Consider the following 71,715-nt stretch of genomic DNA (forward strand, 5'->3'; position numbering starts at 1 on the left):
AAATATCAAAAATAATCCCAATGATAGATAAAACAGTACTTTACATATACATATTGGGTTGAAATAAAGATATAAAAGATATAATTAACATTAGGATTAAATAAAATTAACAGGATGACAAAAGAAACCTACCTCTTCCATCGAATCACATTTCAAAAGGGAAGAGGAGGAGACAGGACAGGAAATTAGGTCATACTGTGACCTCGCATCACTTAAAGGAGAAGCGCACCTTTAGATCAGGTATCATAAAACGTATATGAACAATTTTGTGTGAATTATAACAATATTTACTAGTATACTTTGTATACCTGTTACACAAGGCACCATTTACAGTATATACAGCACAGGGTTGGGTGTACGTGGTTCCTAAACAAGAAGAGAATAATGTTATATTCAGTATAACATGTATGTATTCAATATAAACGTATTAAATGATACATAATTTCCATTATTATTTGCTTTTAAGTCACAATTTGAAACACAATTTTACTCACAACCTGAGGGGACATTAAGGGCTGGATATAATGATAATATTTCCTTTGTGGAGTGATGTTTCATATAGTCTGTCCTCTCACTCTTTGTCCGTGTCATTTAGTCCTCTAAAAGGATTTGGTGATCTCCAAGCATTTGGTTTTCATTTTATCCAAGTGGATCCCAATGCTGTAATCATCTTCTCCTGAATAAATCTACCCACAAAAATATGTCTGCTATTCTTAAAAAACTTAAGTTGATTCTGTCTGGGACACTTACCCCAACTGCCCTTGACCTCTTTTGATACACATCTTGGTCAGACAGATTGTCCATCTAAAAAAACAAAAGAAATATATTATTAAGCAAGTGTGTAATTTTAGAGAATGGTGGAGAGTAAAAACAGTTCTCTATATTTCCAGGTCTCCAACAAGCGAACAATTCAACAAGGTGTGCTCAGCCATTGTTACAAAATACCAGTGCCCGGTTGCATAAAGCACCTTAAGTGTAATTTTCCCATAAGATCGCCCTTATGTTTCCCTTAAACTTAACGGTTATTTTCTGCAACACCCTTAAGTGTTACTTAAGGGTTTCTTTAGGCGAAACATCATAAACCCTAAGAATATCCCTTAAGTAATCCTTTTAAAAACGATGTGTTGCATAAAGCCCCTTAACTGTCATTTCCCTAAGTATAACATAAGGTTTGGAAAACTTCACCTTTTTCCCCAAGTGTTACAAGGAGTGAGCAGGTTCAATCCAAGTATTCTAACAAGACACGATCGACTGCTTTATATGATGAACAAATTGTAATTTAGGTGTTTATTCACATAAACATTGATGGAATTACATACGTATTTATATCTCTTATGGTCAACGGATGCGGAAATGTGTGCATCACGTGCAAGAACAAATCTCATTGGTTCTTGTGTTTGCGCGCACATTCAAGCTTCCAAAACAGCCTTATTCAGTCTTTCAATGAATGGACATAAATGATGAGAGAATATTAAAAATATCTTTATTTGTTATCCAAAGATGAATGAATGTCTTATGGGTTTGCAATGACATGAGTGTGAGTGAATGACGGCAGAAATCCCAATTTTAGTATTAACAAATAACGTGTCCATGGCAACAGCAGAATTTTATAATGGCAAAACCTGGATTGCTGTCGTGAAACACTTAACGGTTTCTTTTACCTAAGAAAACAGGTATTATACAACACCCTTAAGTCATTCCCTTAGTTAAGGAGAAATCACACCTTACAGTATTAGTTCACTTTCCATTTAAATTTTCCTGATAATTTACTCTCCTCCATGTCATCCAAGATGTTCATGTATTTCTTTTCTTCAGTTGAAAAGACATGAAGGTTTTTGATGAAAACATTCCAGGATTATTCTCCTTATAGTGGACTTCACTGGACCCCAAATGGTTGAAGGTCAAAATTACAGTTTCAGTGCAGCTTCAAAGAGCTTTAAATGATACCAGATGAGGAATAAGGGTCTTATCTAGCGAAACGATCGGTCATTTTCTAATTTGTTTTTAAAATGTATATGCTTTTATATAAACAAATGATCTCCTTCAAGTGGTTCTGCCACTTCCGTATTCTTCAAACAGCATACCCTATACGTCCTTCGCCTTCCCTATTCAACTTATGGAACGAATGCAGCACCATTTCGTTTTTTCCGTAAGTAGAATAGGGAAGGCGTAGGACATACAGCATAAGCTTTTTGAAGAATACGGAAGTGCGGTTTTTCTTGCCGGAACCACTTGAAGGAGATCATTTGTTTATAAAAAGCATATACATTTGATTTTTTTTAGAAAATGACCAATCTTTTTGCTAGATAAGACCCTTATTCCTCATCTGGTATCATTTAAAGCTCTTTGAAGCTGCACTGAAACTAATTAATTTTGACCCACAACCGTTTGGGGTCCACCTAAGTCCACTATAAGGAGAAAAATCCTGGAATGTTTTCATCAAAAACCTTAATTTCTTTTCGACTGAAAGAAAGACATGAACATCTTGGATGACATGAAACAGTAAATTATCAGGAAAATTTTATTTGAAAGTGGACTAATTTAAGATATTTTGTTGAAATCCGATGGCTCAGTGAGGCCTGCATAGCCAGCAATGACACTTCCTCTCTCAAGATCCATTAATGTACTAAAAACATATTTAAATCAGTTCATGTGAGTACAGTGGTTCAATATTAATATTATAAAGCCACGAGAATATTTTTGGTGTGCCAGAAAAACAAAATAAGGACTTAAATAGTGATGATGAGTGTGTCGAATCAGCAGTTCGGAGCGCCAAAGTCACATGATTTCAGCAGTTTGGTGGTTTGACGCGCAATCCGAATCATGATTCGACACGCTGATTCATAACGCTCTGAAGCTTAAAGGGGGGTATAATGCTATATTCTGACTTATTTACACTGTTAAAGGGTTGGATTCTCATGCTAAACATGGCCAAAGTTTCAAAACACGAGTTGGACGAATGACGGAGTACTGTATTTCTGTGCCAAAAATACTACACCAGCTTCCTGCAGCAGTGTTTTGAATTTGGCCATCACTAAATAAGTTGTTATTTAGTTTTTTTTGGCACACCAAAAATATTCTCGTCACTTTATAATATTAATATTGAACCACTGTACTCACATGAACTGATTTAAATGTGTTTTTAGTACATTAATGGATCTTGAGAGAGGAAATGTCATTGCTGGCTATGAAGCCATCGGATTTCAACTAAAATATCTTAATTTGCATTTCGAAGATTAATGAAGGTGTTACAGGTGTAGAACGGCATGAGGGTCAGTAATAAATGAACTAACCCTTTAAGGTGCTTTATGCAACCGGGCACAGTTCTTAAGAGACAAGACTGGAAGAGTGTATGTAAGAACATGTCAAAGAGCCCTTCAGTTTATATATATTAGCTATGTAAGTGAAAAGGTGTTATTTCATTTGGCATACTTACATCTACAATACTTGCCATATTTTTAGTGTCACAAGTCCTTGGACCCTTGGTAAAATAACCCATTTCCTTACTTTGCTAAACCTGCTACGAATTTAATTTAGTCTTTCAATACCAGCCAAATGTGATCTTTCTTGAATTAGTTTTTAAGCATCTCATGCCATGTGTCACTTTACCTGGTTCCTTACCTGTTCGTCTCATAATTGAGATCCCTCACCTTCATCATCCTTTGTCTTGCAGTCCAGACCAATCCGTAGCTCTACCATCATCTACAAATACAAAAGAGACTGTTATCATCCAGCCTGATTTCATTCAACCTGTCATCATTCAATCCTACTAACCTGTTTTATTCTCCCCATCTCTGCCACCTGCAATAATAAACCTTTTGTGAACTGTATTACGTTGTCTCCTTCTGTCCGTGACACCATGACTCCTTTAAAAATAATATTATTTAAAATACTATAAAAGGCTGGGCTATGTTATAATGCAGGGCTCTTTAGACACGTTCTTAAATACACTTCTTCCAGTCTTGTCACTTAAGACTGGTTTTTGGTAACCAGGGCTAAAATCTAACCTTGTTGTATTGTTTGCTTGCTTTACCTGAAATTAAAGAGAGGCAATTTTACCCTCCATCTTTCTTTAAAAAAATTATGCACTTACCTGTACTTCACTGTGGGAATTAAGATATATATGTGCACATCTGATCAGAACAGATTATTTTTTAACTCCATTTGCTTTGTGATAAAAAAAAAAAGTAATAAATACATTTTATAAAAGAAAAAAAAAATCTCCACTCTCCTTAGAAGTTTTTGTATTGCTAGTGGGGTAGCTGATAAATTTCTTGGTCACCCTGTTTTGAGCAATACGTTGTGTTGAGATTTGATCCATGTGAAATACCAAATCAAGTCCTACAGAAACAAAAAACTGCTGCAGAGAGGAGTGCAGCATGTTATAATGGTAATAACAGCTCAGTAATTTGTAATGATAGCTAATATAGTTTAGCTAAAAGTATGCTTGGAAACCTAACCATCACACCTATACAAGTTGATGGGCATCCCATTCCAAAACGGGAATGCAATATGCTAAGTTTAAAAAGCAATGTAAGTTGTTTTGGATAACAGTGTCAACTAAATACATACATGTGAGAAAATGCTAGTCACTGAATTCTTCCAGTGTACAACCTTATTAAGTAATTAAAAAATGTTAATAATAATTAATAGAAGTGCTCCACATACTTTTTAAAACCTTTAAGAGTAGATGTAATAAACTCTACACATGAATGGTGTTTGTGGTCTTGGTAGGCATCTCAGTCTTTAGGTTTTCTTTCTAATCTTATGAATTTAACTTGATCCTTCAATTTAAGGGAATATTTTAGGTATCATAGTTTTTGCAGTTAGGTTCCATTCAAGTGTCTGCACTCAATTTACCATTGTCTGTTAAAACAATAACAGGATTCAATAGTAGAATGTCATATCTGCTTAACTGTGAAAATGTCTGTTTTGCTGCAATAGGGAAATTAAACAGGAGTGTGCATTTTTGTGAGATAAACCTTGAGTAATGTAGGGATGATCACCTGGAAACTGTTGCCATCAACCAGTCAGCCACATGGATTTTTCCAGTGAATCAGCTCTGAGCTCATTCTTGCACTCTATATGCAGAGAAATATTGCAATTTAGAAAACAATGCGTTATAAAATATGAATACAAAATAAACTTTTTCATTTTTTACTAAATTCTCTCTCTCTCTCTCTGTGTGTGTGCGCAAACACACGCGCACACACAGTAAGGATAAAAAACGGCAAAATATCTTGAAATAGTACATGTGAAGAAGGTGTAGTAAGTGGTACACCCGGAATTATTTCTCCAGGTCGTTAAAATTGACAATATTGTGGCCGCATTAACACCACGTGTCTGCTTAGGCCATCGTCACGTTTATTCATGATATCACACACCAAAGTTATTATGGACATTAAATGGGTGTTTCATAGCTTTTCAAAAAGTTAATAGTTTATTTGAGACGTTATGTTGTCTTACCTCAGATTTTTGTGTCGTTCCGCCTCAGTCCCACTCGGTCCTGCTGCCGCTCAAAAATTTGTAACGGTTTTTTTTCCACGTGACCACTGACATCATTGCGCGAGAGAGACTTGTGGAGATTCCAGTGCATTGCGTTGCGTATCAAAGCCCAGATACAGAAAACATTTAAAGCATTTTCAAGGATTTGCTTATTCATGCTTAAAAAACGAAACAATATTAATAATCTCGTTTACTTTGAGTGAAAATAATGTACTTTTGGTGCTAGTTATTTGTCAGTATTCTTATTTTGTAAAAACATTTAGGCACAAGCAATCTCAGCACATAAATGATTAACAACAGCTGTAGTAAAAGCAATAGTAGTAGTAGTAGTAGTAGTAATGATGATAATAATAATAAACTAAATAAAGAAAAAAATAATCTTCCTGATGAAACCTTACACAATACAATTATGAAATGTTTTCTAAAACATGAGCTAATAACAAAGTAGATAAAGTTGGAACAGAAGGAGAGATGAAACATAAAATAAATTGCCTGTGCATCACACTTTACTCATGATTTTTGCTCTAAAACTGCATAGTGTCCTTTTCAATTGGGGAATATTTATACGGTTGTCTAAGCGGAAGATATTGAACACAGTCTATTTTTAGGGCTAAGAATTTCACGTCACCTCTCCATTTAACATTGAACAGCTTCTTGTCCATTTATGAATGTAAAACTGAATTTTTATTCTTGGTCTTCTTAGTTTATGCTTTAAAAATGGACAAAAAACATGGTGTCTTTCAATGTTATGATGCAATTTATAGAAATGTGCGGGGAGGTCCGGGGTACAGATGAAACACTGTATCGACTGTACACTCCAATCATATTAGAAAAGGTTCATAAACGAACCTTAACTACACACAGGTTCTAATATGAACCCTGTTACCACAACAAAGGTTCTAAAAAGAACTTCCAAATAACCATTTTACCTGTAAGTTCAACTTTGAACCTTTTTGATAGTTAGAAGTTCATATTTGCACTGTAAAGTTCTTTATTGAACTCCAAAGGTTCGACCTCTTCTAAGAGTGCAGCCTCCCCTGCAGTCTCATATTGGAACAACAATTTTGATAATCCAAACTGGAAAAATATATGGTCCATGCAACAAAGATTTTTCCTCACGAACAAAATAAAAGAAATAACTATTAAATTACTCCATAATATTTACACTGTCAAACATTTTCTTAAGAAAAAATTTGGATCAGATTTTGACACTAAATGCTCCTTTTGTCAGAATGATACTGAAACACTTCTTCATTTGTTTTGGTCATGTAACTATACGTTTCAGCTCTGGAAAGATGTTCGTTCTTTTATCTCAAGTACTATCTTACAAGGTTTTTCAATGAATCCTAAATCTGTTGTTTTTGGTTTCTTTGCAGTGGATTCAAATGCCTGCTTTATAATAAACCTAATTCTCTTTCTATGTAGATTTTATATTCATAAATGTACATTTTTAAATTGCAAACCTTTTTTTTTGTAGTATTCCTTCAAGAGATAAAACATTATTTACTTACAATTTCCTCTCACTTAACAAAAAAGCTCTTAAAACATGTACAATTTGCACGGCCTACAAACTCTTTACTGTATTTAATGTGTAATTTTTATTCATTTGTGTGATGCCCTCTTATTTCCTTTTCTTTTTTTTTATGCTTTGAACTATGGTAGGCCTACTGATTTTTATTATTTTTATTATTATTATTATTATTATTATTATTATTATTATTTTTATTCTATTGGTGTTATTCTTAATTGTTGCTATGTTTTGAGTTTGTTGTTCCATAGTGTAAACAAATAAAACATTAAAAACAAAACAAAACAAATAAACAGTTGCATTCTAAGCTGTGATATCATTTTTTTAATGTTGTATGTGAATTTCCAAACAGTCTGACAGTGGAATCTTTCAAAATTATATGTGTGTTCATTTAGCCTTAATTTCATCGCAAATTTCGCCTTTAATTTCATCGCAACCTGCTACCACGCAAACTACAAAATAAAAGTCCCCATAACTAAGGAAAATGAATGAAACAATACTTAAAATGAGTGTGGATGCATGACGCTTTTCTTAATTATAAACGGAACTTAGTATTAATGATGGGAATGTATCAATAGATGTTACTTTAAAGTCTTTTTTTTGTAATTTACAAATCTTTTGTGTCTTACTATTTACACATCAGTCTGTCTGTCTGTCTGTTTGGCACATATACAACGTATGTGTGTATATTGTGTGTGTGTGTGTGTGTATATATGTATATATATAATACATTCCTATCATGAACGAGATTAACTGTCTGATGTGTCAAACCACTCCAGACATTTAAAATGAGAAAATGAGCTTAAGTAATTCGAGTTTGTTGTGTGTTCTTATCATTGAAAGTCAACGCCCACGAAAAGTAAACATAACGAAAAATATAAAATCATTAATTTGTTATCATTCCAAAGATAACTTCTGATTAAATAACTTAAAGATCGTTGCATCAAGTTGGTAGAATATCCTGTATTTTATTGATTTATTTATTTTTACTATGTGTTTCTCATTTTCATTTTCTCGGTTTCTGTAAACTAGTCTACACCTTCCTATTGCATATTTTGTATTGTAGGTTGTTATCCAAGAGCTCAAAACAGAGTTTGAGCAAGAGAAAAAGAGAGAATTGTCTGGTCCATTCAAACAGCAGATGGCAGTAATGCTTCAATTTTAGCTTGCGATCCGCTGCACAGAAAGGGAACTGTTGTAGTCTCCGCTATTACAGGTTTCTGAGCTTCTCTACAGTCTTTCAGATCTGGAAACCTTAAATTAATTCTTTAGTAGTATATAATTTGTGGCCCAATGAAAATGTATTCATCAGTATCAGTCGGTATTAAGATCTCTCTATATGTATTAGTTGGCTTTGTTCACACTCATCGCTGTCTGTCTGTCGGTCGGGAGGGTGTGATTCAGAAACAACATTGAGCATTAATAATATTCATCGAAATCAGGTTTTGCTGGAATCAACAGTATGAAGAACAATTTCCAGGTTATTTCAGATTGTTCTACTAATGTGCGGTAAGTTCATGATTCCGTTTATTATATTTACTATGTTTATTATATTTACTACTTTCGGTTTCACTCTTGACACTGGAAACAGTATGACCGAGGTGGACAACATGATCCCGTAAAATCAGCCCTGAAGAGTTTTCCTTCAAATTAGAACTCTGAACAAGCTAAACTAGGTTTTAATGGTTACTGGGGGAGCTTCGGGCAGTAGGAGTTTTTATATTTGTGATAGCCTCTGCAAGGACCGACATTCGCCACCCCTTTTAACTTGTCCTTCACTATCTGTGCAGTGTCTCCTGCGCTTTTATACACGTTGCTCTATTGTTGAATGGAAGCTGTTTACGAATTAAATAAACAAAACCGCGACACGACCGAATAGGGCACATTCACGATTAAAGGGACAGGGGCACGAGTTTGATATTCACCAAAGAGAACCCAAGAAGCGACACTGATCATGTTTAGGTAACAGCCACTGCTCCGGCAGCGCGGCCGCCATTATGGGAGTGAAAATAATAACTTCACATCTTATGCACCCAAAATCGGCGAACGTCACTGCCAAATCAGAAGCGCAGTAGAACAGTTTTTTAAATAAAGCTACATCAGTAAATTGTATGATCCTACAGTAAATGTTGTATTGTCTTATGTTTTATTTTAATAGTTGTGGAATCCAACCATTCATCCATCTGAATAGTTAGCCTGCTTCTTTATTGAGATTTCCATTTTATGCAAATGTACACGTTTATTAATAGTAAATTAATAAATGTAAGATCATCATGTTTACAGTGAGCAATATATTTCAGTCCTAGTGGAGTAATAGTAGCTAATATCGAGGTCTGAATTGAAATAGGCTATTTTGTACGTTTTAATGGATCACACTACAAACATAATGATCTTATAACACACATGATGCATTGCTGTGTCCGTTATCCCATAATTCACACTTTTGGACACTTTTGCTTTAACAGGCATTTAGATAACACTGCAAAATCAAGCTGTTATATTCATATATTTATTGTCCAAACTTTCCCAATTTTTCTGATGCATGTCATTAATTTAATTTTATATGTTGGTATTAATTCAGTGTTTATAAGCCTTTTTAAAGAATTTAACCCAAACTGACTGGGTTTCTAGAGAGCAAAGGTTTTGTGAAAAAGTGGAAGACTCTGAACACAAAGTGTGTAAAATAAACTGTAAAAAGGATTTGATGATCTCCAGTGATAGTATTTTATTCTGTGTTTTCATCATTCAGATTGGATTTCAGCTTTAATATGCTGCTGATATTGCCATAGAAACTAGTGGACTGCCGACTCGCTTTCACCCCAAAATGGCGGAAACGCAGGGACTGCTGCTGAGCGCCGGTGTTTCAATGGAACGTTATACTGAGCGTTGCTTCTTAGTGTATAAATTTCAGAGTCTGCTGCATGTTCACCTGGGCTGCTTTAGGGGACGGTCTGCGAATTCCCCTCACTTTGAAACTAAGTCAAATATTTATTTCAGATAATGTTTACAGGGCCATAGTAAATGCCCAGTGTGGGCAAACTGATTTATTATATTTTGCCTGTATCTTGCTTTAGACCACCTCCCCTAACATTGTGCGTACAGTAACACAAATATTTTCATGAAAAAGTTAAATTCAACTAAATGTTTTTTTTTTTTTTTTTTTTTTTTTTCTCCATGTTCAAAGGCTGTACGTTCCTACGTGACCAGACTGACACATGGAGTGCAGGTGAAATTTTGTCAATACCTCCATTACCGTATAGGGGGTGTGACGAGACACATCTCACGTGACAAGACTAGATACAAGATTGAGTTCACGAGAATGAGACAAGATTTTTACACACTATTTTTAAGAAATCCATGATTAGAAAAATAATCTGCTGGTGTATTTGAAATGTTTTAACTAATCATCTTGTAATAAATGTCATTTCAGTTCTACTTTCTCTTAGTGCGAATTATCATATGCAGTAAAATACAACAATAACTATATACAATAATACAATAATAAAGTACTGTAAAAGGTTTTGCCATAACTCAACTGACTGACTTCTCTACTGTATGATTTCAGTCTCTTCAGACCTTACTGCCATGATTTATGAGCTTCTACAACTTTTAACCTCCTAAACTTCCACAAACTGATCATAGAAATAAAAACAGTATAAATAAAAATGGTAACACTTTACATTAAGGTCTCATTTATTAACATTAATGTATTAACAAACATCAACAATGAGCAATATCTTTGCTACAGTATTTATTAATCTTTGTTTATGTTAGTTATCAAAAATAGTCATTCATGGTTAGTTCATGATAGTGCATTAACAAATACAACTTTTGATTTTAACAATGTATTAGTAAATGCCAAAATTAAGCATGAAACTAAAATGGTGTAGAGGTATTGTTCTTCCTTAGTTCATGTAAAGTTAACTAACGTTAACTAATGAAACCTTATTATGTAAGGTGTTACCATGAAAAATAAATAACAGTTTTCTTTTAGTCTTAAGTGTAAGCAGTAAGGTGCAACTATAACCAAAGCACTCTCTCAATATTCAAAGTGCAAATAGAGACCAAATTTTTCTTTAAGCATGATACAGAGCTGAGAGATGCTTACAACTACACAGCCCAGCCTAAGATAGCTTTCATACTGAGAGATATTTGCATTCATCAGGGAGCCGCTTTCAAAATGCGGGGTATTGAAATCGCACTTGAACACGCGCTCGCGTTTACTTTCACTTTCGCGATCAATGCGCATACCGCAGCGCTTACCGTTATCCAGTCCGAATTAAATGTTTTTTTTATTTCCTATAAAAAGCAAAACAACAGTGGATGTAATGTAAACGTAGCTGTATGGTATATTCTTTCCTAATTTCACCCTTAAAGTATTATCGCAATTTTTAAACGTTTTATTTTTTATTTGTATTCATAACCACACAAATATACAAACACCTTCAGGAGCAGCATTAGAATTAAGAAATAAAAGATATTTGTATGTAGAGTCAAATATCTAAAGGAAGTGTTAAGAATCAAGACCTGTTTTTCCATATAAAGTCAAGGAAAATTTTATTGACACCTTTAGCAGTAAAATCAGTCACATATAGTTCATATACAGGTAGAGTGAAGGATACACGAAGCGAGAAAAGACCTTCTGCTTTAGAGAGAAGAGCCCTACTATAGAGAGATAGGTAGATCTTTGTAATCAAAGATTAAAAAAATATTTGGGGTTTTCTTAATTCTGACTAGAAAAATTGGCTGCTGTCTGGCTACTAAATTTTTAGTTACATAAATGACTTTGACTGGAATACCATCAACTAACGTGTCGTCGCAATTATGCAGAGACATTATCTCACGCTTGGACATATTTAATCCTTAACCCAGCATACGATCTTAATGGCACTAGAAATTTGACTTTTATCTTTTGAAAAAGAGTGGTGTCATCAGCCAGCTGTGAAATTTTGATTTCCCTATCGAAGATGGAGATGCCTTTTAAGTTCTGATTGTGCCTAATACTCAATGACAATAGCTCAGTAACAAAAATAAATAGAAAGGGTGAAATTGGGCAAACCCTGCCTGACACCACGCATTATAGCAAATCTTTGGGAGGTGTGCATATTGACCATGACGGAACTACTAATTCCTTTTTATAAAACATTTCAATTATGTTAACAAAAGAATCCTCAAAACCAAACAGTTTGAGAGATTGCAGGAGAAATCCATGTTCAATGGTGTCGAAGGCCCTATAAAAATCTAAGAAAAGAATAATGGCTTTAGAGTGCACAAAATCAACATAATCCAGTAAATCTAAAACAAGTCTTATATTATTGCTAATATGACTACCTTTGACAAAACCTGATCATGCGTTTAAAAAAAAAAAGAATTGATTTCAAGCTCAAGTTTCAATCTATCTAGGCATAAACCAAGGCCAAGATCTTATAATCAACTGTTAAGAGTGTAATTGGTCGCCAATTATCAATTAAGAGAGAATCTTTTTCAGGTTTTGGAATAAGAGAAATTATACCCTGTTTCACTGATGTAGTCATTTCCTTCTGTGCAACACATTCTTCGTACATGCAAAGCAGAGGTGATTTTATTAAGTCCCAAAAATGGACGTAAAATTCGACAGAGAACTGGCCAACACCGGGGGATTTCCCCTTTTCTTCATAGAGAAGAGAGTGTGAGATCTAATTTCCCCAATTCTTAAAGTAGATTCACAAAGGTCTTTAAAGTCATTATCAATGGTAGGAATATAGTTTTTTAATTGTTTCAGACAAAAGTCTCACAATTATCCATATTAAATTCAGAAGTGTAAAGTTTGTCATGAAAGCTTGTGATAAAATTAGAAATTAGGTTAGGATCAGTGCACTTGACACCATTAATATTTAAAGGTCCTGTTCTTCTTGATCCCATGTTTCAAACTTTAGTTAGTGTGTAATGTTGTTGTTAGAGTATAAATAAAATCTGTAAAATTTTAAAGCTCAAAGTTCAATGCCAAGCGAGATATTTTATTTAACAGAAGTCGCCTACACATCGAACGGCCAGTTTGGACTACATCCCTTTACTTCCTTCTTTTAATGACGTCACTGAAACAGTTTTTTGACTAACTCTCCTTCGACAGGAATACACAAGAGTTGCGTTTGTAGAGTGTGTTTGTCGCCATGTCACGAAACGCTGTTATTTTCATCCCGCAGTCCAAACACCTTTGTTTGGCCTTCCCAGGGACGCTGTACTTATAGATCAATGGTTACAATTTATGTTTAACTCGGTTCCCGAAAATTATAATCCACATGTAAAACTATGTGCCATCACATTTTGCTGAGGATAGCTTCCTCAATCTCAATCAATTTAATGCCGGATTCACATAAAGATTATTTTTGAAAGATGGAGTAGAAGCTGCTGTCGAATCACAATAATAGGAACTGCTGGTACAATCAGAACTCGTTTACGTATTTCTGAAGGAGGGACTTCATGGAACAAGGAAGTCATCAGTGCCTGCTTATGAAAGTGGAAACAGCTGCATACAGATAAGTAAATTATGTGAAAAATACTGTGTTTTTTTACACGCGAAACATGAACACATGTTAAAGAGGACAGTAATAATTATAAACACAATCAAAGCTTCAAAATACTACGAAAAATGGGACCTTTAAAACGGTCAATGAATTTCTCCTGCAATTCCTCTTCTCTTATGCAAAAAATTAACTGGAATTAGTCACTCCTTCCTCTAGCCATTTGGATTTTGACCTAATAAAGACCCCTCTAGCCACATCCAAGTAAGTTTGATTAATTTGTAAACTTCTCTCAAAAGCAGATCTTCCTCCTGAGTTAAGGCTTTTTGCATTAAAGCATTTATTTTATTTAGGAGTTCATGCATTTTTTTTTTTTTTTAGAGGCTTTTAAATCTTTACTTTCTCTAATGGCGATCTTCCTAGCCTTATATTTAAAGAATTCCCATTTCGCTCTATAACCATCACTAAAATTTGTAGAAAATATATATCCGAAAACAAGTTCTTAATACCATCATTGAAGGAAGCAGCTTCTAGGAGAGAAATATTTACATTTCCAATAAATCAACGTAACTTTGGAGTTTTATCAGATGTTGCAACACAATTTTAAATTTATTTGTTTATGATCTGAGATGGGTGCAAAAGAATGAGAAACATCTATAACTCAAATTGAAGAGCTGAGGAAGAGATCAAGAAGAGTCAATTTCCGATTAGGGGAAGACATATATTACTATTAGACCAAGTAAATTCCTGCAGCTCAGGGGTGAAAGAAACGCCATGTATCTGTAAGAGAAAATTCTGTGCACTAATGATAAAATGTTAATATTTAAATGCAGGCTATCGTTAAGCTTCTGGGAGAAAATCTGTCAAAGGTATCATCCACACATTCATTGTAAAATCCCCACCCAAAATCACAAAAGAGTCTGGGTACTGGGTACTTTGAATTTAGAGAGACTTGTTGGCAGATCAGGAATTAAACCCGTAAATATTACAAATAGTAAAGATTGGAGTTATCTCGTTGAAGCGATAAAATAATCCATCTGCCTTCATCGGAAGACATCACTCCTAGTGTGTACTTTTTAAACTTGTGCAACAAAATCGAAACTCCAGCAGAATGACTAGAGCCATGGCTGCACAGCAAATTGTATTTCCCCATTGATTTTTCCAAAATTTTACATCCATTTCACACGAGTGTGTTTCCTGAAGAAGAATTATATCTGACTCACTGCTTTTACAGAATAAAAAAACAGCTTTCCTCTTTACTGCATCACGTAAACCCCTTACATTTAAGGATATAACAGAAAAAGAAATTAAACATAAAATCCATTAAACACAGAAAACAATTCTAGTTACCTCTTGAGAATTCTGAACAAACACTAACAAAATTCTATTTTTTGAAATAGGAACAACATATAACCAAAGATAATTCACAAACAATAAATTTGAGAAAATTCACTTCACCACCTTGCTTGAATCAAACCAATTATGCTCCTCAATATTTTCCGAAATCAGTTCCACGAAGCAAAACGCATTATCGTGCCCATCGGCATTTTGAACAGGCTCCATAGTTTACTATAGGGGGCATGTGTGCTGTCACGTTGGAAGTTTGCCTATTTTTCTACTCATTTTCTAAACTGGCACAAGGAGGATAATGTGATGAGCGCAATCACTTACCCGTTCATAAATAGCAATGTCTATATTATAATGGCTATATAATCGTCCTATTTCAAAATTCTCCTGACGAGACGTCAAGAACACGTTTACCTATCACAGTGCCATCTTGGCCCCCACTATCACAAGACTGCTTTTCATTTCAACGAGAGAAATCTCACATAATTTAATCTCACGATGAAATCTCGTCACACCCCTACCGTATATACAGTTGCACAAATATTTTTAGAAAAAAAATACTGTAATCTGTTTTTTAAAAGAGTTTTTCCACGTTCCAAAGAAGATACAAGACTGATTCTGTTGAAGACTGATTCTGGCTGAATCGGAAGCTGTTTAAGAATAAATGAATTACAGCAACAAATAGATAGAGCAGTGCATCTCTCTGAAGCACAGCTAGTTCAGATAAAGGTGAGATGATGGACAGGAAGGGGAAATGAACACTGCTGCCACTGGCCAATTGATACTTAATTGACAATCTCAAATAGAGGTCATTCCGTGTCAAATCAACCAGAGGTCCCCAGCTCAAATTTTGTTAATACTTTTTCTGTTGAAAGACAAACATAAATAGTGATGAAATCTAAAATATTAAATATGACAGGTGTATATTTACTGAGTAATCCATTATTTTGTAGAGGGGGTCAAAATGACCATTTTCACCTGAGATTTGGAGCCAATTTACAGGGGAGAAAAAAATGACTTTGTACAGATGGCAGAATCTTTATTTTATTTTTACACAGAGATTGATAGGTCTATTAGTAAAATCTGTTGACTTTCACAATCTTTGTTTCATTATATGCCAGCAGTGACAGTTCAAACCTGGGAAAAAGCACTTCTTGTGTTTTGTGCCTCAAGTTTGCATGCCTGCAACTCTAAAATTATTCAAGATATCTTAATATCCTTGTAGATTCTTATTCTTAATAAACTTTCCCTTTTGAAATCTTCATTTTCAAGGCCCTATAGTTGAGTCTGTTTAGAAAGTTACCTACATTTGGTTTGTGACCATTGAAAATGGGTAAAATTCAACAAGTTTATTAAGTTTGAGAATCTAGAAAGATATTGAGATCTTGAATACTTTTTGTGTTACCGGCATGACAACTTTAGAAAAATATTTATGGCACTCAGAAAGGTATGTGCTTGATAGAAAAACATGAGATACATTTCTAGTTTCAACATTATTTATTCTTCAGATATTCCTATTTAAAACAAAAAAAAAGTATCAGCTGTGTGCAAAGTGACTCGCATTTGTTTTTTGACCACTGAAAATATGTACAATTGACCAATGTACTCATGAAGCCGCATTAAGATTTCCATATCTCTGGCATTGAACAATCAAGGGCCTTTAAAATAAAGATTTGTTAAGAACCAGAATCTAAAAGGATATTAAAATATCTTTACTACTTGAGTTACAGGCATGCAAACTTAAGACACAAAACACAAGAAGTGCTTTTTTCCCAGGTTTGAACTGTCACTGTTGGTGTTTAATGAAACAAAGATAGTTAAAGTCAACAGATTTTACTAAAAGACCTACCAATCTCTGTGTAAAACTAAAATAATGATGCTGCCAGCTTTCTAAAATCATTTTTACATCCCTCTAATTTGGCTCCAAATCTCAGATGAAAATGGTCATTTTGATTACTCAGTAAATATACATCTCTGACATTTAATATTTTGGCTTTCATCACTATTTGTTTTTGTCTTTCAACAGAAAAAATTTATGAACAAAATCAAAAATTTGATTCAGGGACCTCTAGTTGATTTGACACGGAATGACCCATAGAAGAGTGTCAAAAGTACTGACTTTGGTACCAATCGGTACTGAAATTTTGAGCGGATTCATAAAAACCTCTGATTGTGTTGATGCGCTCATCTGATATGTCTGTGTTAGGGTCAGAGGTGTTTATGAATCCGCTCAACATCACTTAAGGGTCACATTTTTAAAATTTCAGTACTGATGTGGTACCGAAGCCGGTACTTTTGACAACTCTGTCACATAGTATACAAACACACAGTATACGAATATTCTTTTTTTTTTTTATTTACAGTAAATCATGTTTTCATGTTCTAAATGTTGTAGTATGTTTATAGTTAGAAGTATGATTTAGTACAGGTGAAATAGAAAAAAATGCTGCAATTCCTCTAAAAGTTTTTTTTTAACATGTATTGGTGAATTGCAGTAACTTTTTTTAATGGAAATATTTGTGTACAGTACATACAGTAAGCGAGATACTGGCAAAAATTACAGTAAGTCAGTCTGACAAATATTAATGTACTACAAGCTTTGGATTTTTTTAAATGTTAAAAGTCAGCTTAATTTACCCAGATCAGGTGTTTTTAAGCAGTTGGGAAATTGGCAGATGTTCCCTTAGGCATCATGCACCTTGCCTGGAAAATCCAGCCTCACCACTGTACCAGCAGATGAGTCTGGTCGGCCATTGAATCAATTCGATTTCTAGGGCGGAGCAAATCCGAGCAAACAGGAAGCGGAGTAAACCAATCAGAGAAGGGTGGATATGACATTAGCAAAGCGACAAGAGAGTCAACAGCAAAAAGTAAATAATTAATGTGTTTTTGGTCATTTAAAACTGAATTCACGGCTGAATAGAACAAACTCTCGGGTCTCCCGCGCGCAATCTTTGTTTATATTGAAGGGACTGAAATAAACGAATCTGATTGCACGGTAGGGTTTGGAGTTGACTTGAATCGCGATGGAGGGCGGACTGACCAGACTGATATATCTTGTAGAAGATATATCATTCTGGACTTGCCAGGCAATCATGCACTGTGCTAGTGCGTCAAAGCATTCTCAGATAGCTTAACTAAAACCAAACTGTTTAAAAAATGAACAGTTGAACATACATCAACGTGATAATAGCTACCTAAAATGACAGAAATCAATTTGAAATTGAAGTGTAATTTGATTGTTTCATTTAGCTCATGTCACATTTGTTTACATGGAAATGTTGGGGTTTATGACCTATACTTCAGCCACCCACCAGGGCGCGATCGAAATGATTTGGCTTCACTTGTTTTCAGGACATGTGTGCCACACCTGTTGCTGACCCACAGCATTTAATATTTGTTCATAGCATGTTAGTCAATGCACTTAAGAAATGTGGATATTCAAAGTGATATTCTGGTACTCTTGAGATATTTTTATCCATTCATTTCATGTGTATGTATGACAGACCAGTTCTGTAATTTTGTCACCTGGGGTACTATCTTATTGGTGTTGTATTATGTAACTTTGAAAGTGTATTACCTCACAGTCTTAACGTTTGTTGGGGAATTATAGTTTTATTGTTCTTGAGGATTCTATTAAATAGAGCATTCAGACAGAGGGTGAAAACTGGTGCTGCAACAATGTAAATAATAATAAATATATTTTTCTTGAACATGAAGTTATGCAAACCAGTTAGCTGACCCAATAAACAAAATTATGAACTAATAAATAAGCATAATAGTGGCCTTGTAGTAAGTTAAATATTATTTATAAGTCAAGATTGATTTCTGTTGAACTCTGTTCAGTAACATGAGCAGCAGTGTTACATGAGTTTAATCTCTGAGAAACTGTTTGTGTTTGTTCTGCAGGAGTGTTTGGTGCTGGAACAGATGAAGTGAAGACTGTGATGGAGGGAGATTCAGTCACTCTAAACCCTGATCTTACTCAAATACAGGGAATTATTCAGATGATGTGGAGGTTTAAGGATTCACGTTCAGTCATTGCTCAAATCGAGGGAAATGATATTTCATATCCCATTGTTCCTGAGATGTTCGAAGACAGACTGCAGCTGGATCAGACTGGATCTCTGACAATCACAAACATGAGAACTAAACACTCTGGACTTTATAGACTAGAGATCAACCACAACCATGGGACCTCACGTTTGAATTTCAGTGTTAATGTCTATGGTGAGGACACTATTTTTGAATAATTAGATGTTTTGAAGATGTTAGATGTTTATTGTTGTTTTATAAATTAAAATCAATTAAGCTGATATTTAAACTGCAGCTGGAAAATCTTACAAAACAATCTTACAGAATAGCTTTCGCCTATAGAAGGAGCAGACTCAATCAACACAAATAAAGATACACTTAAAGAAATATGTTTAAGGAAAATTATATTCAGCACTTAAATTACATTAAATATCATAAACTAATTAATATATGGTTCATATATGCCTTATGGAGTAACCACAAGATACTTGACTGTTAAAGTTAATATTCTAGTGCCAGTAACTGTGTTTAATGTTTAATATCTGTAAATCTGTCTCATGCAGAGTCTCCAGCTGTTATTGATGCTTTTAAAGGTGAAATGAAGAGTGTATCAGAGACGGAGGGGAATCCTGTCTCTCTTCAGACTGATACTAAAACACACAGAAAAGAGCTGATAGTGTGGAGGTTTGGAGATGAAGGAAAACTCATAGCTAAACATGATCTAGAGGCCAAGAGTCTAAGATTATATGATGATCCTGATGAGAGATTCAGAGACAGACTTAAGCTGGATAATCAGACCGGATCTCTGATCATCACAAATGTCAGAATCACAGACTCTGGAGTTTATAAAGTGAAGATCAGCAGCAACAATCAGACTTTAAACAAGAGATTCGTTGTTACTCTCAGCGGTGAGTAACTCAAGACTATAAAAGCAATGATTGTTTATCAGCTGTCTGTAAATAATTCATAACGTCTCACCCTGAACTTTTATTATCTAAAACAGCCTGTCTGACACCTGTAAATACAGTAGATCTGATAAATAATGACTTTCTTTATCACTCAGGTTATATGGTGTTGTTGTTTATAGTGTTTGTTATAGATCAGACTCATTCACACTAATGACTCTTTATCATTACAGTATCAGATCTTCAATCAGGTTATATAGTGCTGATGTTTATAGTATTTGTTATAGATCAGACTCATTCACACTAATGACTCTTTATCATTACAGTATCAGATCTTCACTCAGGTTATATAGTGCTGATGTTTATAGTGTTTGTTATAGATCAGACTCATTCACACTAATGACTCTATCATTACAGTATCAGATCTTCAGTCAGGTTATATAGTGCTGATGTTCATAGTGTTTGTTATAGATCAGACTCATTCACACTAATGACTTTATCATTACAGTATCAGATCTTCAGTCAGGTTATATAGTGCTGATGTTTATAGTGTTTGTTATAGATCAGACTCATTCACACTAATGACTCTTTATCATTACAGTATCAGATCTTCACTCAGGTTATATAGTGCTGATGTTTATAGTGTTTGTTATAGATCAGACTCATTCACACTAATGACTCTATCATTACAGTATCAGATCTTCAGTCAGGTTATATAGTGCTGATGTTTATAGTGTTTGTTATAGATCAGACTCATTCACACTAATGACTCTTTATTATTACAGTATCAGATCTTCAGTCAGGTTATATAGTGCTGATGTTTATAGTGTTTGTTATAGATCAGACTCATTCACACTAATGACTCTTTAGCATTACAGTATCAGATCTTCACTCAGGTTATATAGTGTTGATGTTTATAGTGTTTGTTATAGATCAGACTCATTCACACTAATGACTATCATTACAGTATCAGATCTTCACTCAGGTTATATAGTGTTGATGTTTATAGTGTTTGTTATAGATCAGACTCATTCACACTAATGACTCTTTATCATTACAGTATCAGATCTTCACTCAGGTTATATAGTGTTGATGTTTATAGTGTTTGTTATAGATCAGACTCATTCACACTAATGACACTATCATTACAGTATCAGATCTTCACTCAGGTTATATAGTGTTGATGTTTATAGTGTTTGTTATAGATCAGACTCATTCACACTAATGACACTATCATTACAGTATCAGATCTTCACTCAGGTTATACAGTGTTGATGTTTACAGTGTTTGTTATAGATCAGACTCATTCACACTAATGACTCTTTATCATTGCAGTATCAGATCTTCACTCAGGTTATATAGTGCTGATGTTTATAGTGTTTGTTATAGATCAGACTCATTCACACTAATGACTGTCTTTATCATTACAGTATCAGTTCTTCACTCAGGTTATACAGTGCTGATGTTTATAGTGTTTGTTATAGATCAGACTCATTCACACTAATGACTGTCTTTATCATTACAGTATCAGTTCTTCACTCAGGTTATATAGTGTTGATGTTTATAGTGTTTGTTATAGATCAGACTCATTCACACTAATGACTCTATCATTACAGTATCAGATCTTCACTCAGGTTATATAGTGTTGATGTTTATAGTGTTTGTTATAGATCAGACTCATTCACACTAATGACTCTATCATTACAGTATCAGATCTTCACTCAGGTTATATAGTGTTGATGTTTATAGTGTTTGTTATAGATCAGACTCATTCACTCTAATGACTCTTTATCATTACAGTATCAGATCTTCACTCAGGTTATATAGTGTTGATGTTTATAGTGTTTGTTATAGATCAGACTCATTCACACTAATGACTCTTTATCATTACAGTATCAGATCTTCAGTCAGGTTATATAGTGTTGATGTTTATAGTGTTTGTTATAGATCAGACTCATTCACACTAATGACTCTTTATCATTACAGTATCAGATCTTCACTCAGGTTATATAGTGTTGATGTTTATAGTGTTTGTTATAGTTCAGACTCATTCACACTAATGACTCTTTATCATTACAGTATCAGATCTTCAGTCAGGTTATATAGTGTTGATGTTTATAGTGTTTGTTATAGATCAGACGTATTCACACTAATGACTGTCTTTATCATTACAGTATCAGTTCTTCACTCAGGTTATACAGTGCTGATGTTTATAGTGTTTGTTATAGATCAGACTCATTCACACTAATGACTCTTTATCATTACAGTATCAGATCTTCACTCAGGTTATATAGTGTTGATGTTTATAGTGTTTGTTATAGATCAGACTCATTCACACTAATGACTCTTTATCATTACAGTATCAGATCTTCACTCAGGTTATATAGTGTTGATGTTTATAGTGTTTGTTATAGATCAGACTCATTCACACTAATGACTCTATCATTACAGTATCAGATCTTCACTCAGGTTATATAGTGTTGATGTTTATAGTGTTTGTTATAGATCATACTCATTCACACTAATGACAGTCTTTATCATTACAGTATCAGATCTTCAGTCAGGTTATATAGTGTTGATGTTTATAGTGTTTGTTATAGATCAGACTCATTCACACTAATGACTCTTTATCATTACAGTATCAGATCTTCACTCAGGTTATATAGTGTTGATGTTTATAGTGTTTGTTATAGATCAGACTCATTCACACTAATGACTCTATCATTACAGTATCAGATCTTCACTCAGGTTATATAGTGTTGATGTTTATAGTGTTTGTTATAGATCAGACTCATTCACACTAATGACTCTATCATTACAGTATCAGATCTTCACTCAGGTTATATAGTGTTGATGTTTATAGTGTTTGTTATAGATCAGACTCATTCACACTAATGACTCTTTATCATTACAGTATCAGATCTTCACTCAGGTTATATAGTGTTGATGTTTATAGTGTTTGTTATAGATCAGACTCATTCACACTAATGACTCTTTATCATTACAGTATCAGATCTTCACTCAGGTTATATAGTGCTGATGTTTATAGTGTTTGTTATAGATCAGACTCATTCACACTAATGAGTCAAGTCAAGTCAAATTTATTTATATAGCGCTTTTACAATTGGTAATTGTTTCAAAGCAGCTTTACATATTAGAAGCACAGAAAAAAGGGAAGTGGTTAAAAATAAACTGTACAAACAAGCGTGGTAATATGGGACATATACAAGATGGTGCTACATTAAGCCAATGTCGGCTGACTTCCAGGGGTGGAAAAAAACCCCTAGGAGAAAAACCCAGCGTGCTAGCACTGGGAAAAAAGTCCTAGGAGGGAAAAAACCCCTTGGAAGATATATATAATATATGTAAATGGATATGGAGATCAAAATCTGAATTATACATTTTTATTATAGAGATTAAAAATAGATTATATATAAATATATGTAAGCGGATACGGGGATTAAAAATCTGAATTATAGATGCAGCCAGAATTGGATCTTTAGGCCCATTGTCTCCTGGGCTACGTTGTAGTCAGGTCCAGACGCAGGTTCTCCATCTGATCTGGATACGGCCTGGATCCAGCACCCGGCAAACCTCAGGATAAGCAGAGAGACAGATATTAGCGTAGATGCCATTCTTATTCTGATGTACAGGTATATCTAGTGTTATAGGAAATGTTCTCGGTTCCGGCCGACCTAATTATTGAAGCGTAACAATCCTTTAACGGATTTGAAAAATGTTAATGTATTGATAATGTGTTATGTGTATGCAAGAGCAAAGAGATGTGTTTTTAGTCTAGATTTAAACTGACAGAGTGTGTCTGCTTCCCGAACAATGCTAGGAAGATTGTTCCAGAGTTTAGGTGCTAAATAGGAAAAGGATCTGCCGCCTTCAGTTGATTTTGATATTCTGGGTATTATCAACTGGCCTGAATTCTGAGATCGCAATAAACATGAAGGACTATAATGCATTAAGAGCTCGCTTAGGTACTGGGGAGCTAAACCATTTAGAGCTTTATAAGTAAGTAGCAAGATTTTAAAATCTATACGATGTTTAATAGGGAGCCAATGTAATGTTGACAGAACTGGGCTAATATGGTCATACTTTCTGGTTCTAGTAAGAACTCTAGCTGCCGCATTTTGAACCAACTGTAGTTTGTTTAAAAGCCGAGCAGAACAACCACCCAGTCGAGCGTTACAATTATCTAGTCTTGAGGTCATGAATGCATGAACCAACTGTTCCGCATTTGTCATTGAGAGCATATGTTGTAATTTAGATATATACGACATATAATATACGACATATAATGACTCTTTATCATTACAGTATCAGATCTTCACTCAGGTTATATAGTGTTGATGTTTATAGTGTTTGTTATAGATCAGACTCATTCACACTAATGACTCTTTATCATTACAGTATCAGATCTTCACTCAGGTTATATAGTGTTGATGTTTATAGTGTTTGTTATAGATCAGACTCATTCACACTAATGACTCTTTATCATTACAGTATCAGATCTTCACTCAGGTTATATAGTGCTGATGTTTATAGTGTTTGTTATAGATCAGACTCATTCACACTAATGACTGTCTTTATCATTACAGTATCAGATCTTCACTCAGGTTATATAGTGTTGATGTTTATAGTGTTTGTTATAGTTCAGACTCATTCACACTAATGACTCTTTATCATTACAGTATCAGATCTTCACTCAGGTTATATAGTGTTGATGTTTATAGTATTTGTTATAGTTCAGACTCATTCACACTAATGACTCTATCATTACAGTATCAGATCTTCAGTCAGGTTATATAGTGCTGATGTTTATAGTGTTTGTTATAGATCAGACTCATTCACACTAATGACTCTTTATCATTACAGTATCAGATCTTCACTCAGGTTATATAGTGCTGATGTTTATAGTGTTTGTTATAGATCAGACTCATTCACACTAATGACTCTTTATCATTACAGTATCAGATCTTCACTCAGGTTATATAGTGCTGATGTTTATAGTGTTTGTTATAGATCAGACTCATTCACACTAATGACTCTTTATCATTACAGTATCAGATCTTCACTCAGGTTATATAGTGCTGATGTTTATAGTGTTTGTTATAGATCAGACTCATTCACACTAATGACTCTTTATCATTACAGTATCAGATCTTCACTCAGGTTATATAGTGCTGATGTTTATAGTGTTTGTTATAGATCAGACTCATTCACACTAATGACTCTTTATCATTACAGTATCAGATCTTCACTCAGGTTATATAGTGCTGATGTTTATAGTGTTTGTTATAGATCAGACTCATTCACACTAATGACTCTTTATCATTACAGTATCAGATCTTCACTCAGGTTATATAGTGCTGATGTTTATAGTGTTTGTTATAGATCAGACTCATTCACACTGTCTGTCTCTCTTTAGCTGTTCCAGTCCCAGCTCTGTTTCCAGCTGCTCTAGCAGGGATTGTTGTTGCCATTTTTTTGCTGGCATTTTCAGCTGCTGGTGTTTTTTATTATCGTTACAAAGTATCTGATCTACAAAAGCAAACGAGTAAGTATTACAGCTGATACAACAAGAGGAAAAACATTGAGCTTTATTGTAGTTCAGTACAGTTTAAATGTATAATACAATTTTTCACAATCAATATTTCTACCTTTTTACCAGTTCTAATTGTGGTTGATTTAGTGCAGTAATCATTGATTTGTGTGATTGTTCAGAGTTGAGCTGAATTACATTAATACTAATTACTGAATCTCTGTATGTTTAAATTGTTGATTTAAGATCTTTTGATCATGTATTTCATGTAGTTTTGTTCTTTTGCTATTGAAGGTTGACAAATTTAGCAGAAACAGCCCATAAATCATCCTGCTGTCCTTTTTCTGTCATTTTAAGTTTTATTGGGGCTGCCTGAGCTCTTCATTCAACGAAACATTATTGCGTTGATGCAGATATTTATTTAAAAGTCCAAATGATGAAGTGATTATTAGAAACACATGAAGAGTCACACAGTATCCTCTCAGTCCTTCAGTTCACTCTCTTACAATCTCCTCTCTTCTCTGTTTCTGTGTGCTGCTGTGACATGAAGTGGAGACAGTCATAGAAGGAGAATCTGTCACTCTAACCCCTGGCATTGAAATAAACAAAGATGATGAGATACAGTGGCTGTTTGGAGATGAAAAGAAGACTGTCATAGCTGAAATCCAAAGAGGGACTGGAAAGGTCACTGTTCCTGATGGGAAATTCAGAGGCAGACTGGAGATGGATGAGAAGACTGGATCTCTGATCATCACAAACACCAGTACTGAAGACACAGGAGTCTATAAACTGAAGATCAGAGGCGGCAGATTTGTACAGAACATGTGCAGAAGACTTGTGCAGAACTTGAACAAAAAATTCATCGTTTATGTCAAGGGTGAGTCGGCCAATATAATAATGATTACATTCTTCCAGATACATTCAGATTTTTTCTGTAGGTAATTTATTGATATGTTGTATGTCATGTCCTTTAAAACAGCATCAGTTTTTGTAGGTACACTTGCACAGTCAGGTATTTGGTAGATATTTGATCAGCATATTTTATACATTATTTGAATAACAGTTGTTTTCCATGCAGCTATGAGGAACAATGTGAAGTTTATTTACTCACTATTTACTCTATAATTTATTCACACTCTTCATTTAGCAATGCTAAACAGCAGTAAATGAATTTTGAAGCTTGGTTTGTTTTGGATATGTACCGTAACTATCAGTATTGGCTCCTGACCATAAATTTATCTGGGCTAGATTCTGTGTTATAGCGCTAGATAAAGCTTTTACATTGTAATTGCTGAACACATGCAGACAATCTTTTGCAGTGTTGTGTCCTTAAATAATTCAGCCTGAGGGTGGCGTTCTAATGTCTGTAAATGCACACTCATACAATCTGCAAGTTTCTATCCAAAGAATTAACTTATGTGAAAAATTGCAATATTGCATAAAACATTTGGGAATAAAGCACTGCTTCCATCCAACGAGTTAAAGAGAGCACAATTGTCACTTCCTGATTAACTGGCACTAAATATCACTAAGTATGAGAATCACTGAATTTAATAATATTCATATATGTAATAAATTATATATAGTCTGTTTAACGCAAAATACTATTATTCTCATTTGCTTCACTAGCCTATATGTATGGCCACAAGAGAATAATGGAATAAATTAAGACCGTTATCAGCTTATTATTATGAAATGTCACTTTTTACTTTGACTTTTTGTAGTGAACAGTGACAGGTTGAGACTTTTTCACTGGCATAACTCTTGCACAATGTTTGCACGTTGCTTCTTGTGTGATATCCATTGGCTCCCCTTCTTGGTTTAAAACGGAAAGATTTCCAATATTATGACTTATCTAAAAGATTTGATAGATTAGTTTACTCCTCATTGAAAATGATTTAAAGACATTTGATTATAGGCCTATCATTAAAATTATTAATAGTATAATGTGCCTGAACACTGCAATAATCAGTCAACGAAAAGCAGCTTTATTTAAAAAACAACTTGTTTAATACGAAATACTTCTCTTCTTTTTTTCCCCCACTACATACAGTATATGGGCCACAAGGGAAATATAAAGAAAATAAAGGCATGGCCTACTGTTATCAGCATGTTGAAGTAGGATTTATCTCTCCTTGTGTCTGAGAGAATATGCATCGAAAGCTCTCCGCTTTTACTTTTATTTTCTGTACAGAATAATTGACTAGGGATCGGCATGATTCTCGCACAAAGTTTGCACATTGCATATGTGATATCCACTGACTCGCCCTCATAGTTTAAAATGAAAAAAAATTCCAATATTGCAACGTGAAACTTTTCTTTATCACCAATTGCCAAATGATGGACAACAGTTCACATTTCCTGTGATAATAATGTTAATTAAATATTAAATAGCCTAAATGAGAAAATGGAAAGTGAAACAAGTAAATTAATAGTGCAGCTTTTTGCCCTGATGCAGGCGACCCAAGATGACAACACAGTCAGTTTTCATCAGCGCTAGTTCTGTGGCATCAGTTTGGTGTGTCTCTACCCTCATGCTGCTCAGAGTTGACACAGGCCTGTCCATTGTCACAGCATGCATCTGAACATGCATTATCTACTGTAGATGCATTGTGTTGTGTTGTGAAATTTAAGTGGACTATAAAAGTCACCGGGCAACCGGGAATTCTCCTAGTTCTCCAAAATGGCCACTCCAGGCCTGCATGGACTTCTATATGAACTAAATCAGTCCAAAATATGTTCTGCAACAAATATTTATTTTCCGAGTTTCTAAACTATTTTAAGTCATAAAGTGAGCCGGAAATATTAAAATTTAGCATATGGCTTCAGCAGGCAGGTATGCTATGTAACGATTGCACTGATTGATGGTGCAGCCCATATTTCTTCCAATGCAAGTCTGTGGTGAAACATGGTTTCGGGTTTTGGTTTTCGGTTGGGGCAGAAATGAGTCTGCTGTTGGAAACTTTTTCCTCGTCGAAGCATAGACCAGGAGACTTTGGGATCTCTTGAAGCAGAAGTTACTCTTTATTGAGAAACACGCTGTGCATCGCTGTGGTCATCCAAAATCTGACTAAGGCAGTGACTTGGTAGTTCATATACATTCAAGGGGGAGGGATACATAGAGTAGAGGTGTGGACAATCTAAACAAAGGATGCAAATGCAGTAAGGAATCAGATCATTCCCTACATTTCCCAGCCATGATCTAATCAGCATAAATGTGTCATTCAAATGCATAGGTGCTAATCCAATCAGTCTGACAGTATCACCTATACCTTTACATTATCATAGAGACAAAAGCACCGCTGTATCTTGAGCTTGTCATGCCAAATGGTCAGGATGTAGGATCCGCAGATCTTAAACAGATTCTTAAATTTGTAATCCCACAGTTCCCCCTTTGAGAGTTCTAATAACTCTCACATAATACAAATTAAAACCTTCTTAAATCCCTTCTATAACATATGTTTGTTAACATAAGTTCCATCTTCCAGTCATGCAACTTGTAACAGTTACAGGCACATACATCTTATTCTGAGTCTCGTCCAACATTTACATAAGTGTTGTTCTTTAACTTGAGTATACTGTTGACACACATATACAACGCAGGGTGGTAACATGTTGTATTAACTACATGATGACACAGAAAAAACATGTAGCATAAGCGTGGAAGTCCTAAAAGTCCATGGCGCCTGAATAGCTGTGGAGTCTGTTCCCTGTAGAGTCCATTTCCATATTTGTCCCAAGATGATTCTTTGTCGTTGTGCAACTCCGAGTTGCTCTGATGACTCTGTCATCATGAAGGTTGTTCATGGATATCTGAGGTGGTGCTTTACACCAGGTGCTGCTTATGAGACGTCATGGCATATACACATACCTGCACACAAGAAAACAAAGAGACAGCAGACCAGCAGTATTCATGCATAGACTTTAGTATGTTAGACCTCTGATGATCGTATAGTTTTTCTGTCTAACTCTTATCATAATAAACTTCTAGTGATCGTATAGTGGTTTTGTTCTTCTTTTTCTTAACCTAGTCTTCATCATTTTGACACCTATAGACCAGTAAGGTGGGGATAAACTGAGAGAGGGGGAAACCTATGAGGAAGTCTTCACCACAGGGTTGGCCCCCGAGGCCTTATGCACTTCGGTTGTTCCCTGGGCTCCTCACTGGTCTGTGTGTCCTATTCTCTCCCTGTAGTTAATTTGCAAACTTTACTGTGCTACATCTCCATCTTCCATTGAAACATCAGTCATAGCAGACATCATAACCCATTGAGGATGGACAAGTGAATGGAGTGTGCTGTAGCATAACATTTAAGGCTGTGAGTGTACTTAACCAGTGTCCCCCAAACAGTGGAAGTGACAGTCAACTTTCTTTTGTTCAGAATGAGTCTTTCAGCTTTCTTGTAAATTACTGGGGAAATTAAGCACTCACAGCCCAAATGGTTAGCATGTCAGCAAGCTGTTGCTCCAAGAGTTTGGAGAAGAGGGGAGGGGCAGTTTCAATGTAGCAAGTAGACTGAGTAGGAGCTGAGTAAAGCTGTTCATTTCTTTAAATGTCTTTTTGTTTTTCCTACACTCTTTCATCCAATGTCCAGGTTTACCACAGTAATGACAACTGCCTTCTCTCTTAGGACATTTACGTTTCTGTCGATTCTCTGTGTTGACCTTAAAGGATGCTGCTGCAATCTTTACTCTTGTCTTGACATCTGAGTCTCTTTCCCAAATAGCTAACCTATCCAAGTTGTTTTGCAGGGTTCCATTGGGCCATGTGAGGTCTAAGAAAGGCAATGCATTTCTGTATTCTGATGAAAGGCCATCAAACCGCATGCGGACCAGTGGTCCATTATCCTCTAACACCTTCTCTGGAGTGTCAGCTATTCCACTGTATGCTGCCGCTGACTGACAAAATCTTTCAGTGTACTCACTTACAGTTTCATCCTCCTCCTGTACACAACTAGTGATCTTTGACCAGTCTACCTTTAGTCCAACAAGGTTCTGTAACACTCTCAGAACTCCTTCTCTCAATTCGCCTTTGCTGGAATGCTGAAACTCAGAATTATTTACAGCACTTTCAAAATCATTGAATTCTGACTCTTTCAGGATTTGTGACATTAGCTGTGTGACGTCAGCTAGGGATATATCATAGAGCTTCATTTTTCTGGACAACTCTGTCCTAAACTCAGAAAAGTTTCTATGCACTGATGGCAAATTCTCAGCAATTCTTTCTATGTCTTCAGGACCTATAGCGGTACTGACTGCTTGTAACTGCAGTATGGGGGTTACAGATGTAACTGTGTCAACCCCTTTTGCCCTACTCTGAGCCTTTTGTCTCGCTCCACACACTTCAACTGCATTTACATCTTTATCCATGAATGCTATTGCCCTCTAGTCTACAGAAAGACTGTATGTCAGGATAGCTTTCATCTGACTGTTGGTCTTTTGAGTCACGTTTGGTTGAGGCTTTGTTAAGGCCCAACTTCTGAGTGAGATGAGACACTCGAGTGTGCAACTGTTCTGCTCTTCTAACTTAGTAATACGTTGGATTTGTTCTTGTGCAATGGATAGAGTAAATTCTCTGTGGCAGCAGATAATGCCCTTCATATTTTTCTTCCGAATACAAGCACCAAGTACCTTTTTGCATTCTTCAATAGACCAAACTTTTTCTGGATGAATCCCAAATTTCTTTGTCAAATCCAATCTGACTGACTCAGTCACTATTGAGTCCATGTGCTTTCCTAACAATGATTTGAACTTATCTGTCCATAAAGGAGTAGCTAGTCCACCTTTCTCAGTTGTTGGAAAAAGTCTAGCGTTCTTTCTCAACATTGTGTAATGTCTTTGGCACAACAATACACTTCAACACTTCCCTGACAGAGCAGAGGTTAACCTAGTTAATACACATCGTAATGTATTCAACCTTCTCTGACGAGCAGAGTTGAAACAACTTGCTACCACACTTTAACAGTTATAACCTTCCCTGAATTAACAGAGGATGAACCTTCTTCTCTAGCAAAGTAGAGGATGGCTATTCTGTTAACACCCCACCTTCCCTGATAAAACAGAGGATAAACAACCTTCCCTTATAAAGCAGAGGATAAAACTTCCCTAACTTTACAGAAGATAAACCAATATTAGCACATGATGCCACTCTTCCCTGCCTGAACAGAGGTTACCAATATTAGCATTTAATGCTAATCTTCCCTGCCTGAACAGAGGATAAACTAAAAACAGCAGAGGATAAACTAAAAGAACATTTTTAGAGGATAACTTAGTTAACCAAACCCTACAGCTGACTGTTAACTCTTCTCTGACGGTGCAGAGGATAACAACTTTGTACTGGTCTTAATGGTTCTTTTGGATAGAGTATCACTCACCAACCCTTGGGTATACAGGAAAATTCAGCCTGGATCTTCTTTTGGATCAGATCTTTGTTGTGCTTGAAGTTTCAATCTGGATTGAGGTGAGAAGCTCTATCCGGGTCACGGCACCAAAACTGTTGGAAACTTTTTTCCTCGTCGAAGCATAGACCAGGAGACGTTGGGATCTCTTGAAGCAGAAGTTACTCTTTATTGAGAAACACGCTGTGCGTCGCTGTGGTCATCCAAAATCTGACTAAGGCAGTGACTTGGTAGTTCATATACATTCAAGGGGGAGGGATACATAGAGTAGAGGTGTGGACAATCTAAACAAAGGATGCAAATGCAGTAAGGAATCAGATCATTCCTTACATTTCCCAGCCATGATCTAATCAGCATAAATGTGTCATTCAAATGCATAGGTGCTAATCCAATCAGTCTGACAGTATCACCCATACCTTTACATTATCATAGAGACAAAAGCACCGCTGTATCTTGAGCTTGTCATGCCAAATGGTCAGGATGTAGGATCCACAGATCTTAAACAGATTCTTAAATTTGTAATCCCACACTGCCCTACTTGTTTTTACATTACTTTACACAAACTTAGAATATATTAGACTATATGTAATATATTATATATGAATATTATTATATTCAGTGATTCTCATACTTTACTTAGTGATATTTAGTGCCAGTTAATCAAGAAGTGACCATTTTCGACAAGCTTTTTATTTCAAAAACATTTGGCATTAATTTACTTCCATATAATGATCCTTATTTTGTTAAAACAATTAACATTTTTGCATATTCTGAAAGGGGTATGTAAACTTTTGAGCTCAACTGTTTGTCAGTTACTTGTGTTGTAACAGTTTCTACATTTACATTTATTCATTTGGCAGATGCTTTTATCCAAAGCGACTTACAAGTGAGGGATACAACAAGCGAGTCGACATGACGAGGCACAAGAAGTGCTCACAATACTCACAAAGTTTTAGGCAGTGCTCAGAGTATCATAACCTACAATAGAGAGGGATTAGAGGAAGTGAAAGGATAGGAATAAGAAGGTTTTATTTATATTTTTTCTAAGATGAGGTTAAGTGCTCACGAAAGAGATGAGTTTTCAGCTGTCTTTTGAATATTGCCAGGGATTCTGCATTCTGGATGAAGGCAGGAAGATCATTTCACCAGCAAGGAACAGTGAACGAGAATGTCCTGGAGAGTGATTTTCTATAAATCGATTATCTTGCCTGAACATGCCATAAACAATATAGATAACGTCCAGAGTAACAATTAATTAACACACAGATATCCTAAAACAAATCCTGTCCACTGACACTCTGTTATGCTGCAAATCAGGTGATTCCTGAAGTATCAGATACATTATTGTAAAATGGATTTGGCTACTTATATTTTCCTGTGGTTTGAGTGACAGACGTGGAGCAAATGATCGGTGTTGATTTTCTGATTTCTGATGTTATTTTAGTTTTCTGGTTCTAATTTCTGATCGCTATTTCTCTGTTTCTGTGCTGCTGCAGAACAAGTGAATAAATCAGTGCTGAAAGGATGTTCTGTCACTCTGAAGTGTAATACTAAAATACAGGAGGATGATGAAATACAGTGGAAGTTTGAAGAGAAACTCATAGCTGAAATGACTGGAGAGGACCGTGAGAACCCTCGATGGTTTGCTGATGATGAATTCAGAGCCCAAATGAAGCTGAACCCTCAGACTGGATCTCTCATCATTCAACAAACCAGACCTGAACACTCTGGATTATATAAGCGAGTGATCAAGACCAGAGATTATTCAACATTCAGACTCTTCGATCTTATCGTCTGTGGTGAGTAACACAAAGTCTTTCAGTGAAACAGCAGCAGTGTATATGACAGACCTTGTGTCAAAATATGATTATAAAAGTGTTCCAGTTGTGTTATATTAAAGACCCCCTGTGGTGAAAATCAAGTTTTTAATGTTGTTTATATGTCTAAGCAGTGTTTTTAATATGCTTTAAGGCGAACCATGTGTAAATTCATAAGTCAGCACCATTGCTGAGTATTTTATGTTTGAAACTGCAGTGAACCAAAAACCTGCGGTTTGAAATTGGTGGTGTTTGTGACGTCACAGACCACTTTGTAACCAATCACAACAACGTGCCGGCACAGCTTTAGCACTATAGCCCCATACACACAGCCAGCGACTTTTTCGCTGCATGTCGCTGGTCTCCTACTGTGAGTCGCTTGTGGGCGTTCCTAGTGCTGTCGCTCTAATGTCATTGGTAGACTGCATGTCTGATCATATCTATAGAAAATGCAATCACAAATGATATATAAAACTAAGAAATCATTCTAATTTGACTAGGAATTAGGTTTAAAATAATTAAAAGTAACATTCTGCTGTTGTAGAGTGTTGTGACTGCAGAGCTCAGTGCATTAAATCATTAACTAGATTAACGATTGGTCCATCAACAAATTAAAATCACTCATACTGTCAAAAAATACTAAAACGTCATTCGAATTTGACAAATAATCAATTTTCTTGTCCCTAATAGTCAACCCAATGCAGGGGAAACTGTAATTGCAGTGGTGCTAAATTGCTCACAGCATCATATAATTAACAACATAAAATGTATGAATCAAATTCACAAGACTGCCAACTGTTTCTTTTCCACGCATCATTTTATTATATCCATGTATTTACAGCCAAATCATATAAAACAGTGAAATCGCTCCAGTACTTTGTCCTGTCTGTCTTGCCAGCACTCGAGACGGTGACGTGAGCTCCACTCCTATTGGTTGTCGCTCGCGAAATTCGCTCCTGATTGGCATAAAGTTGAAATATGGCATAAACTTGTCTCCCGTCGCTTGACACGCCTACATTCTGTCGCCAACGGTCACTGTCGCTCTTGTCGCCGGAAATCTCCAGCGCTCCATTGAAATGAATGGGATCCTGTTGCTTTGTCGCTGCTTGTCGCTGGCGGTGTGAACGGGGCTTAAGATTGCTGTGAAGCAGGAAAATCTCGAGAGAAGCCAGGTTATCCTGGTATATTTTCTGTCGATGTGAAAAATTGTGTAGATGTATTAATATAGTGAGTCTAATACGATGTTATGATGAACTATAAGTCTTTCTCCACTGACGTTCAGAGTTGTTCAAGCGTTTGTAAGCATACTGATTATTAGAAGGCAGCTGTCTAACCCAACATGTTCTCCAATCAATACGACCATATAGGTCGTTTGTCACTTCCCCGAAATACGACCCATAGGAGCGTTTACTAAAGTGGCTCCCGTATCGACAACAAGACACTTTCAGTTTTATTCATGAAATACGACCCTGTGATAAAGTAGACATTTCCCGCTGGACACACACACACACACACACCTGAATACATACCCCATTCACTCTCCATTTCCCTCTCCTTACCTGCTGTTTCTGCCATCGGCAAAGCGGGTGCACACGCCGGGCCGATGGCTCATGGACATTCCTCCACACCACATTTCCCTTTAGCCCAGTCTCATGTCATCATTTTACACACACATTGTCCGTGTCTTGTGTTTTGTCTTTGTTCGATTGTTTGTTTGTCTGGGTTTAGTCGGTCTTTTGGTGGGTAAACGCTGCATCGGCCAAACAGAGCACACTAAGGGCACCTGATTATGATGTAATGGTTGGTCGCGCCGGCACAGTGCAACCGGAAGCCGGCTAAACCATTGTCTTGTGTGTGGTGGGGGGGAGATTATGTGTAAAATATGTGTTGAAAGTTTACGTGCTTCTGTGTTATTGAGGATGATGAATACATTTATTTGAATTACCTGTAAGAATTATTGTTTAAGGTTGATTTAATGAGTGTTGTGAAAGATTTAAAATGTCCAATGTATAATACTTACCTCTTAATCAATTAGTCCAAAAGGGGTGGAGTCTGGCATATAAAAAGAGAGGCGAGACTCACATTCAGGGCTTGTTAACCAAGTCGGCAAGAGTGTTATTGTGGAACCCCAAGCAAAACCCCAAAACCATTGTATATTGTGGATACAGTTCCCTTTCAGTCGGTCACTTTGACGTTACGTCAGAGACTGACGAAATGGGGTCTCGCCCGAGAGCCCAATCATCTTCGAGTGTTAACAAAACAAGCCAATGATACGATAAGTATCTTGGTCTGCGGAATTTGCATGCGCAAGCTCCGCCCCACACTGTGGGTATATAAGGAGCAGCGCGAGCAGCCCGCATTCAAGCTTTCGCTTTGGAGCCGAGTGCATCGTGCCTTCACCGGAGTGTTTACAGCGAGTCTCTGCAGTACTGGTGTGACGGCGCATCTCAGAGGATTCCAGTGTTCCTGCCTTGCCTGTTTCCCCTGAGCGCTTCAGTGCTAAAAGAGTGTTTCTAAAAGAGCTTATGGGTTTCCAGGTCGCGTCTTTTTAAAGATGTCGTACCGCCCGTGTGTTTCTGGGTGCGGTCGGTATATGGCGCCTCTTGACGGCCATGATCGCTGTCTCACATGCTTGGGCTTCCAGCACGCTGAAGCGGCGTTCGTGGATGGTTCATGTCCTCATTGTGGGAGCATGACCATCAAGATGCTTAGATCTATACTCGATTACCTTAAACAGTATCGAGTCCCCTCTGCCACACCCCGATCTTCGGCTGGTGGCCAGGGTGATCTGAGGGATACGGTGTGGAACAACCCAACGAGTCAGCCTCCTCGGGCCACGCCTCCCTCTCAAGCGTCTCAGCCGGTGGAGCTTCCGGATGAGCTTGCTGCCTCCCCTTCTGGGGGACCCAGCGTCTCATTTGGGGCTCCGGACGACGATCGTTTGTCAATCGCTGCGTCGCAAGGCAGGTTTGAGTCCTCGGGAGATGAAGACTCGGCTGCAGTGCCTCCCCCTGGGAGAGCAGCGTTCCCCTCCGGTTCCTTTCTTCCCAGAAGTGCATGAGGAGGTTACCAGTTCATGGAGGGCACCTTTAACTGCCCGAAACCGTTCTGGTGCTTCCTCTGCCTTCACCTCCCTCGATGGCAGGGCAGCTAGAGTGTATGCTGCGGTACCCCCTGTGGAGCGCTCGGTTGCGATGCAATTGTGTCCTCCGAGCACTTCTACGTGGCGCGGTGATCCCAAGCTCCCGTCCAAGGCCTGTAAGTTCTCATCCACGCTTGTGGCCAAGGCTTACAGAGCTGCGTGTCAGGTCGCTTCCGCCTTGCACACCATGGCCACCTTACAAGTCTATCAGGCTAAGGTGCTCAAGAGCTTGCACGAGGCGGGTGCTGACCAAGCGGCCCTTCAGGAGGCCCGCACGGCCACCGACCTTGCCCTTCGGGAGACTAAGGTTACGGCGCATTCGATTGATCAGGTGATGTCCACCTTGGTGGTCCACCTTTGGCTGAACCTGGCAGATGTGAGGGAGTCGGACCGGACTCAGCTCCTAAACTCCCCTGTCTCTCAGGCCGGCCTTTTCGGTGACGTGGTCGAGGTTGTTGCCTGGCAATTCTCCAGCCGCCCAGAGACAGTCTGAGGCGATTAGCCTCCTGCTATTGTGGATACAGTTTTTCGTCTTTATTTTCTTGTTTTCTTGTTTTGATACTTTTGGGTTTTTGTGTGCACCTGTACATATACTTCACTGTGGACTACCTTGTTTACTGGCACTGTAAATAAAGTACACCCTGCACGGAAGTGCTGTGCGAGTAAGCCATTGTTTTTATTTTATTTTATTTTTTTCCCTTTCCTCACAGACTCCCGTTACTTTTCCCCTCCCCAAAGCGAGAAGTGGTGCTCGCTTCACTACATTTGGTGGCAGCGGTGGGATGGCTATTCGCAAAACAGCGCCAAATGGCAAGAAACCCAGGGCTGGGAAGCGGTCACAGGTGAAGGCAACGATGGAGGATGAGGCCTGGGATTCGGCGGAGACTACAGAGGAGGAGGAAGTGATGGCAGGGCTTCCTGGTACCTCGAGAAAGTCTAGCTCACCACAGACTAAGCCAATCACTCCAGTCGCTGCAGCTGGCGAGGGAATGGTTTCCCTGATGCGTCAGTTGCTAGACGCACAGCAGGAGCTCCGGGGTCTACGCGAGTCCATCTTCCAGTCGACTTAACCTGCTGGGACGTTGTCTGATGGTGAGAGTCCGCGAATGGAGCTTCCAACACCAGCTACACAGAGGATATCCACACAACGCAGAACAGCACATGCAGAACAGACTCCCCAAGTGTTCCTGTGCTCAGAGGGCCGATGCAGCAAGCTGAACCAAAGATGCTGATCTTCCAGCAGGGGGAGGATATTGAGAATTATCTGCAGCGGTTTGAGCGTCTGGCTAGGAGCTGGAGATGGCCTGAGGAGGAATGGTGCTATCATCTGGTTCCTTTACTGACTGCCTACCTGGCGATGGATGAGGAACAGGCAGAGGTGTACGATGATCTGAAGGAGGCGTTGCTGGAAAAATTCAACATCTCACCAGAAACCTACCGGCAAAGGTTCCGATCACCTACTGTTCCAGCTGGAGAATCACCATCTGAGACATACCATCGTCTAAAGAACCTGTATCAGCGATGGGTACGGCCAAGGGAGCACTCCAAGGAGATAGGCAAGGCCATCATCCTTGATAGGAGCGTTTGATTTTAATGCATTGTCCCCTTTTATCTGCGTTATATTTCAGGTTTCGCGTAGCTCAACTGGTAGAGCATTGCAATAACAATATGCAGTCGTGATCATGTGATCCTGGGTTCGATCCCAAGGAACACATCTAACAAATCACTAAGGTTAGGTTTAGAGTTGGGATAGGTGTAGTCATTAATAAATAATGAGTTTTGCTAAATCGAAATAGGAGAAATGGTGTAAAATATCCACACATTGCATTTAAATGAACATGCATTTTGATTGGTAATGACAGTCATACGACATTTCATGATGACAGATGTAACACGACACTGTCATTATTATTTTACACCCACAAGAGGGCGCATGACTTCAAAACGTAAATATAGGTCGTAATAAGGTGCTTGAAAAACGACTTATAGGGTTGTTTTTTTGGAGGACAGTCTCCTTGTGCATATTCAGTCAGTGTGGAATCACTGAAATTCGTGTCTGAGAGAATATGCTCCATTAATGCAGCGTCAGAGAGCTCCGTCACTTTTACTTTCACTTTTTGTAGTGAATAGTGACTGAGGTTGAGACTTTTTCACCGGCATAACTCTTGCACAAAGTTTGCACATTGCTTCTTGTGTGATATCCATTGGCTCGCCTTCTTGGTTTAAAGCGGGAAGATTTACAATATTATGACTTATCTAAAAGATTTGATAGATTAGTTTACTCCTCATTGAAAATGATTTAAAGGTGCCATCGAATTGAAAATTGAATTTACCTTGGCATAGTTGAATAAAAAGAGTTCAGTACATGGAAATGATGTACAGTGAGTCTCAAACGCCATATAAATCTCATTTGTTTAAAAGACCTCAGAAGAACAGGCGAATCTCAACATAACCCCTATAGATGTTTTTGTCCTTCTAAATAATTTAATACTATAAAACATAGCTAAAACATGAGCATGTGACCGTGATTCGTGTACATATGTCAGTCAGTGTGGAATCACACGTCAAGTTCAGAGAGATATTCAGTCCATTATAAATTCTGATTTTGGTGCCTCTGAAATGGAACAAACCATAGATATTAGCCTACCTGATGATTTCAAGTAAATACGATGGAAGTTTGCGCTCATTCAAGGATGTGCATTTGTTTCATGTACTGAGATGGCACGGCGCCTGCAGTATTTCATCTGAATTTTTTTTTAAAATCTGAACTCCAAAAAGCAACAAAATTGTCAAACATGTTCACAGAGGAAAACGGCTGCTTGTTCTCTCAAACTGTTTGTTTTACTGAGAAATTGCTTCAGGTGATTCAGTGAGAGAGCAGTCCAAACGAATGCCAGTGGATTCAGAGAGTTTTGCAAAGGCGTTTTACCAATTCATCATTTAAAACACAATTTAAGCGTCAAAAATTAAACTGAATATACGAAGCGAAGCAAGCCTTTTTCTTAAATATCCACAACACAAACAACAAATTGTTTGTCACTATAGCAACAGTAGACTCTCAGAGCTGGCATGAGCGAGTGGAGGCGGGGCTAATTTACATATTCATTAATCCGTGTATATTAAATTAGGCAAGGGTGTAGAGTTACATTCAAGCTATTTTAAGGCATGAAGAAATTGCTTTCACTTTTTAAAATATGTAATTTTGTTGATCAACGATGAGTTTTAAGGGGTAAAATAATTGACTACAGGGGGACTTTAATCATTCAGCAACTTTGACCTTTTCACCATATCACTGCATGCACTGAATGTCTTTACTGTTACTTTTGATCGATTTAATGCATCATTGATGAAAAAAGTATGAATTTCATTAATTTCCTCAACTTTCATTAATTGCAGTAACTTTCTATTCATCAAGGAATCCTGAGAAAAAGTACACAACTGTTTTTAACATTGATAATAATAATAATAATAATAATAAATGTTTCTTGATCATCAAATCAGCATATTAGAATGATTTCTGAAGGATCATGTGACACTGAAGACTGAAGTAATGATGCTGAAAATTCAGCTTCAATCACTGGAATAAAATACTTTATAACATATTCAAACAGAAAACTGTTATTTTAAATTGTAATAATATTTCACAATATTACTGTTTTTACTGTATTTTTAATTAAATAAATGCAGCCTTGATGAGCAGTAGAGACTTCTTTTAAAAACATTAAAATTCTTACCATGTCCAAACTTTTGACTGGTAGTGTATATTGTTGCTCAAATCAACACACTGTAATGTCAGGATCAAGACCTTCTAGAGGAATTAATGTACAGAGTTAAATCATTCTTGACTGAAAATGTGTTCAAATGTGTCTCTATTTTATCAAAGCTGTAAGACTCAAAAAGATCATGTGGTATTTTTCATGAAGTCAACTGTAAATACAGGCAGTTGCAGATTAATTAATTTGAATTGAATAATAATGAATTAATGTATTAATGTATTTAGTCAGAGCTGGTTTGTGGTGTTTCAGACAGATGTGGTTCCTCAATGAAGCAGCTTCAGACAGTCTTCTTTCAGATGCTGTTGTCTGTTCTGAAACTGTTCTTCACACAGACTGTGTTGCTTCTGTCTGCAGGATTGTTTGATCAACTTTATCAGTCACAATCCTCCTCATTATTCCTGATCATTATTGAACTGCAGTACAGTCATTATCTGATCACAAATCAAACATTCAGAAGCGCTTCTTCACACAAACACAATTCAACACACTCATATTTCATGTCATTTGAGTGGATTTTTACTCTTAGAAACACAGACTGGAGTTCAACACAGTTTCATCAGTCAAACACACATGAGCTGTAGAGATTTATACTTACATTCAGATTTCTACAATGACAAGTTGAGCTCTTTTCATCTTAAAATAGATTAAATTATATGTTTGTGATCCAGTATGTCAGGTGTGATATGACAATGTTTCTTCTGTTTATTTCTGCTGCTGTTGGTTTTCTGCTTATGATTTCTCTTCTGTATTTTTCTGTTTCTTTGACAGATGAACAGAAGTCAGTGTCAGTGATGAAGGAGGCGGATGTGACTCTACGTGTCAATCCTGAAATACAGACAGGAGATAAGATATTCTGGATGTTTGGAGATGACAACCGTCTCATAGCTAAAAACACAAAAAAAATATGCAAAGAAAAGTACAAGTGCTTTGATTTTAGATTGATAGGCAAAGCGGATCTGAATCCTCAGACTGGAGATCTCACCATCAAGACAATCAGATCTGACTACACTGGAAAATACAAACTAAAGATCATCAGAAATGGCAGATCCTCATTCAAGTTATTCGATGTTAGTGTTTATGGTGAGTGAAATATTTACTTTCATTGTAATTATGATTTTATTTTAGATCAGCATTATGTCGTTCTTAAAGGATAGTTCAGCCAAAAATGCACTTGTGTCGTCCTGAACCCACAAGACTTTTATTCATCACAAGATTTGTGTCCATCCATTGCAAGTGGAGAAACAAAACTTTAAAGCTCAAAAACTCCTCATACTTCAGCAGTTTGAATTTGATTTGGACATTCTAAATTGTTTCTCAAAGTGTGGGGCTCGTCCCACTGGTGGGGAATAGAGACATGACACGTGGGGCGCGACAAACGAGAGGAAATTTCGGTATGTGTCCTGGAAACGGTCTAAATGCATTTAAAGACGGAGTTTCCTTTATACTCTTGCAGTTAACCCTAAAAAGGGCAAGAACATAAAGAGACATCAGATAAGTTATTTATTGGTTTCCCCCCCCCATCTTATTATGACTCAAATAATTTTTTATTTGCTCATTTTGTCAATTGATTTTTATTCAGGGTTAACCTGACTATTTGACTATTACTGTATTAATTTTCAAGTCAAACATTTTTTCTTTATAGGTTAGCTAATTCCTTCAATTGATTTTTATTCAGGGTCAACCTGACTATTACTGTACTCATTGTCGTATCATTTTACTGTACAGTTTGGGAGAAAATTAAAGTTAAACTCACCCACAATATCAAAGTGCATTCAAGCACTTGCACTGTGGCCCATATTCAAACACTCATAAAAATATTTTCTTTATAGGTTAACTAATTCCTTCAATTGATTTTTATTTAGGGTTAACCTGACGATTACTGTATTAATTTCCATGTCATTTTACTGTACAGTATGGGAGAAAATGAAAGGCAAACTCACCTCCAATATCAATGTGCATTCTAGCACTTAATCATCAGATACTCAAACACTCTTTCCTTTATACGTTTGCTCATTCTGTCAATAGATATTTGCTCAAAATGACAATGGCTATTACTGTAATTATTTTTATTTAAGGAATTTATATTAATATACCACTCCCTCAAAGGCAAATCTCAAGAATGGCCTTTTGTGGGGGGCTTTCTAGATATGAAAGTCAGATCCGGTTCAGACGTCACAGATCAAGAATGTGCCTGAGACCGCCATCATTCTTTGGAACGAGGAAGTAGGAGCTGTAAAAGCCTGACTGTCTGCATTCTGAGGGAACTATCTCCACATCACCTTTTTCTAGCAGAGACTGCACTTTGGCTTGGAGGACATGAGACCTGTTGCCTGAGACTGGGGAGTAAATCATGCCCAAGAAGCGTGGTGGTCTGCGAGCGAAATGGAGCTAGTAGACTCGTTCTATTATTTTCCTTTGTTTGACTTCACCACCAGTCCCACTCCAGTGCCAGAGGCCAGACAATCACCACCAACGATGAACGATGTGACGGAGATATTGTTTGAGCCCTCCGCAGACAGTGGAGACCGGCCACCATGAGAGATGAGCCCATACCAATGATAAGGACAGAGTGTTTTATAGCCCAGACCACCTACAGAGTCTGACCAGGTGCGTAAGCTGGCAAAACCATTCATCACTAAGTTAGTGATTGTGGAGTTTGAGAGCTGGGAAAAAGGCTCTGCCCACAACACCACTGCTGTGGAAATGTGTATGTCAAACTCTGGCAAATATTTTGATGAACAGAAGGATCTGTTGAAGTGATCTTGATAGACTCTTTCGGAGAAGTGATTCTACCCTGTGTTTCCAGCGGGGCACTATTCTGCCTCCCACCTGCGACTCTGCCCTGGGGCCTTTTCCTGTCTGGTCTCTGGTGTACCATATGGCTATATCTCCAGAGTCTCCTGTATCTCCAGTGTCCCTTGTATTTCCCGCCCAGCCTCCCTCTCCCACCTCTTCATTCAGCCAGTTCCTCAGCCACACCATCGTTGCTGTCCTTCAGCCTTCTACATCCTCCACGTGCCAGCAAGAGATGCCAAGTGTCTTCAGGCCACCAGCTCCATCTCGCACAGAGGATCCCCTGTCTCCAGCCTCTGTGCCCCCTGCTCCACCTCGGCCCTTCGACACTTCAGATCCACCATGGGCCATACAGCTTCTCTGGGTTCCCTCATCCCTCAGGCTCCCCCTTGGTCAAGCATTGACCTGCCTACACCTACGGCTCCATCTGGCTCCACTTTCCCCCCAGCTCTGCCTCCATCCTCAGTCCCACCGGCTCCACCTCGGTCACCAGGACCATCGGCTGCACGTGAGCACATCAGCTCCATCTGGGTCTCCATCTTCGGTTGCATCTCCGTTGGTTGTCCTCAGGGTGTTGTCTGCCACCAAGTCGACTCCAACAGGACTCCTCCCACCTGCGAGTCCTGCGGTGGCTGCAAGAGTTAGAATGCACTTTGATATTGGAGTTTTGCCTTAAATTTGATCCAAAAATGTACAGTAAATGACATGGAAATAATTACAGTAATAGCCATTGCCATTCTGAGCAAATATCTATTGACAGAATGAGAAAACCTCTAAAGAAAAGATTTTTATGAGTGTTTGAAATTGGGACATGATATGTGCTAGAATGAACTTTGATGTATGGGCGTGAGTTTGCCTTTAATTTTCTCCCAAACTGTACAGTAAAATAATAAGACAATGAGTACAGTAATAGTCAGGGTGACCTTGAACAAACATCAATTGAAAGAATGAGCAAACCTATAAAGAAAATATTTTTATGAGTGTTTGAATATGGGCTACAGTGCAAGTGCTTGAATGCACTTTGATATTGTGGGTGAGTTTAACTTTAATTTTCTCCCAAACTGTACAGTAAAATGATATGACAATGAGTACAGTAATAGCAAGGGTGACCCTTAATAAATATCAGTTGACAGAATGAGCAAACCTATAAAGGTACTTTTTACAATTTTTACTTTTGATGTATGCACACACATACACACACACACACACACACACACACACATATATATATAACAGTTTACATTAACCATGTATCATAATTAACATTAAAATTAATAAATAATGTTTAATAATTATTGTACATATAAAAACATTAAAATCAAAAATTTAAATTTAATAAAAGTAAAATTAATGATCTATATTAATTACCATTACTATTAAGATTAATATTAACATTAATAATGTAGAAAAATAAACGTAGAATATAAAACATTACAATCCAACACAAAATGTAATAGTATAAAACTTCACATTAATATAACATTAATTAATATTCATAATGTATAATAATGTATAATATAAAAAAACATTAAAATCAATAACAAAAAATAATTAAATTCAAATTAATAAATGATTCATAATAATTACCATTACTATTAACATTAATATATTATGTATAGCACATATACAAAGATTAAATTCGAAAATAAAAGACATTTTTTTATATAAAAAAAAATATTTGAGTCATAATAAGATGGGGAAAAAATGTCTGATGTCTCTTTATGTTCTTGCCCTTTTTAGGGTTAACTGCAAGAGTATAAAGGAAACTCCGTCTTTAAATGCATTTAGACCGTTTCCGGCACACATACCGTAAGTGCAGGAAAAGACGCGCAAACTAAAAAAAAAGTGCGGCTGGCTTGACCGTGTATTTGAGACGCGCGGCCCACTTGACCGCAGTAGCAGCACTTGTCATTTGTCACAACTATACTGTGTTTTCAACAACATAATGTTTATTTTAGGTGTCAGACATTTAAATATACAGTAAAACAATACATTTAGAGTTTTCATTTTAACAGTTAAATTTAAAGCCTAGTTTATTAACATTTTGTAGGGGCGATTGTGGACAGGTGGGGCTCGGAACCCTTCCAAAGTGGGGAATGGCAGAAAATGTTTGAGAAACGCTACACTACACAATGCATAATCAAATCACTGATGCGATACCTTGCTTGTGTTGCATTCGTGTCACTTCCTGTTCTGATCAGTGTGTCGCTTTTTTAAGTGACCATGAAATAAAAATTCCCTCCATTTGTTTTCTGAATGCATGTTATTAATCTTATTTTGAGTGATGTAAAGGTTATTTATTTCTTGAGGTTGAAATTTTGAATCAAAATGCCATAATCATAATCTGCTGACTTCTCTCTGGTGATGAACGCAGGACTTCTCTGATCATTTAACTCGCTCACATCCTGTTCCTGCAAGCTTTTATACGCTTCACTTACTCGTCTAGTGTGAAACAGGCTGATGTTTGCTTGTTATCTGTCTTGTGATCGACAATGAAAGTTTTTCTGATGAGCAGAGGAACATGTCAGATGCTCTTTGAGCAAATTATTGTTTGTTTGATGTGAATTCAGACTTTTTTCACACATTTTCCCTCTATTTGCTTCTTTTAGTTTAAAAGAGGATCATTAAATAGTCAAGCTCAACAAAATCTGTAGTCTGATGTTTGTTGTGGGGATTTCAGGCTGTTCTGTTGGTCAAAACACACATTAGATTTAATTTAATTAATTTATATCTTCATGTAGATTTCTATAATATTGTAGAATCAGAGAAAGCTGAGTTCATTACTGATGTTTATAAACTGAGTGAATGAAACATTTGAGATGTTGAACAGTAATGTTTTGTTGTCTGAAGTTAGATTCTGGTTCTGATCTCTATTTCTGTGCTGCTGCAGGACAAGAAAATAAATCAGTGCTGAAGGGAGATTCTGTCACTCTGAAGTTTGATACTGAAATACAAGAGGATGTTAAAATACAGTGGAAGTTTGAAGAGAAACTCATAGTTAAAATGACTGGAGAGAACCGTGGGAACCCTCAATGCACTGATGAATTCAGAGACCAAATGACGCTGGAGCCTCTGACTGGATCTCTCACCATTCAACAAACCAGACCTGAACACTCTGGATTATATAAGCAAGAGATCACTAGCAGTTATTATTCAACTTTCAGACTCTTCAGTCTTATCGTCTGTGGTGAGTAACACAAAGTCTTTCACATGATCCTTCAGAAATCATTCTGATATGATGATCTGCTGCTCAAGAAACATTTTTTTTTTTTTTTCAGGATTCTTTGATGAATAGAAAGTTCAAAAGAACAGCATTTATTTAAAATATAATCTTTTGTAACATTATAAATGTTTTTACAGTCACTTTTGATCGATTTAATGCATTCTTGCTGAAAAAAAAAATAATTTCTTTAATTTCTTTTAAAAAAAATTAAAATAAAAATTTATACTGACCCCAAACTTTTGAACGGTAGTGTATAATGTTACAAAAGCTTTGTATTTCAGATAAATGTTGTTGTTTTTTTTTTTTTTAACTTTCTATTCATCAAAGAATCCTGAAAAAAAGTACACAACTGTTTTCAACATTGATAATAATAATAATAAATATAGCTGCAAGCAGCAATTACGGGGCCAAGCACAAAAACGGCACAATAAACCAGCCAACACGGCCGTGAGCATCAGACCAACTGCAACACTGAGCAATTAAAAACCTATCAAGATCATTCTAGGCAAACAAGCTGAAAAATGATAAAAAATGAGGATTTACTGGTTCATCACTTTTGACCAATAGGTGGCGCTGTGACCAAATTAATGTGGTATGGTCAGAGTGAGGTGACAATGACACTTGCAAAGTTTGGTGTCAATATGTCAAAGCATTGCAGAGATACATCTTCAAGACTGGGTTTTGCATCATGCCTCAAATTCGTTGCTCAAGTATACGAAAACAGTTAGACGTATCGACTTGAAATCCATAACTTTTAGTTGGCAAAGTCTGGAGATGATACGATTCGATTTTGGTGAAAATCGGACAAACGGTCTTGGAGGAGTTCGAAAAAGTATGTTTTTAAAGAAAAACAATATGGCGGACAGGAAGTTCAGCCGATTATGGAAAATTTGATATCCGTGTTCTCGGCATGACCCAAGGAATCTACTAAGACCAGTTTCATTACAATCAGTTAAAATAGTCAAAAGTCATTAGCATTTTTGTAAATTTTGTTATAACTTTTGACCACAAGGTGGTGCTGGTCAGAAACTTCTCAGGCTCTTTCAGGGCATTGTCCTGATGACCCATACCCAGTTTCATATTGATATGCTAATGCGTTCGTAAAATACAGCGTTTTAGCACAAAATTCAAAATGTCTGATGGCCAAAATGATATGAGAAAATAGAAAAATCATTCAACTCAACATGATGCCCCGAAAAATTTCCATTTTTCATATCTCCACTCCAGTAGGTGGCGCTGCACCAAAACACTGCATGATGCCTCAGGTCATGCTTGTAATGACATGTACCAAGTTTGGTCTGAATAAGATAAAGCAGTGCAGAGATGCAGCTTCATGAGTGTGTTTTGCATCATGCCTCAAATTTGTTCCTCTGGTATTCGAAAATGGTTTAATGTATCGACTTGAAATCCATAACATTTTGTCGACATGGTCTGAAGATGATACAGTTCGATTTTGGTGAAAATCGGAGCAACGGTTGGATATCAATCGACTCGACATGATGCCCCGAATCTAACAAGACCCATCAGAAGTTATAAGCAAAAATGACCATTTTTCATATCTCTGCACCAGTAGGTGGCGCTACGCTGAAACACTGCATGATGCCTCAGGTCATGCTTGTTATGACATGTAGGAATACGATAGTAGTTTGGTCTGAATACGATAAAGCATTGCGGAGATACAGCCTCACTTCTATTCTCACTTCTATTTTCGCAAGCACTACGTACAATTCGTTTGTGTGTTTTTCGAAAACGGTTTGAGGAATCAACTTGAATTCCATAACTTTTGGTCGGTATGGTCTGCAGATGATCTGGTTCAATTTTCGTGCAATCGGAGTAACGGCCTAGGAAAAAAGTATGTTTTTCAGAAAATTCAAAATGGCAGAAAAATTTTCATGACGGAAAATGACGTCATAGGGTGCAATCGATTCGTCTTGACCCAAGGAATCAGAGGAAAAAGAGGAATTTTGTTTCTAACCCTTATGATTCAAAAGTTATTAGCATAAACATAAGTGCAAGTTTGGACAGCTGGTGGTGCTAGAGGGAATGAGTTAGAGACTCCAAATTTGCTATGGACAAAGGTCAGACTGACCTCTAACTGTGTGCCAAATTTCACAACTTTCCCGTAAGCGGTTCTATGGGCTGCCATAGACTTCACGAGCGGAAGAAGAAGAAGAAGAAGAAGAAGAAGAATCTAAAATAAAAAGAACGCCAACAGATACAATAGGTGCCTAAGCACCTTCGGTGCTTGGCCCCTAATAAATTTTTCTTGAGCATCAAATCATCATATTAGAATGATTTCTGAAGGATCATGTGACACTGAAGACTGGAGTAATGATGCTGAGAATTCAGCTTTGATCACAGGAATAAAATACTTTATAACATATATTCAAACAGAAAACTGTTGTTTTAAATTGTAATAATATTTCACAATATTACTGTTTTTACTGTATTTTTTAATTAAATAAATGAAGGCTTGGTGAGCAGAAGAGACTTCTTTTAAAAACATTAAAAATCTTACTTTTTAAAAAAAACTTTTGACTGGTAGTGTATAGGGGAGAGCAGGGTAAGTTGTCACACTCTTCATTACTCCAAAACTAGAGGCTCTATCTCAATAATCAAATAGCCACTTTGACTTCTTCTTCTATTGTCAACTTCCTGTTCACATGTGGTCAAGATCGCTCTAATCTGAGGTTAGCACAGTTTTCTTATTTTTTGGCTTAAAAAGTAAAAAATTTGCACTTTAAATTTTATGCAATACAACTTTGTTAGATATGAATGTTAAAAATTATTATTTTGCACAACATAGAGGAGACAATAGTCTGGAGATGACAACCGCCCTGTAGCTAAAAACAGTTAGTCATTATCATTTACCATGTTAACTGAGGCCTGTAGAGTCTCTGTTGGGTTGTCTGTGATTTCACACGGTCTGAATCTGCTGGGACGTCCACTCCTGGGAAGATTGGTGTTTGTTTCAAACAGCTTCCACTTGTGAATAATCTTCCTTCTTCCTGCTTTTATAGAGGTGATCACATGTGCTGTTGATCAGTTAATCAAAGTCATTTGATGACCGTTACTTACTCTGATTCCTATGTTACAGTAAGAGTGTCCTTAGTTTCCCCCCATGGCTTCTTCATTTTCTCTTAGTTTTTGTTAAAGGCACACTATGTAGTTTTCGCCTGTAGAGGTCACTCATTCAAAACACAGGTGTAGCTTGATGACTCCTTGATTTCACTGAATCATGGGAGGTGTTGTCTTCACGTCTACAGCTGGTGGATAAGAATCAGGACAGGACTCGGACAGAAATCATGTTCATTGATGAGCAAATGTATTTAAGATTTAACATTACTGTAGTATGAAGCAGAGTGTGGCTGAGAAATGTTGAGGAGGAACGAGGCAGCTGGAGCGACTGTTAATGAGAGACGAGTGCGACACACGTCTTGAGAGCAGTGGAGCTTTTATTATGCCGCAAGTGTCACTTCTGCTTCTTCTGGTCAAGCGTATGTGTGTAGTAACGCAGCGCTGTTTATCATATTAGATACATTTGTGTGTTGAAAGTTGTTATAATGCTCTGAGCGTTCACTCGGCGACTGTTATGAGACACTTGTTACACACTGCAGTAAGAGATCAATGTTAGTCATGGTAAAACAAAATACTAGCTGTAAATCAAGAAAATGAAATTTAAACAATAAGACTGTGTTGAGCTATATACCAATGATCGGTTTTCTGTTGATGAATGTATCCAAACAGTTGCTCACCTGTCTAATAAAACACAGAATATATTAAAGCATCTCTGGAGTTTCTATGGTTTCTACAAATAAATACCCTCGGAAATCAAGGGTAACGCGGGTTTGATGTCATTGGTAGGCAACGTACGGACACGCTTATTTCTCTGGATTTAAATGTTCTTGGAAACATTTGGGCTAATGTACACAAGTCAACAAAATATATAACACTGTTCTAGTGGTTTTGGATATTTTAATCTAAACAATCGGACACAATACAATAAACAGTTTTCGTGCCCTTAATTGCCCTTTACTTTACTGACCTTCCACAAAAGTGCTGCTGCATGACTTCAAGAGCATCCTGACCCTGCAATACATGAACAACCCGCTGTCTGTACTTCACCTGTCACTGATGCACCAAAGCCTTATGATGTGATATTTTACTCCTAACGTGTCGTGCGTGCCAGAGCCAGTCGCGTTTCCACTGTCATATATGCGATGCTAAAGGCTACTTATGTTAACCATAGAGTGCCCCAGGGATGACGCGTTTTTGTAGGCCAACCCGGAAGTTAGCGGCGCACGGGTTCCCTCGGTTGAAAGCCTATGCATTTTTCCCAGACTTTTGGAAAATCGCAAAAGGGTTATGACACTTACACATTTGTCTATCAAGATAATCTTTACAAGTTAACACAACATTTATAGATTTTGAAGCCTAAATAAAGTGGTCAGATATAAAAGGCTAACAGTAGGCTATAAACGGACTACAGCACACCATGGTCGTGGATCAACGTCGTCACCACCAAGCTTCCTCAAACTTTATTTAGAAAACAACTTTATTTAAAAACATGCTCGCTGTGTATGAATACTTATCCACTTTTTCATGAGAAATGCTGTCCAAATATCCTGTTTGTCATGATGACGTCTAAAGTCCCCGCCAAAAGAAGTAGTCCCTTTTAGCAATTTGTTAGCAAACGCCGTTTTTAAGACACAGTAAAAGTTTAAAAAATCACAAGTGGGTTATAACTGGTGTGTTTTATGTCATAGATCAAAACGTTAAAGTATTTAGAGGCTTTGTTAACCACAGACCTTATTTCAGGCGATTTAGCAAAAACCCATTCAAAAAACCCATAGACTTGACTGCGTTGGAACCGGAAGTCCTAAAATGCTAACTCGCTTCCGGGTTTTGCCTACAAAAATGCGTCATCCCTGGGGCACTCTATTGCGATTAAATACACACGTTTATGGAAAATATCAGAGACTGCTTGAGGAACGAAGACAATTCTTATATGATTATAATCGTGCATTTATTTGGTTTAATGTTTTATCTGTCTCTTCCTTGTGCCTGTTGATTCCTGACAAATGCATATCTTGCAGATTCACACACTCCGGTTAACTCGTATAACTCATATAACTCCTGAGAGAGATCGCGCAAACGTCCTCGGATTGCAATCATCGCATAATTTAGAGGAAAATCAATAGAAAGGCTCAGAAAAGTGACGTAAACATAGGGTATGTTTTCAATATATTTCTAAATGTGTAAGCCTTTGGATTTAAAAGCCTTAGTGGAGTTGTTTTGTGCATTCTTGTAATCGTAAATAAATGGAAGCAGGTGCAATTGAATAGGTATGCGTTTTCTTTTTATGTCAATATAAATATCAGTTAGATTCAGCATGATTGCACTCCTGACATAAATTAATAAATTACTATTACTTTAACTTTTTTTATTGTAAAACATTGTTCAAATATTGATGCTGAAATCTTAAAACTATAAGTAAAAAACAAATGTTCGCAAGTTTGGATCGTTAAATCTTGAATGACTGTCAACTGTTGAATGAATGAGTGTCACGTCCAGCTTGTTTATATATATATATATATATATATATATATATATATATATATATATATATGTAATCTCATGATACTGAAAACCATGGAATTGTGTGTGTGGATAGATAGATAGATAGATAGATAGATGGATAGATAGATAGATAGATAGATAGATAGATAGATAGATAGATAGATAGATAGATAGATAGATAGATAGATAGATAGATAGATAGATAGATAGATAGATAGATAGATAGATAGATAGATAGATAGATAGATAGATAGATAGATAGAATTAATTCAGTTTGATTGGGACACTTTTTCCAAGTCATCTCAATGGTAAAAAGTGTACCAATCAACCTGAATTCACCCTGTATAAAATCTACAATGCTGAATTAATGATTAAAGGTCCCGTTCTTCGTGATCCCATGTTTCAAACTTTAGTTAGTGTGTAATGTTGTTGTTAGAGTATAAATAAAATCTGTAAAATTTTAAAGCTCAAAGTTCAATGCCAAGCGAGATATTTTATTTAACAGAAGTCACCTACATCGAACGGCCAGTTTGGACTACATCCCTCTACTTCCTTCTTTAATGACATCACTAAAACAGTTTTTTGACTAACCTCCGCCCACAGGAATACACAAGAGTTGCGTTTGTAGAGTGTGTTTGTCGCCATGTCGTCGAAACGCTGTTATTTTCATCCCGCAGTCCAATCACCGGGTCTGATTCCGGCTCAAATTGATAAAGTAAAATTAAAGACATGTTTACAATAACACTGAGCGCGTGCATCTCCACGTTATGGTAAGAGGCGTGACCTTTCCGGGCAAGGTTCGCTAAGCTGCTGTCGAATCACAACACAGGAACCGCTGGCACAATCAGAACTCGTTACGTATTTCTGAAGGAGGGACTTCATAGAACAAGGAAGTCATCAGCCCGTTTTTATGCAGTGCCCAAGGAAGTCGACCGGAAGTTGAAGTCGGCCGCGTGCCGCCATCTTGTAGCAGAACTTCACTTGCGTTAGCCATCCCATTGACTCCCATTCATTTTGGCGTCACTTTGACAGCAAATAACTTTACATCTGAGGCGTTTAAAGACTCCATTTGTCCATTATTTATTTCTAAAGATACACGACAATGTATAAAGGGCTCCATTACCTTCTATGTTACATTATGGCCCCGTAGAAACAGTTTTTGTAAAAATAGGCTAACGATTGCGTCATAACCACTCGACTCTCTGTCGCACAGTAGAGAAATTACCGTACAGACAGGAGGAGAAGCTCGCAGGCAATCGGGGAGATTATCTTAATATGGCGTACTGGCGTTACATTTTAAAATACTATACAAAATAATTAATCAGAATACTTACTCCTGCTCACTCACGCCAAAGAAATCCCCGCTCAAGCTCGCCGTCTCTGCAAGATTAACGATGGCAGTTTGCACGCACAGCTACTAGAAGATTTACATCTGTCAGACAGGTTGCTGACGTCATCAAGCTTAGTTTGAGTCTGCGCGTCAGAAAGGGAAGTGCTAAAAATCGCTAAAAATGGGCTTCACTTCTCTCAATTGAGTTCCAATGGGGTCGCTGTGTCCATTTCTTTTACTGTCTATGTTTTTATGACAGTGGAAACAGCGGTATACAGATAAGTAAATTATGTGAAAAATACTGTGTTTTTTTTACACGCGAAACATGAACACATGTTATATTGCACACTATAAACACAATCAAAGCTTAAAAAAACCCACAAAAAACGGGAACTTTAAAGTTTTAAAATGATTTAAGTTGCTGCATCACCTCAGTGAATTGCTTCAGCATTATTTATATCAGTGATCTGTAGATGAAGCACAAATATATATTGTTTTCTTTTTACCAGAAATAGCAAACTGTCTTTGTCTATTTCACACTGATAAATCAGCATCTGAATGATGTCAAAAAATGTCAAACACATATTCATTGTTTTTAAGTACAAAAACACACTTGGTCTAATGGAAACATTCTCCTTGTATTTCTTTGTTTCTATGTGCAGCTGTCACAGATGAAGAGGAGAGGAGACCATTGATGAAGGGTGAGATTCTGTCATTTGTGCTGAATATATTTAAAGTGTGATCATGATTTGATGTGTGAGATGTGGCATTCACTTTAGTTTTTATTCAGTTTAGTTTTTTTCTTTCAGATTTCAAACAAAGTCTGAATTAACTTTATATTTTAGTTGCTTATTTTAGTAGATGCATGAGTTCACAAGAACAATAAATATGTTCATTTGTGAGAAAAGTGCTTAAACCAGACTGAACTTGTCAAATAAGTGAGATGAACTTCTGACAGTCTGTGTAAACATGATTTTATACATGTAAAAGCTTGACTTTAGTTTTGATGTCTCGTATAATATGACTGAATCCAGATCAGTAAATCTCTTTTAATTCGTCATTGTCTGTGTATTTTCTGACAGACTCCACACGAGGGAACGAATCAGTGACTGTAATGATGCCGCTGCTGAAAGCAGAGGATCCAGATGGAGTGAATGACGAGAGTTCACATTAATGAGATTAGACACGCCCACCAGTGTCAGTCACTCTGACATCATCAACACTTCAGCTCCAACAACAAAAACACATTTCTGCTTTCATAATCCTCTAGAATCCGTGAAAGAGAGAAATGAGCCCGTGTCTGTTGAGATGATGAACCTGCATGTGAAAATTACTTTATATGAACCGAGAAACATAGTAATCAAACACTTTCTTATATCATTTTAATAATGTTACACTTCATACCTGTACCACTGTTAAAGGGATAGTTCACCCAAAAATGAAAAGTTGGAAGTGATGTCTAGCACTCATTGAAGTATATGCGTGAGACATCACTTTTGTTGTCAGAGCGCGATCGGACCTCACTAATCGAGTGCTGAACGCAGTTGGACATAGTGGTGTATTAGAGGTAAAAAATGATATAAATACTGTTCGGTTTCTCACACAAACCGATCGTTTCGTGTCTTAGGACATCAATGTGTCGTCACGAGCCGCAGGGTTTAATTTGGATTTGTCAGTCGTGTTTTATTTACTCTTATAGTCCAAGTTCCCGCTGACTTGCATTATACCACTGACAGACGGCAGCAGTTGCAGTTAAAAATCATAATTTGTGTTCTACTGAAGAAACAAAGTCACCTACATATTGGATGCGCTGGGGGTAAGCAGATAAACATTTTAATTTTTGGGTGAACTATCCCTTTAACACAATACTAGTGTGAGTCTCACTGCTTTGATTTTGTGTGATTATCGACAGTGAGTGTGAGGAATATGATTTTTATAAGATGTTTTACCACAGTATTTGAATTTGATGTTTTATGTAATTGAATGAATAAATGAATGAATGAGGCATTTATATAGTGCTTTCCTATGTACTACTGTACAATCAGGGGTCTCTCCTCATCCACCACCAGTGTGCAGCCAGTGCGCTCACCACACACCAGCTGAAGGTGGAGAGGAGAGAGAGTGAAAGAGCCAATTCAATGGATGGGGATTATTAGGAGGCTGTGATTGGAGGGAATTTGGCCAGGACACCGGGGTTACACCCCTACTCTTTACAAGAAGTGCCATGGGATTTTTAATGGCCACAGAGAGTCAGGACCACGGTTTAACGTCTCATCCGAAGGACGGTGCTTGTTACAGTACAGTGTCCCCGTCACTATACTGGGGTGTTAGGACCCACACAGACCACAGGGTTAGCGCCCCCTGCTGGCCTCACTAACACCTCTTCCAGCAGCTACCTGGTTTTCTCAGGAGGTCTCCCATCCAGGTGCTAACCAGGCTCAGCCCTGCTTAGCTTCAGTGGGCAACCAGACTTGGGCTACAGGGTGATATGGCTGCTGGCCACCAGTGCCTGATTAACGTTCAAGTTCAGATCTAATCACATGTCTTTGAGATTCGCTTCATGTGTAGAAATGCATTAGTGTGTCACATTGTGTTATTCAGCTTCACTGTAAGTCACAGTATTATTGTAAAAATAATTATAATTATAACCAACTACTTAAGCTGACTCTTTTTTTTATATTTCTTTTTAAGTTTTAAATGTATGGCTTTTTTTGCTCTATGATGTAATTATGCTTGAATAAGGGAATATTAAAGATATGATGTGAAGTGAATCTTCATGTCTGATTGTAAATGTGAGTTGAATTTAAAGTGCCTTTATATTCATGCTGAAGAACTTAAAGTAGCCTTACTGAACTATTTAAAAAAAAGATGGAAAAAGACATTTTGCATAATACCATTGTGGTGGTGTTGTTCTTTTATTATTTTTCAGAAGCATGTTATTAATGAATATTTGAATATATAGTGCCTTTATATTCACGCTGAAGCACTTACAGTAACCTTATTGAAAGATGGAAAAATCATTTTGTTCAGATTTAATATTTAGTGACATGATACCACATTGTGGTGTTTCTTGTGTTTTATTATTTTTTCATAAGCATGTGATTGATGAATATTGCTGTACTGCTGATCTTAATGTCTGATCTCTTCTGTCCTCTAGTGGACAAACACTGATACAGCTTTTGCTTCCTAATAAATCTTTTAACATGAATTATTGTCTAGTTGTGTTGATTGTAATGACAAATGCCCAGCAATAAAATGAGACTTTAATCAGCTGTTGTTCAACTTTCAAGAGCAATAAATAATAACTTTGTGCTGATTTATAGTTGAAGAAAAGTACAATCTAGAATGTTTTTTCTTTTTATTGCTAATTCAAGTACTGAATTTTCACCCAGTGAAAAGGCTTTCCACATGCACTTCTGCTTTTTTCTAGTGTGTTTTTATTGTTTTGATACTTATATATATATATATATATATATATATATATATATATATATATAAAAAGAGTAAAGAAAGAACAAAAAAACAACAATAGAAACAGACAGCAGCAGATGGAAGAACAATTATGGTCATAATATTAAAAGTAAATAAGTAATAACAGTATAAATTTCATTTATAAGAAAAAAAATAGTTTCAGCAAAAATATGATCATGCAGTTTTTAAAGCATGTCCACAATCGTGGGTGAACCTTTTTTTCTAAAAATGTTTGTTTTCTACATTCCCAGAAGATTTGTATAATTGACCCATCTATAGGTGATTCATTTGGATACATTATACTCAAAGTGAGGTGAGGAATTTAATTCTGTCCTGTAATTTTGTTAAAGGATATTGAGGTAAAAACAATCTTACATATATAGCACCACTGAACTTCAAAGTTACACTCAAGGTCTGTTTCCCACATCTTTAACTGAGTCATGATGGTGTAACAGTGATCACTTTTCCTTCTTAGTGTCGCTGAATTCATCAGAATCGCCTCTATTCTAGATCACTCCAGTGAGAAGATATTTTTGATGAAATCTGAGAAGAATGTTGTTTACGTCCAGCGCTTCCAGGTTCTACGTCAGATCGTCGACTTATTATTGGTCGGCTCTTGCGTCAGCATCACACACATCGTGCTGATCATGTGACCAGCTTTGGCCAATAATGAGTCAGAGTTCTAATGTAGAATCTGGAAGCGCTGGACATCAGGGCTGGACTGAGGCTAAAATTCGGCCCTGGACAAACCCAGCCCATGCGGCCTACAAGTTCCCCTGTGAATGTTTTTGCTGGGGTTAGGGCCTTAAATTGGAGTAAATAAATGAATAAACAAAACTAGGACAGGGACAAATAATGATGGATATTATTGAATTTACTACAAATGCAGTTAACAAATTTAATATTGCACTTTTGTCACATAGAAATTCACTTTGGCAGTAAAACACTGATTTTCATGCCGTTAAGTAAATTTAATGCTATTAAATCCTGTCATCATTTACTCACTCTCATGTCCAAACCTGTATGACTTTCTCTCTTCTGTAAAACACAAAAGAAGATATTCTGAAGAATGTTGTCAACCAAACCATTTTGGTTAAGCTATACCCTTGACTCCAATTATTTTCTTTTTTATGTTATACAGAAAGAAAGTAATTCATGTTTGTAATGACATTAGGGTGAGTAAATTAAGACATTTTGGGTTGAACTACTCCTTTAAAACAGTAACATTTTTAAAGAGTTAACACCTAATTTATGTAAGACACTGATATCTATCTTTCATGATGCTCTCATTGAAATAATATTTTACTTCAATTAAAATTCATAAGAACTATTAAAAATGTCATAAAACATATTTAAAGAAATAAAAAATAAAGCTTTGTCCTTATCCCATGGGATACAGGCTTTAGAGCTGTTTTGTTATATTATCCTTTAATTGCCCTGATGATATTTACTATGGTTTAACTGTAAGATCAATGTAGACAGAGCACAGGTAAAACCAAGCTTCTTATTACCATGGGTATATGGTTTCTAAAATAAATAATGAACTATAGATTGTGTAATAAAATATTGTAAGCATATAAAATACGAAAACAGTCTTTATGAAAGAAAGTGATTTATATTCCGCAATATTAAACATAAGTAGGCCTAATAATAGCAGCATTTTTAATAAATACATTTCTGCCAAAACACCATATTTCTTCACTGTTAGTAGCTGCAAGGTAAATTACTATAAAGGTGGTGGTGTTGGATTGACAAGCTTGTAGTTGTGTGTATTGGCGTTTTCCAATTTACCTCGTCATGTCTTTACATGGTCGCGGCTGTTTTCAGCTAGATTCACCACCGAACCTGTAATGTTCCCATATCACATGACTGTTTTAAACAATTCTGAGACAAATCTGAAAGGATCAAGGCATCAAGCGACTTGCGCTGTTTATCACTTCATAGGGCGGCAGTGGTGAGCGGGTATATTAGTCTTTTGCAGTTTCTCATGCGCTCCAATTAAAAACAAAAAACAGCGCGGGAGGGGGAGGTCTCTCTCACTTTGGCCTGTCAGTTCAGAAGACAAACCAATGGGCCGCTGTCCCTGCGTGATGGGCCAGTCCTTGGCAAAAAAAAAAAAAAACCTTTTATCGGCCCCAAAGTGCGTCGGCCCACCGGGAAAATGCCCGGTATGCCAGATTACCAGTCCAGCCCTGCTGGACATAAACAACATATGAGAATGACACAGAAGAGAAGAGATTGGTGAATAAAGCCGCTATTTTTTGCTCACAAATAATATTCTCGTCTCTTCACAACATTAAGGTTGAACCACTGCAGTCACATGACTGTTTTAACAATGTCTTTAGTACCTTTCTGGACCTTGAAAGTGTTGATTATATTGCATAAACCTCTCAGATTTCATCAAAAATATCTTAATGTGTTCTGAAGATGAACAAAGATCTTACTGGTGTAGAATGACATGAGGGTGAGGAATTAATGACAGAAATGTTCATTTTTTGGGTGAACTAACCCTTTAAGTGCTTGTGCTGAGAGCGAGTGAGTCTCTGTTCAACTTTACAGAATGAGCTCAAGCAGACGAAGAGCGATAACTGACTAAAATATACCTACATGTAAAACGGGTAAATGTACAACTGTAACTCATGTGTCATTCATTGTTTTTACAGAAGTGATGTAATCTCTTCACTGCACTGTGAAAAACACTGACAAACCAATAAGATTCAGGATTTTGGTCACAGAGCTGCTGAAGTTATAAAACTCACAAACAGACTGTTACTAACTGACAGCAAATTATTATTATTATGTACATTCATATATCTGTATTATATTTCAGTTTAGTGTGAGTATTGTCCATGTGTCAGGTTTTAGAGATGTACATTACCACATAGAGAGAGAGAGTCAGAAATGATAATGTTTGGATATGGTGGTAGCTCAGTTTTTTCACCATCATTTTTGTTTGTTAGAAATATAAACTGAATTTAGTAATGCTTTTGAAATGAAAAACTCTGTGTGTGTTTAATAAATTATATATATATATTTGTATTAATGCTTACTGTGATCTCAGACTGTGGTGATGTGGTTTCTCCACTGGATCTTCATGTGTATCTTCAGCTGACTTTAATAAAGAGAAACTCTTTCCACACTGATCACATGTGTGCGGCTTCTCTCTGCTGTGGATCCTCTCATGTGTTTTTGACACACTGAATCTTGTCACAGTGTGAACACCAACAAACACAGGCTTATGCTGATTCTTGTACATTTGGATTTATCATCATCAGTTATATGCTGAATTTATGTTTTTATAAAGTGTGACATCATATCAAAATCATTGCAGTGTCTGTAGAAATGTCACAAGTCTAGAGTGACTAGACTTTAACTAGAAATTGACTAAATTGTTAAGGATTTATCTTTAGGATTCACTGCTGTACTTTAAAGTTGTGTGTCAGCGGACTAATGTTTGTGTGTCTCTAAATGAAGGTGTATTTCCAGACCAGGAGTTCTGGGAATCTTGTCTACAGAAAGCACATTTATTTTTAAATTAGGATCACAAGTGGACGACGCTATACAGGTGTGAACGGGGTATAAAACATTTTGAGCTTGTCCACTTTCGAACACTTCCAGAAGTAGTTGAAAACGCATTCAACCAGGATTGCTTTTGTAGTGTAAACGCTCGTGGTTGAATGTGTTCACTAAAGACGCCTACTCTCCACCTCAGACCTAATGAGTAAACATTATAAGAGCTCTAGCTGGATGGGATTTAAACTTTGTCAGCTGAAGACCCAAGTTTGGTTTGAAGTACTGTAAGATAAATATTATCAGCCTGACTTTTCTTTCTCTGTTTCTACCTGTTTTCTCTCTGGTCTTTAAGGCTGTAAGGGTAATAGGGGAGAATAGCTGTTATTGTTTCATCACACATCTGTTTTTAATGTACAATATGTATATTTGTGTGTGTGTGTTTCTTGGAAAGCAGCCAAGAAAGGGTCTCCCTTTCTTGGTCTAGGAAAGAGGGCCATAAGGCAGCTCTGGGAAGGATGGTTACTTGACCGGAAGTTGACCATATTTAGACTTGTTTTTCTACATGTACCACATTCCTATATCATGAAAGTATATTCTCACTGGGCAGTTGCTACACCACCCCTTCACATGTATAAAAGCCATGTACAGAAGTAAGATTGGGAGAAGGTTTTGTGAAAGGATTGGCCTCATGTTCATGGCTCTTTTCCCATAGGCCTATGCATTGAAAGAGTAAAAAAGACAAACTGAGAATGAAGCACGACTAGGGACAACAGACGGAGATTTAAAATAATCTTAAAAGTACCAAGCACAATGTTCTCTCACTGTTACTGATTTCTAACACACACTCACAGCTCGACTGGTCTCACGGCCGTCAGAGCAGAAACTAAAGATGCTCTCCGCATGTTTTTCCGTCATCTCTGGGCACGTCCATACATTTACCCACTCATAGGCCGTCCCCTCGAAGAAGTCCGGACAGAAGTGGGTGAAAGTGCACAAAAGAGACCAAAAAAAATGCCAGGTGTAAACAGGAACGTGTCTTCCTCGTCCACTTGTGATCCAATCAACCAAAAAACATCTTAAACCAGGTGGAAACAGGGCCACAGACACTCCTAGACCATGTTGCGATGTGACTGCTCTGTTTTCGATTGTTTATCAATTAAATCGCGCATTTTATCTGCATCATGGAAATCATGGCCTTAACCTTAAGCTAGGGTCACACTTAAAGATCTTTAAAGACTTATAAGATTTTCAAAATGTGAGAGACCACAAACATGACGATAAGAAATCATAGTTTTAACCGTTTTCTTCCTCTGGTGTGTGGAGTGCCGAGATGTGACCAGGAAAGCACACCACACACCCGCCTGTGAACTAGAAGTCTTCTTGGGTCCTAAAATCTGTACCCGACCCGAACTGACCCGAATCACTTCTTACCAGAAACCGACATTCGTAATTTTTTTTTAAAGAAAAACCCAACCCGAGACAGACCCGATAAAATTAGACCCAAATCCAACGTGCCTGTTTTTGCAAACTGGACATGTCCTCAAGGACAACAACACCTTCTGATTTTTATCCAAAGTATTCCCATGGTCGGTTGTAGGCATGGACAGGACTGAGCCCACCTGAATGTCTGCCTTGCACAACCAATCAGAATTTAGGAACAGATTTGATCTGTTTTTATGATTTGTGCATTGATTAAAATCAATCTGAGGTAGTTCTGTGTCGAAAGGTTTGATGAAGGGCTGCAGAATACCCCAAACAATCACAAAAATAACAGATAATTTGCAGTATGTAACCTTTATTAGCTGGTATGTTGGTGAGAGTGCTGAAATAACGTCCTTTCGTGTTCAGACGCAAGGGGGAGATAAAGCGCTGAATCTGGGTCTTCTGGAGGGAAAAACTGGCTGATGACACACAATCATTTCATCATTTGTGTTTTGATCCACAAATACTTCTCTAAGATGTTTACTAAAGATGAATAAATCTGGAAAATCAATTGATAAACGTGTTAGAAAAGCAGTTAGTCTCAGAGCAGTCTTCAGCTTAGAGAGACACAGATGAACAAACACAGATGGACGTCTCTGAGATGAACGTGTGTATCAGAGGGCGATCTTAATTTTTGAGGCCATGAATGTTAATGCATGATGTGTTAAATATGAAGGTGAGATATATCAAAAATAAAGAACATCATAATAACAATATTGGTCTATCAGAACAGTTAATCATCTGCAGACCCCTTTATATACGTACTTTCCATATTCATTTCAAACTTGAGATTCACTGACTGGAACACAGACCATCTCCAAACACACACACTAACTTCTGTTCACTGTAGTTCTCAGTGCTTTAGAAATGATACACATAATTTCAGATGTCTGACACTGCCAGAGCGCCATCTAGTGGCTGCTAAACCTCTCTGAACACACGCACTGACCCCAATGTAACTCTGCTGGAGCTGAACAGGATTGTGGAGGATCAGATGAAGCTGCTGTCTTCCAGACTGTTCATAGCTGAAAAAGTAAGTTGAATACGGAAGGCGATCAGGCAGAAGCTACATATTTTAATTCATAACTAAAACATTAAATATGGATATATTTTTTACACAAATGCATCGCTTTGCTTCAAAAGGCCTTTATTAACCCCCTGGAGCCATGTGGAGTATGTTTATGATGATGGATGTGGATTGAGACACTTTCTTCAGCTCAAATTCATTGATCTCGTTCACTGCCATTAAACAGTTTGGATGCGTCAGGATATTTATTAATATTTCTCAGGTTGTGTTCATCAGAAAGAAGAAAGTCATAAACACCTAGGATGGCTTGAGGTGCTTGGGCTAATTTTCATTTGAAAGTGAACTAATCCTTTAATATAAAGAAATATGTTCAGTGTTTATAGTTCAATGACAGTTTTGACGTAAGTGAAAGACACCTGAACTGGATCAGATCGGTAAAGTTAGCAACATATTCACAGATTATTGATTTCCTGGATCAATAACTCATGAGCTAAAAATTGTTATTAATGTTCCTATCAGAGTCTATTTGACCCCATTCAATGTTAAAGGATTGATATCAGTTTTTATTATTCATATTTAATGGCTTTTCCTAGGGGGGTTGGATGAGATTGAGGATGTTTTAAATAATATATAGTAGTAATAATAATAATATAACTTGCTAATCATGCTAGCAACACCCTAGTAACTGAGCTGAGTACCTTAGTGACTGCATAGCAACACCTTAACAACCACTCTGAGTACCTTAGATACCCTAGCAACCACATAGCAACACCCAAACAAACAACCTGAATACTCTAGCAACAGCATAGCAACACCTTAAAAACCACCCTGAATACCATAGCATCTACATAACACCCTAGCATCCACTTAGAATACCTTAGCAACACCCTAGCAAACCAACCCAGGTACCCTAGCAAGCGCATAGCAACACCCTAGCAATCACCCCAAGTACCTTAGAATCTGTATAACACCCTAGCAATCATATAGCAACACCCTAGCAACCACCGTGAGTACCTTAACAACCACACAGCAACACCTTAGCAACCACCCCAAATATCTCAGCAACTGTAAAGCAACACCCTAGCAACCACTCAGAACACCCTGGCAACTGCATAGGAACACCCTAGCAACCAATTTGAGTACCCTGGCAACTGCATATAAACAGCCTAGCAACCACCCTTAGTACCTTAGCAACTGCATAGCGACACCCTAGAAACCACCCAGAATACCCTAGCACCGCATAGCATGCCAGAAATCACTCAGAATACCATAGCATACACTAGAAATTGCAGGGCAACACCATAGCAACCACCCCAGTACCCTAGAAACCATGATTAGATTAAACCACTCTGAGTACCTTAGCAACCACATAACAACAGTCTAACATGCTACCAACATGTTAATCATCCTAACCTGTTAATCATGCTAATGCCATTTTAAGTTAACATGTTATTCATGTTACCTACATGTTCAATTATGTTAGCAGCTGCTAATCAAGATAACAATGTGTTAAATTATGTAAGCAACGTGGGGAGCTATTCACATCCCTGCAAACATGCTCCTGCAGGGCCCATACTGACTCGTTGCAGGCACAGTGCTCTAAGTCCAGCCCACATCAAACCTAAACAGGTCCAGTGCAGCTTTCTCAGGCGAGGCCTACAGCTTTGGGCTCACTGCACCTCTCTGTGATCAGCCCACACCAGAGAACTGCCCACATTAACCCATGATGGTCCAGTGTGGATCAGCCCAATCAGGCCCAGAGCAACTTTAAAAATTACAAAAATAATCTGTAATTAATACAATAACAAATACAGTTAGACGATAAAATGGTCAAATGACTGGAATAAAGTAAAATCTCCTTATTTAAATAGGCTGAAAACACTGTCACATGATCAGCAGCAGAACATTAAACACTAACAGATCTGTCTAGATCTCAACATCTTCACTCACTACAATCCAGTTTGACTATTTCTTTCATACTAAACTTTTAGATGTTGATGTTTTATTGAAAATCACAATTGAAGTCACCGCTATGGAGGTCAGTGTTTGTTGTAGTTGGGCTCTTGACCCTTGACCTCCTAACTTTAATGTTTCTCTGGCTGCTGTAACTGTGTGTTTCTGAAACACTTTAGATTAAACAAAAACTGCAAGAGAAACTCTGGTTAGATGAAGTTGATCACTTTATTGATGATTCAATGTTCAGAATCAGAGAGATTTATATTTTACAGAGTGTGATTTAGGGAATGTTTGAGTGACAGACGCCCCTGCAGTCATTGACCATTTCTTTCTTAATGATCATTAACTGTTATTTTCATTAATGGTAAATGTTTGGCACCCTGTGCTGCAGATTTATTGTTGCAGATTAATATTGAGGGTCCAGTGAGGGATTCCTGGGGTTAAATGAGGGCTGCCCGTGCAGAGCCAGCACTAAGGGGCCAACATTTTGCCAATGAGCAAATTCTCAGGTTCCCTGCGCTGGCAGCCTGCTGGAGACCCTTACGCTTAATATTATGAGCATTTTCCTAATATTTTGCTGCAAAACAGCCCTGACCCGTTGAGGCATGGACTCCTCTAGACCCCTGAAGGTGTGTTGTGGGATCTGCACCAAGATGTTAGCAGCAGATCCTTTAAGTCCTGTAAGTTGCGAGGTGGAGCCTCCATGGACAAACCAGTTTGGTTCTTTTCCATGAACTGGTTCTTTCGGACAGTTCGATTCAAAAAAAAAAATGGTTCACCGGTTCTTTTACGCTCTGACGTAATGACGTCATCATCGCAGGCCGGGATGAAAAAACACTTAACACATTCGAATATATAAAGTCAGTAATCATAAAATCAGTCAGCTAAAACATCATTTTAATCTGAAACATTTCTTACAACTTAGTTTTGCATCTAAAGCATCCAAACACATATACAGGCAGTGATGTGCAAACTAAGTTTTACAGTTATAAAGTGAATAAATTAGTCTTCATCAAAGCAGAAACCTTGATTCTCTTACATTACGATTTATTTGTATTTAAATAAACTTACGTTTCCCCTGCATGGCCCCTCATTTGAGTCCTCTCATAGCATCAGTTGTCCTAGTTAACCGGTGCTCTGACAGTCATAATACTGTTCGGTAGCTTCAGATCACACACTGAATCACGCAAGCGCAGTATCATCAGTTCATCGGTTCTCAAATCGGACCCGTCAGAAAGAAGTGGTTGTGTACCTGTGATCCAAAAAACGTTTTTGAGATTGAGATTTAAGAACCGCGAACCACGTCATTTTTTTAAAATCTTTATATCACCTTGTTTTGAAATTAAATAAGCTGTCCATGGATTATTTATGAAACAAATAAATGTTTAGTTTGATAGTTTTACAAACAATTAATTGTTTCCAACCTTTTTAAAAAATTAAATTGAAAGCACAACTGCACAACTTTTACTATATTGCCTTTTAATATAAAAAATTGTAGAACTATTTCATGCTGGCATGTAGTTTATTATGTACAGTATTTTGTATGCTATTAATCTGCTCTGGTGTATTTGGAAAAGCACAATAAACTTTTTGTATTTTGAATTAAGTCATAAACATATTTCCAGTGTGTTTTATATTATCACACTCTCCGATGTTCAACAAAACTTGACTAACGTGCTTTTTGTTCTCTTGAAAAAGCACACACACGCGCAGTATCATCAGCTCATCGGTTCTCAAATCGGACATGTTCGAAAGAAGCGGTTCTCGGTTGTGTACTGATGATCCGAAAACTGTTGCAACCGGTTCTTGCCTCGAGAACGAGAACAGTGACAGGCCGTGTAAGTTCGTTCGTGTGCGCCACACATGCTCACTCATATCAGCTGCTCTGCTGCTCATCATCATCATTTCTCTCTTCACAGCAGGTTAAGTCACTGTACTGTTGGAGTAACTGAATAACTCAGGGACGTTGGTTTATTTCGGCATGTCAAAAGTGAGTAACTTCAGTAATTTGTGGATTAGTGTTTGTTTACTGGTGATGCGAACTGTTTGGAAAGATTCAGACCGATTTGGTGAACTGGTTCAACCGGTTCACTGAAAAGAACCGGTTAAAAAGAATGATTCGTTTGTGAACCGGACATCACTATGGACTTGTTTGTTCAGCACATCCCACAGATGCTCGACTGGATTGAGATCTGGGGAATTTGGAGGCCAAGTCAACACCTCAAACTCGTTGTTGTGCTCCTCAAACCATTACTGAATCATTTCTGCTTTGTGGCAGGAGCATTATCCTGCTGAAAGAGGCCACAGACACCAGGGAGTACCTCACGTGTTCACGGTTGGCTCTTTCAGTGGTGGACAGGGGTCAGCATGGGCACCCTGACTGATCTGCAGCTCCATACACAACAAACTATGATTATATACCTTTCTATCAGAACCAGCATTAACTTCTTGAGCAATTTGAGCTACAGGAGCTCGTCTGTTGGATCAGACCACACGGGTCAGCCTTCACTCCCCACGTGCATCAATGAGCCTCGGCCGTCCATGACCCTGTCGCCGGTTCACCACTGTTCCTTATTGGAGCACTTTTGATAGATACTGATCACTGCAGACTGGTATATATATATTTATTTATTGATTGATTCTGGAGGTTTAAGATGCAGTGCTCTTATTGAGTTTCATTGCTCAATATTAAAAATAATTTTCTCGTGCACTGCATTTCTGCTGGTTTTCACACTTCATCTCTCACACACATTCACATGCAAATACACACAAACATCAGCTCCTTTTTGACACTTGTGGCTCCTGAAGGCATCAGTGACATCTGAAACTGTTTATGAATATCTATTTTAGCAGAAGCGTATTAAACCACAGTGTGTTTAAAGGTTAAAGTGTCTCTACACTCACAGTTCTTTTCTCTCATCGACTCTCAATTGAACTCTTGCTACTATATTTGCTCAAAAATGCATGTTTAGTTGATGTAAATCACTCAGATCGCTGCACTGAACTCATCTGTGGTTGTTTTGCTGTGAGTTGTTGACTGATGCACATCCTGATATTACTGAGTTAGATGCGTTTAACATATTTTGTTGATCCTGGAACAACATTCTAGTCTGAAAATTTAGTCTTAACCCTATTCCTACCCCTAACCCTAACCCTACCCATAAGTTATCCCAAAAATCAGAGGGAAATGATAGATGAATAATACTGATGTAGAAGCACCAATTCATGATTTTAAGCCTAAACTTGACATAATCTGTAAACTTGTCGCTCAAATCTGATTGGTTGCAGCGGGACCCGATCCGCGGGGAACACTCGCTGCCGCGGCACTCTCCTCGAAGAGCGCGCGGCGCGACCTCAGCACTCTGAGAGTGAGCCTGTCACAGTGTACACAGACAGCCCCCTCGAGAGCTGCCTGTGCATGCTCAACTCCCATACAAATAACGCACATCTCATGTGTGTCCCCACCAGATATAAAACGAGTGCAGGGATGCACACACTTGACAAATTGCTGCTTGGCCGCTACTTCACTTTCCATTTTCTCGTGAATAATGTGTCTTAATAGTGCTTAGAAACTCTTGTCCTCGGACGAAGAGATCACTGTGTGTATATATAAACAGACAGACAACACCAAATAAGACATACAAGATAACAGATAGCGCTTGCTGAAGACAACAGAAGCTAGCGTTCTCTGTTTCCGGATATGCTTTATAGCTTCCTGGTCCGTGACGTCACCCGCCTCTGACGTCACGTTATCTCATTGGTTAGATACAGAGGTGCTTCACGAACACAAAATACAGAGGGTTCCCATCACGTCATTGACGTAGCGTCGATAGTTCCCACGAAAGGAAACCCTGACATTTTTGTATAATGGCCTATACAGAGCTCTGAAATTAGTTTATGCAGCATTTAATAAAATGTAGCAATTATATAAAACAAAAAAGCACATTATAATGTTAATGTGAAACAGAAATTATAAATTCTTGGGTTTGTTTCTATCTTCATGAACTGCGCTTCATGAGGCTTCATTTGCCTGCGCTTTCCCTTGTCTTAAACAGAAAGTCGCAAACTTGCGGAATTTAAAAATTAACATTTTGTTTTACTGACTAACATTTGTTTAATGAATAATAGTTCACCCCACACATCACTGGAAAATTCATGAAATTATTGTCTGTCTACATTATTAACAGTTTCACCCTTGATATCCAGTATCATATATACATTTCAAATAGTTTGTTCTTGTCAGTTTGATGTTCATTCACACCATGATCTTCATGAAGTCAGAACAATGACTAAGATCTTTGAACAACAAACAAAATCTACTAAAAAAACAGAAATGATTTCACCACAGCTTTACACAACCAGCAGAAAGAGAGCAGGCTGAATAAAGATAAGCGACATGTAACGGTCTCACTGTTGCTGTCCATTGGTCACACCTTAATTTGGCAATTTCTAGTATTGCATTAGTATTGCGTCCTTCTCATGAGCATTTATTAATTTTTGACTTTTCAGTGTGAGTTGAATCTCTTTTTTTGGCCTATTTTATCTATAAAATTAAATCTTAAAGCTTACAGCTTTCCTTAACAATTATATATCACTTATAAATGATTAAATACAAAATTAATAGTAGTTATTAAGATTAATGTGGTTTAAAATTGGTGAAATGTGCTTGTAAATATACAAATAATAAAGTTGGGTTGCTGAATATACGATCCCTTTCTTCAAAAGCACTTATTGTAAATGATATGATTATAGATTGTAACCTAGATGTGCTGTTTGACAGAAACCTGGCTAAATCCAGACAAATACATTACTTTAAATGAGTCTAAACCCCAAGATTAGTGTTATATACATGATGCTGTAATTGATAGTAATATCTTCAGTATTACTCAGAGGAGTTTCAAATATAATGATGGTTCTTTATGTCACTGGGTCCTAACTGCATTCCTAGAGGCCCCCCAGTATGGCACATTTTGCATGTTTCCTTAATTAAACACACCAGGTCATCAGGTCATCAGCTCATTATAGTGACTCCAAGACCTAAAATGGGTGTGTTGTGAACATGAACAACTTCTGAGTGACCATTCAATACTTGAACACTGATGAGCTTGGTGTTATTGTAAGATGAGAAAAGGGATTGTTGGAAAAACAGAATAACACAAAATGACACATGATGAATATGTCAAAAGTGCGAGTGGTAAAGAAGATCTCCCTTTCAAAGTCCTATCTTTAGTGAGCAGGTCTCATTTAATCACCAGATTCTTCACTATCACTGTTATATTAACACAAACACAGTTTAACAGTCTAAATAACTAGTATATTTACCAGTGGTATACATGATTAAATATATCACATACTTAAACACAGAAATACACAATTTCATAATTACAATTATAAAACTGTCTATAATAGTTGTTTTAACTGCAAATCCTTAATGGAAAACTAAGGTTTCAATCAAGTCAATTAGAGAATGGAATTTACAGAAACAGAGATTTCAAATCTCTTGTTTAGCTTTTACAACCATCATTTGTGCATTTGATGTGTAGACTAAGTCACACTCAAGAATACAGATCTGACTGGAAATTACGTAACAGATTGACAGAAATGCCTGCATTTCAGTCATATGTTGAAAACTAGGGGGCCCTTCTAGTTAATGTCACTTGTGCATGTTTGCAGCCAGATCCTAGTGGAATTAATTCAGATCTGAGTGATTTTGTGTGCTTTTGTGTGTTTGTATGATTGTTTCAATGATTAGAGTCAGAACTGTTATTGATTATGAAGTCAAAAGTCAAAGTTTGAGATCTGTGAGAGGAACTGATTGGATTCGATCTCAAGTGTTGCTGCTGCCATTTTATTTCTACTCTTTTGACATCTTTGACAGATCAAATCAAATATACTGAACAGATACTGCTAAATACATTGAGCGAGACTGTCCTCCAAAAAAACACGACCCTATAGGTCGTATTTCAAGCACCTTATAGAGTGCCTCAGGGATGACGCATTTTTGTAGGCAAAATCCGGAAGTGAGTTAGCATTTTAGGACTTCCGGTTCCAACGCCATCAAGTCTATAGGTTTTTTGAAGGGGTGTTTGCTAAATCGCCTGAAATAAGGTCTGTGGTTAACAAAGCCTCTAAATACTTTCACGTTTTGATCTATGACATAAAACACACCAGTTATAACCCACTTGTGATTTTTTAAACTTTTACTGTGTCTTAAAATCGGCAGTTGCTAACAAATTGCTAAAAGGGACTACTTCCTTTGGCGGGGACTTTAGACGTCATCATTAAAAACGGGACATTTGGACAGCATTCCTCATGAAAAAGTGGATAAGTATTAATAACAGCGCAGATCATAATCAGCGAGCATGTTTATAAATAAAGTTGTTTTCTAAATAAAGTTTGAGGAAGCTTGGTGGTGACGACGTTGATCCGCGACTATGGTGTGCTGTAGTCCGTTTATAGCCTACTGTTAGCCTTTTATATCTGACCACTTTATTTAGGCTTCAAAATCTATAAATGTTGTGTTAACTTGTAAAGATTATCTTGATAGACAAAAGTGTCATAACCCTTTGTTAAACACAGAGCTTATTTTCTGCGATTTTCCAAAAGTCTATGGGAAAAATGAATAGGCTTTCAGTCGAGGGAACCCGTGCGCCGCTAACTTCCGGGTTGGCCTACAAAAACATGTCATCCCTGGGGCACTCTATTATGACCTATATTTATGTTTTGAAGTCATGCGCCCTCTAGTGGGCATAAAAATAATGACAGTGTCGTGTTACGTCTGTTGTCATGAAATGACGTATGACTGTCATGACCAATCAAAATGCGTGTTCATTTAA

The 71,715-nt window shown here is 37.2% G+C and overlaps 1 protein-coding gene and 1 long non-coding RNA gene across 4 annotated transcripts in view; one reads left to right on the top strand and one right to left on the bottom strand.

Moving 5' to 3' along the window:
• The window catches only part of LOC137008236 (uncharacterized), a 2,170-nt gene extending 383 nt beyond the window's left edge, over positions 1-1,787 (bottom strand). For both annotated transcript variants that reach the window (XR_010892777.1, XR_010892779.1), the window contains exons 1-3: positions 751-1,787; positions 309-366; positions 133-211 (exon numbers count right to left, since the gene is read on the bottom strand). This is a non-coding gene — a long non-coding RNA (uncharacterized lncRNA). The remainder of the gene's footprint in view (positions 1-132; positions 212-308; positions 367-750) is intronic.
• A 6,730-nt stretch (positions 1,788-8,517) lies between these two features.
• LOC137008243 (uncharacterized) lies at positions 8,518-56,630 on the top strand. 2 transcript variants are annotated; one of them, XM_067370176.1, is made up of 10 exons: positions 8,518-8,542; positions 18,790-19,110; positions 19,479-19,823; positions 25,258-25,386; positions 25,922-26,248; positions 33,266-33,568; positions 41,273-41,584; positions 46,188-46,484; positions 54,093-54,131; positions 54,513-56,630. In XM_067370176.1, the coding sequence occupies exons 1-10, from the start codon at positions 8,536-8,538 to the stop codon at positions 54,602-54,604; spliced, it is 2,172 nt and encodes a 723-aa protein (XP_067226277.1). In that variant the 5' UTR covers positions 8,518-8,535; the 3' UTR covers positions 54,605-56,630. The 2 variants fall into 2 exon arrangements, with proteins under 2 accessions (XP_067226277.1, XP_067226287.1); XM_067370186.1 differs by lacking the exon at positions 46,188-46,484.
• Positions 56,631-71,715: the final 15,085 nt, after the last annotated feature.

The sequence above is a fragment of the Chanodichthys erythropterus genome, chromosome 3 (assembly GCF_024489055.1).
Source record: "Chanodichthys erythropterus isolate Z2021 chromosome 3, ASM2448905v1, whole genome shotgun sequence".
Lineage (NCBI taxonomy): Eukaryota > Metazoa > Chordata > Actinopteri > Cypriniformes > Xenocyprididae > Chanodichthys > Chanodichthys erythropterus.

Bases quoted from the DNA above. Each gene is read 5' to 3' on its own strand.
- LOC137008243 (XM_067370176.1), top strand. The intron at 19,824-25,257 runs GTGAGTAACTCA...GTCTCTCTTTAG, and splicing joins ATTCGTTGTTACTCTCAGCG to CTGTTCCAGTCCCAGCTCTG. The intron at 54,132-54,512 runs GTGAGATTCTGT...ATTTTCTGACAG, and splicing joins GAGGAGACCATTGATGAAGG to ACTCCACACGAGGGAACGAA.